Source organism: Cavia porcellus, unplaced genomic scaffold (genome assembly GCF_034190915.1).
Source record: "Cavia porcellus strain 051 isolate PalLab524CR breed Dunkin Hartley unplaced genomic scaffold, mCavPor4.1 scaffold_8, whole genome shotgun sequence".
In the NCBI taxonomy this organism is placed as follows: Eukaryota; Metazoa; Chordata; class Mammalia; order Rodentia; family Caviidae; genus Cavia; species Cavia porcellus.
The window spans coordinates 61,248,597-61,310,349 of record NW_026947491.1 but is presented as its reverse complement, the minus strand read 5'-3'; the positions used below and the strand labels follow the sequence as shown (position 1 = coordinate 61,310,349).

General features: G+C 36.8%; 1 protein-coding gene across 2 annotated transcripts; it reads right to left on the bottom strand.

Moving 5' to 3' along the window:
- Positions 1–16,484: 16,484 nt before the first annotated feature.
- On the bottom strand, positions 16,485–57,992 carry Rap1b (RAP1B, member of RAS oncogene family). 2 transcript variants are annotated; one of them, XM_063255104.1, is made up of 9 exons: positions 57,837–57,976; positions 40,889–41,043; positions 27,328–27,410; positions 25,766–25,834; positions 24,625–24,681; positions 23,260–23,400; positions 21,236–21,379; positions 20,497–20,613; positions 16,485–17,813 (listed from the first exon to the last, which is right to left on the bottom strand). In XM_063255104.1, exons 3-8 carry the CDS (start codon positions 27,382–27,384, stop codon positions 20,527–20,529), a joined length of 555 nt encoding a protein of 184 aa, XP_063111174.1. In that variant the 5' UTR covers positions 27,385–27,410; positions 40,889–41,043; positions 57,837–57,976; the 3' UTR covers positions 16,485–17,813; positions 20,497–20,526. The 2 variants fall into 2 exon arrangements, with proteins under 2 accessions (XP_063111174.1, XP_063111173.1); XM_063255103.1 differs by lacking the exon at positions 40,889–41,043 and having other exon boundaries at positions 57,837–57,992.
- Between the last annotated feature and the right edge of the window lie 3,761 nt (positions 57,993–61,753).

Here is a 61,753-nt window from a genome sequence, read left to right as displayed (position 1 = left end):
TCAATCACAGGTACAAACTCCCTATGAAGAATGTGATCATGATGTACACAATAAAATGTACCAATAAACTTAATTTTAAAAAAGAACCACCCCGATGGATATAGCACAGAGTAGGGCACATACTTAGCATGGGTGAGGCCCTCCGTTTAACCCTCAGCACCATGGAGAGGAAGATCAGAAATCTCACCCAGAAAATCCAGTTAACCCAACTGACTTTTTACTTTCCTCCAAATGCCTTTATTTTTTAGAAATTTATTTTTGCTTCAAAGTATATTGAATGTTAATATATGCAATATAGTTAATAATATATTGTTCTAGGCCACTACAATTTTAAGCTCTTAGTTTATTAGTACATGTCTTTGACAAAAGTACCAAAACCACACACTGGAGGAAAGAGAGCTTCTTAGTAAATGGTGTTGGGAAAACTGGTTATTCACCTGCAAAGGTAAAATCTAGATCCATATTTCTTATCATGTACTAGACTAAAATTAAAATGGATCAAAGAACTAAATGTTCAACTAGAAACACTTAACCTACTGGGAGACAAAATATAGGTAAAACTTTTGAAGTTGTAAGTATAGGCAGGGACTTTCTGAACAGAACACAAGTTGCACAGGAAATTGTTCTGAGAATCAACAAAAGAGATCATTTCACATGAAAGCGCTTCGACACAGTTGTCTTGGTTACTTTTCTCTTATTGTTGAGACAAAATACCTGATGCCCAAAATTAGGGAAGGAAAGGTTTATTTATCTTACAGTTTTGGAGGTTTCAGTCCATAATCAGCTGGCTCCAAGGCAGGGTGGCCTGGCACTGGGGCGGCACTTCATGGCAGCAACAGGGATATTAACAAGGCTCTTCTCCTGGTTTATCTTGTACACAGGCCACCTCCCACCCCCACCCCACCCGACTCTGGCTTCAGAGTGGGTGTAGCACTCACAAAATCTCCTTGCCCTCCTTTGCAAGGGATCGGGGATATTCACCCAAAATGAACCCTGTCTCCCTGCTGAGTCTCTCAAACTTCTAAACTTCTCAAGATGACACAATGTATTAACCATAGCAACAGTAAAAGAAGCAACCATCAGAAAGAAAACGACCTACAGAATGGTAAAAAAAATTTTTCCAGTGATTCCTGAGCATTTTATAGTGGTGGTTTAAATGCTTATGAATAACTGCAACAAGTGAGAGAATATTACATACTATTTTATAATCTGTCTATTCAACTAATAATGTGAACTTTTTTCATCTCAAAAAGTATTCATCTAAATTGATGGTGCAGCCAACATTGTGAGAGTAACATTCCTTCTTCCATTTCCATTTCCAAAGTGGCCTAATGCAACCTGACTTCAACTCTCACTGCTAAACAAGCACTGTTCAAAGCAAAGTTGTCAATGGTCTCTTTCCCATGAAAGTTTGGCTTTTAGCCAGATGTGGGAGAGCATGCCTGTAACCCCAGCACTTAGGAAGCTGAGGCAGGAAGATTTCCATGATTGCCAGCCTGAACTAAAAAGAGATCCTGTCTCTGGGTAAAATAAAATGAAATGGTAAAATAAAAGAAATTTGTGTTTTATTTCTCTTCTGAGGAGAACTTGACATTGATGATCACGCTCTTCCCAGCTACTGTACCGCTCCTGCACGTCATGACTTTGTTAGTGGGCTTCTTCTAGTCCACTCTGGCTTCTCTTGGCCAGCCTCCTCTGTGGGCTCTACAAGTCTGCTTTCTCTTAAGTGATAATCTTCCAGAGTTCTGATTTAAGCCCTCCTTTCTTCAACTCTTCTCTATTCTGAGGCTTCTAAAAGACCTCCATTTCCTAATAGATCCTCTCAATATCTACAGTCTCTCCGTACTCTGATTTTGTATCCCAGATTCATGTATTTTGTTGCTTACTAGATATATCCACTCTGAGGATACAAAGCACTATAAAATTTAACATGTTCTGCTGGGAGTGGTGGTGCACACCTGTAATCCTAGCTCTCCTGAGGCAGGAGGATTGCTGCTAGTTTGAGGTCAGCCTGGGGTACACAGTGAGTTCAAGGCCAGCCTAAACTACATCATGAGATCTTGACTCTAAAACAAAACAAAGCAAAACAAAACAAAATATTAACACAATCGATCAGTCTTAAACCTGAACTCAGCTCTGTGTCCTCCCTGGCTCCACACCAAATGACATAACAGCAAACCTGGCTGTCCTTTAGTTATTTATCTTGCAAATGGCTACATCCAGGATTCTACCAATGGCCCCAAAATGTATTTTCTTAAGATGATTATAACAGTTAAGAATAAAAATGATCATCGAAGTTCCTTTTGTTCTCCATAATAAACAGTTCAATGGGCATTCTCCTGAGGATCCTTTATTCATTCACAGAAATATTTAAGTGTATACCATGTGCCAGCTACTGTGGTTGGATCTAGGATATATAGGAGAGTAAATAGTAACTCGTTCATTTTTTAAAAATCAGGTAAACTTATCTCTTCAAACGCACATAATTGATATGGTGCACACACACATAGATATATTAAATCACTATTAAAGATAGCTAATGAAATTCAGCTAGTTTTTTAGTTAATGGGTTTCCATTTGGCGAATCTGACATGTGTATTTATCGTTTTCATTTCCACACTAACCTCCTCCCCCACTCTCACTTCTACTTTTGTGAGGGATTTCAAAATGTGTATTGTACTCATATCACTTCCCTTGTTACCTGCCCTTCCTCCCTCCCCTCCCTCTTATTCTCTTCCGTGTATATTAGTCTCCTTTTTATTTTCTCATCAACTTTTTTAGATTCCACGTATTAGGGAGAACATGAGATTTGAGTTTGGCTTACTTTTTCAATAGATGGTCTCCAGTCCATCCATTTCCTTGAAAATGACAGAATTTCATTCTTCCTTGTGGCTGAATATTGTTCTGTCATGTGTCAATGCTACATTTCTTTATCTATCCTTCTGTTGACACCTAGGTTGGTTCCACATCTGCAATGCTGTGAAGGGTGCTATAATAAACCTGGGTATATGAGTCTCCCCCTCGTATGCTAACTTAGGCAACATGCCACGGAATGGTATCGCTGGTCCCATGCTAAATCTGGTTTCAGTTTTTCATTAAACACTGTTTTCTAAAAGTATTCTTTTTTTTTTTTGTCTTTTTTCATTTTTATCAGTACCAGGGATCGAACTCACAACCGCCTGCTTGCAAGGCAAGTGCTTATGCCACTGAGCTAAATCCCCAGCCCTCTAAAAGTATTCTTACTTAAAACCTGTCATGAGGCAAAAAATGTTACATTTTGCAAATTGTTTATTAGTGTTTTGTTGGCAATGTTTTCTTTTTTCCACTTGATGTTAACCAATTCTTTCATTTACTTATTAAAAGTATGGTAATAGATGCATGCCTTAATTTTTACTTTGAGATGAGTCTCTCTAAATTGTCCTGGTTTCAGCCTCCCACAGAGCTGGGATTATAGGTGTGGGCCACTATGTCTGGTTACAGTGTACCATATTTAAATGTGCAGTTCAAGACCATTAAACACATCCACATTGTTATACAAGGTTATGTTTCTTACAAAATACTTAAAACACCAGTAATAAAGAAAAACTGCAAAACACATATAAGTTTGGTCCATAGAGACCTGGCAGCCAAAAATATAGGAAAAAAAGTAAAATTTCATGAAGAAAAAATTTTTGAGTATGGAATATAAATTATATGTATCATAAACACATGTATTATATTTAAAATTGAAGTACTGTACAGCAGAAAGCTAATGGAAGGATTCAATGAGACACTGACAGGTTTCTAGGAGAGGATGTGGTTGTGGTGATCACAGCAGGAAGCTTTTGAATGAACACATTATGTATCTTCAGATATAATTTTTTTGAGGAACAGTGTCTGGCTTGTTGAAAAATGCTTCACTGTGAGACCAGTGAGATCCAAGTTTAAATGTGGGGACTGGTTGTCACTTTGTCATCCTAGTTAAGCAATGCAGTGGAGTAGGGAAGATCGTGGTCATTTCACTTTTAGTAAGTTATTTCACTTCTTTACACTTTTGCTTTCCTTTTCTGTAAAGCTGAGAGAGTAAAGTATTGTCCTAAAAAGTTTGTACTGGGAATACATGATATTCATGCAGCATCTGAGAGGTAGTACAGAACACAGATCCCTTGTGTTGAACACCTGGGTCTCCCCATTTAAAGGAACTTTGGACAAATTTCTTATGTCCGTATAATAGAATTTATGAGTACCGTGCCATAGATTTACTATGAGGATTTAATGAATTAACATTTATCAATTACTTAGAGTGGTATTGACATAGAATAATCACTCAATAAACAGTGGCTAAGATGATACTTCATAACATATACTAAGTATTTAAGAAATTTTTGCTATTTTATTTAGTTATAGTAAGACAGGGACTGGGCCAGGGATTTAGCTCAGTGGCATAAGCACCTGCCTTGCAAGCACAAGGTTGCGAGTGCCATGCTCGGTACCAAAAAAAAAAAAAAAAAAAAAAAAAAAGAGCCATTCTTTGGCTGCTGTCCCAATAAGATAGGGACTATAATTACTTCTACCTGTAATTAGTAGATGCTCAGTATTCTTTTTCCTGAACAAATGGATCATCTTCAACCAATACAGTTGCTTTCAATTCTTCAAACAATATTCTAAGTAGAATATCTATATATGTACAATCAGATTGTTGTTTATGTCCATTATCATTTTATAATATATAAATACATCACAGTACAACTCAAATGATGTCTTTATCATCTCAGTCTTGTGGAGCATCAAAGTAGGACCTTGAATAATTTACTTTATAGATTCCTTTAATTCTTTCAAATTGTGTTCAATTTGAAGAGGAAAGTCGAATGGTGAATGTAAAACATTTAATTTCAAGATACTTTTGTTGCTGAATTGTGGTTTGAACATTGATACCGGTATCATTAGTAAGAAGTGTTGCTGTACAGTTGGGTGACTATCGATGATAATGTACTGTACATTTCAAAAAGCTGGAAGAAAGCCTTTTGAATTTCAGCCCTAAAGAAATAAATGTTTACTCTGCTTAATCTGATTTAAATACTATGTAATGTACACGTGTCAAAATATCACAAAGGTCACATGGTACCCCATTAATAATATACAAAACTTTAATGTTTAAATGAAATAAAATGCAAACATAAAAAGTGACATCTGAGATTTTGGACATGAAATCATAAACATTATTATTTCTTAGACTTCTAACATTAAGCCTTAGCTTCATAGGGGTTTTCACAGTAGTTTGTGCTCTCAGTGTCTCAAACATACAATAGTGCTATTTTTGAGGCAGTGTGATTTTGTTGACAAAAGGCTTGTCATACAAATAAATCAATTACAATCACTCCTCCTTACAGACGTCTCATGCCTCATCAATAATGGAAGTGATCTTGAGGGCAACTGAAAAACTAAAATCGTTATGTGCTGTTGATGAGGACATTCTCCAGTTAAACCACACAACTATTATTGCAAGTTAAGCATTTTCCTTTCCTGTTTTTTTCTGCTTGGCATACAAATTCTGTAAATTCAACACCCATTCACATTTCTGAAGAGTGATTTATTGACATGGTTGGGAAAGCACTGCATTGCTGTTTTCTCTAAGAATCACAGTTTATATTTAGATTTTATTATGCAATGATAGCTGGCATGCACTTCATTCCTGTCTTATTTTTTTCTTGTTGTTGAGACAAAATACTTAATGCCCAAAATTTGGGAAGGCAAGCTTTATTTAGCTTACAGTTGTTTGGAGGTTTCGGTCCTTATTCAGCTGGTTCCAAGGCAGGGTGGGATGGCAGAAGGGCAACCATTCATGGCAGGTGCAAACAGTAAGAGCAAAAAGAGCAAAAGAGGAAATGCATGCCTTCTCCCCTAGCTCTGACCCTGGGCGGGTGCAGCATTCACCCTGCCAATGCAAGCACTAGACAGTGAACCAATCACAAACGCTAGATTTAGGCACCTCTATGACTGCATGAGGCTTAGGGGGCCACCTAGTCACAAACAAGAAGAACCCCATATATTTGAAAAGTCACATTAAATTTTTTTTCTTATGTGTCTGGTTCTAATGCTTTCTGATTTGATGGGTTGAGGGTAGGAAACTAAACTTCACATATCATAGGAACTATTAAAGGGCTCAAAAAAACTGTATTGCTCAGTCCTCGCAGTTGCTGAACATGGGAGGCTTGCTTGAGGTGGAAGGGGTGGACAAGGTGGGAGGAGACAGAGTGCAGGGGAGGGGTTATGGCTTGTGTTTAGATGTCCTGCCAAAGCCCCATGCAGTCATGGGGGGAGCGCTGTTTCAGAGGTGCCTGGATCTAGAGTGTGTGAAGCTGGAGTTGATTCATGGTGTAATGTTAGGTTCAAGGACCCTAGGATTAAGGATGTGAATGCTACCCACCCTAAATAGCATGAATAAAATAAAAGAGGCAGAAAATTGCTGTTAAGGTCACTGGTGGGGGCTGGGGATTTCGCTCAGTGGCATAAGCGTCTGCCTTGCAAGTGCACTGTTATGAGTTCAATCCCCAGTACCCTCCCCCCCAAAGTCACTGGTTGTTTTTGCTACCTTGTGGGTACCATGAACTGTCTCTTCTATAATCCACTTCTGCCAAGTTACTCTGCCTTGAGCCAGCCAATGATGGATTGAAACCTCTACAAACTGTGAGTGGAATAAACCTTTCCCTCTTTAACTTTGGATGTCAGGTGTTTTTGTCTCAGCAACAAGAGAAAAGTAACTAACACACGAATGAATGAACTGTACATCATTACCCAAATAAATCAATCCCCACTGAGAATTGGCTCCAGACTGCAATTACAGGCCTTCATACTGAGCTACATCCCCAGTCTGTTTTAAAATTTTATGTTTTGAGACAAGGTCTTGCCAGGTTACTAAACAGGCTAGCCTGGGCTTGAACTTGCAATCCTCCTGCCTTAGCCTCCCAGAGTGCTGCAATACAAGCATACGCCACACCTGGCTACCAGTGATACCTTTTTGAGAAATGAGACTTCAAGGTATAAACAGTTTTCATGTAAGTACAGTTCTTTTTGCCTGCAAGAAACTGTTTTCCAGAGAATCTATGAAAATGTATTGTTAGGAACTGGGCATGTAGCTCAGCTGTAGAGCATATCCCATGCAAGAGGCCCTAAGTCTGATCCCCAGCATCACCCAAAAATGAATAAATTCTTAAAAAGGATGAATCATACATCCATGTTGCAATGAATTCATTAAAAACAAAAATTTCAAGATGTTATTTTAAATGTAGTATACTGAAAATGTATACTGTGTTTAGTTCATAAACCAAGAAGCAAACTATTAAAATATTGAGTACATTTTGAGCTACAAACATTTTGACATAAGAGCAAACTATGCAGCTTTTATAAATAGATGTGCATTTAAAAGCATAAAATGAAGGAACGTAAGTATTGACAATGCAATAGAATGCTAAGAAAAACTCATGAATGTTGCCCTTGAAACTTGCTCGAAAGCTTGTCTGTGCTTCAAAAACCATCCCAGTTTATTTGCAATTTAGCAGGCTTGAGCTTAATCTTTAGGAAAAGTTTACCATCCTAGGGGAGTCCTTTTATTTCTCTGTCCTTCACAAGATCAACTTGAAATTTCTTTAGCTGTTTGCAAAGGCTGTTTCAGGTAATGAAGTTAAATTTCTTTGGCTTTTTTTTTCTGGTGGTGATACTGGGGATTGAACCTAGGGTCTTTGCACTGAGTTACATCCTTAGCCCTGTAAAATTTGTATTTAAACCTTTTTTTCAGACAAGGTATCTCATTGGAATTTGTGGCTATCATGCCTGGCCATGCTTTGGCTTTTTAAATGACTTTTCCCCTCCTGACTTAATATGATGACTTCATTATTTCTAAAGCCATTTATTTTTACTTGAAGATAACATAACAATATTAAGCAAAAGTAGTAATTATATTATTACTGCTAGCATAGTAATTTTTACAAAAGCAAAATTTTCACTTGTTACATACGTGACTCTCTTCACCCGTGTCCCTTCCTTTTTTTCTCCACTGCTGTACTTTTGCTTTTCTCCCTTTAAAAAAGTGAAGCAAAGCAGCTGTGACTAATGCCACTGCTATTGAGTTTCAGAAATAACTGTTAGGAAAAAACTCTATGTTGTAACTTTCAAATTCCCTTGGGGAAAAGGGTAGTGTGCAGCAGGCTCTCTTCTGATGGCCAGTGGTCCAAGAAGTGGCACTTTAAAGTGTCTTCACTTTGTAGAGCGAAGTACAGAATGCTTGGCTTTTCGTATCTACCCAGTTGACACCTTGAGACCTGTCCTCTTTACTCTCCTTTGGACGCCCTTGCTGAGGGTGTAGAACCACCAAATCATTAATTTGGCTTCCGTCATGAGCCACATCCTGTCAAAGGCAGAATGCCCTGACCATGAACATATCTCCTACTGGTTCAGAGTGGATGGGGGAAAGGGTGGCAGGGGCCACTTCCTCCTTTAGTGACAGCCTCTAAATATTGGAGGAATGACATTAGCGGTATGGTAGTGGCTAAAATTGCCTGTTTCTGAAAAATTAAGAAAAATTAGGTATTTGCTAAATAGACAGTTCAGCTTCTGCTAGGAGCTCAAGATGTATTTCAGGAAACATTATTGCCTTTTTAATTCAATAAATTCTAAGTCAGGTGGATTTAATGGCACAATACAAAAAGGAGAAATTTGGAAGGCCTCTGAAGAATGTTTAGTTTCTTATCCAGGTAGTACATACCTGTAAAGCCAGCACGGAGAGGCTGGCACAGGAGAATTCTAAGCTTGAGACTACCCTGGGCAACTTTTTAACTTATGCGAGACATGTCTCAAAAATTTGTTTTAAAAGGGATAGGAATGTAGTTCAAAGTGAAGGCCATGGGGTCAATTGTCCTTACTGCAAACAAAACAAAACAAAACGCCAGATGTGGTGGTATACATCTGTAATCCAGCACTCAGGAGGCTGAGGCAGAAGGATCACTGGGAGTTCAAGACCAGTTCGAACTACACAAGAAGATCCCCTCTCAAATCATCCTCTGCCTAACTGTGGGAGTCTCCCAACACAATCTCATATGACCCAAGTCATACTTAATTGAAGCCGGAAAATCCAAAGCAATAAATGAAACCTGAACTTTTCAAAGGTAGCTTAGATAATGACTAAATCAATTTCTGTAATCTGTAAGACTGTATCTTAACATACACACCACACGGATGGTTACAAATTTCCTTATATCATTACTTCAAGTAATACATGAGTTATATGGAGGTCAAATTAAAATTTTGTAAAAATTAATACATGTGTAAACATTGTGTGGTCTCACTAGTGTGAGAACCTGCAAAGAAATGTGGAAAGATGGATATTTTAAAAAGATAGTTAAGGTAGTTATACTGATTTCTCTGGGGTCAATGAAGAGAAAGATTTGTGATGGTACTGTTTGGATAACTGAATGCAGATGTCTTGTGCATTCAGTTAAAAAAATTTTTTAATGGAACTGGAGGATCAAAGTTAGGAGGATTTTACTTAAGAGTTCAGTTCCAGTCCTCTATTTTTCATTTGAGATAGTTTTGTTAAGCTGCCCAGTCTGGGCTCAAACTTCTGATCCTGCTGCCTCAGTCTCCCATGTCACTGGGATCACAAACACGTGTCACCATACTTGGCTTCCAAAATTTATTTTTTTGGTGCCGGGGATCGAACTCACAACCTTGTGTTTGCCAAGTAGACACTTACGCCACTGAGCTAAACCCCTGGCCCCAAAATTTATTTTTGAGAATTTATTATAAGGCAGAAATCTGGCTCATGGGTGTACATATAATCCCCTCAAAATTCAAGTTAAATTAATTCTAACTTGCTCTTAATAGTCCATGTAACTCATTCCAACCAGATGAATCATCACTTGATTGTGTCTACTTATTGGCTCATTTCTAAAAACATAACAAAACCTAGGCAATAAATGAAATATTCAGTTTGCTGCAGAGGTAAAATGGAAACACCTATCATCTGGTCTCACAGGCACCTACATTCTTCTAGTATGGATTACAAATGTCTGATTAAAGATGGGGATTGAGTTGAAGGGCAACTCTGGATATGGCTGAAAATGAAAAGCAAAGCTACTATTTTATATCACTCCTTAAATCAAAACCATTTAAGAAGAAAGTTTATCATTGAAAAACACGCAACAGGTAGGGTACGCAGAATGTGTGCGAACACAAGTGAGAGATATTTCTGTGGGATGGTGATTTCTGGTGATGACATTCCATGGTTATTACAATGGTTCTAGTTTGTGGAATTAGCCTAGATGGACCTCTCACATATGGCATCTCCTTGATCCTAGGCTTCCTCTGGAAAAATCCCTGTGGAGGAACTCAACTCTAGGACTTGACTAGGTGCTCAGAATCTATCTAGAGATCTCAGCATCTGTGGCTTCAGTTTAGAGTTTTGGGTTATCTTGGAGCAGATTCACGCTGGTCTTTATTATGCAGTAATTACTGAAGCTGTGTGGAGGATGAGTGTGGCTCCCAAAAGTATGTCCACAAGCTTGTGAATGTTATGTCATTTGAGAAAAAGGTCTTTGTAGATATAATTAAGGATCTTGAGATTCTTAATTATTCAGGTTTGCTCTAAATACTTTCACTGATGTCCTTATAAAAGAAAAGAGGGTATTAGCCACACAGAGATGGGAAGATGGAGGCAGGCTGGTATGATGGGTGTACTTTCGAGGAAAGGATTCTCCTCTAGAGCCTGTAGAGACAGCTTGGCATGATGACGTTTTGATTTTGGACTTTCAGCCTCCAGAACTGAGTAAATTTGTTATTTTAAGGACACCAAATTTGCAACCCTGGGAAACCAATACAAACGTTTAACATTAATATTTTTCAGAAAATAATATGAATTAGATCAATGAGAACCCAGTTAACAAGCAATAAGAATTTAACATTTTGGGTAAAGTACTAAAGTCTAAAAAATGAGAAAAAATGTTTACATCAAGAAAGTATACAGGGAAATACTGCGGACATGCATTTGAGAGCTGATCTGTGACCTTGGTGCAGCTGAATTTGAAAAGAAGTTTGCCACCATTGGCTCTGACAGACTTGCTATATAGATACACACAGCCCATACTAACTAGATCTTATTTCCAATCTTATCCTTAGATTAGTAGCCAATTCCCCATCAATAAGGTACATAAAAAGGCATAAATTATGACACATTTAGAGAGTGAAATGGCTGCTGGTTATAGCATAGGACAAGAAGACAGGAACAACAGTATCTTATTCTTTGCCATCAGGATGTAGTATTCTCAATGACTGCATAGCTATTTGCCATATTTGCTAAGAGCAGTTTTATAATCCAATCTTTCCCTTCCCAAGCCATTTTACACCAGGTTTTCCTTTTTTTTTCCAAGTTTAATTCTTAGGAAAATAATTTCATTTATACTCAAGGTTTCAGTTGTCTCCTGCCAAATCAGTAACTCTCAAGGAAGGGAACTGTTTACCCTTGGCTATCTATAGAAGATAAGTCATTAAAATATTTTACTTAGAGCTGGGAGTGGTGATGCACACCTATAATCCTAGTATTATGGGGAGCTGAGGCAGGAGCACTGCAAGTCTGAACCCAGCCTCAGCAATTTGTCTCCAAAGGGGTGGAGAAGCCAGGGATGTAGCTCTGTGGCTGTGTGAAGGTCCTGACTCCAATACCCACCCCCCGCTCTCTCCTTTACTAGCTTTATCCTACCAACAGTTTATGCCACAAAACCACAGGTCCTTGGTGGCTTCTCTATCTCCATTGGTACCCAATTTGTCAGTTCTATTACTATTATCAGACACTTCACTCTTTCCCTCACACCCCCCCCCCCCAAGGTATTGACAGATTCCCGTTATCTCTTTACACTTTATTGGGCTTCCAGTCTCACCAGTTATAACCCTGACTACTTTATGCTTACTGACCAATATATAATGAGACTGGCTGGGTCAATGTTAGCTTTACCATTTTACACTTTCCTGGGGTACCTGTCATACAGTCGTCAAACCAGTTGTTTTATTTTTCCCATTTAGTACAGTAGAGGGCTCCTTGGTAACTACCTGATCTGTAAGACGCATGTGATTTGCACTCCATTTCCAGGATGCAAAGATTCTTACTCTGGCAGCCATGTGGTTCTCCATCACTGTTGGATCTGCTCATGAACTTATGAACACTGACCTTTTAATAGTCAATTAAGTCTCATAGGAATATGAGTCAAATAGTTCACTTTTTTTTTTTTTTAAGACAGGCTTGGCCTCAGTCTCCTAAGGGATGGGACATGGGTGTATCATGACACTCCAGCTTTAGTTCCTCTACTTAGGTACAAGAAATAGAACTCAGGACCCTGCACTTGCCAGGCAGATGCTTTGCTGGTGAGCTATATATCCCCAGCCCTAGTTCCTGTATTTTATTTTATTTTTGTCTTTTTCCGTTTTATCGGTACCAGGGATCGAACTCACAACGGCCTGCTTGCAAGGCAGGCACTTATGCCGCTGAGCTAAATCCCCAGGCCCAGTTCCTGTATTTTAAAGCAAACAGTACAATTTTTAGCATCAGTCTTTTCCTTTAATATGGGTAATACAGCATGGACTATGTTTAGATATGATTTACTAGATTTGATAGTTTAACTGATCTTTCTCACCAATGACTCATTACAACTTGCCAGCATTTACTCTGTCCTACTCCCCTCTGCCCAAAGCTGACACATTACACATTAGAAAACTGAGAGTAAATTTCCTTTTCTGAAATTAGTGCTCACAACGGATACAAATTACCACACTATGAACAGAATCTGAGTGGGTAATATTGGCAGATATAAAAACATAAAAAGCTTTTGGCCTCTGCCTATTTATAGACTGCTCTAACCTGACTTAAGCAAATACATTCTTCACACAAAAATCCCGCTAAGATCTGTTTAGTTTTCAGAAAAAACCTTGCATTTTGAGTCGACCAGTGAAACTGAAAATCAAGTTAAATTAGGTTTAAAATAAAACCAAATGTTCACAGTACTCTAGTCTTTTAAGCCAATCAGAATAACTATTGCCTATGATAAGTATCTTCAAAGACAATAAATGACAGCCTGCTCATTACACATCATCATAAATGGAAAGCTTTGTAGTTTAACAGACTTACCAACAGAGCTTTCCCCATGTGGCTAAACATCCCTACTTTAACTCTAGCATCACAGTCTACAGACAGTTCTCAATGTACTGACTTTTACAAAGTATCAGGTATATATCCTTAATTTGGATAAAATCTTTACTTTTTAAAATCATTTCACCTGTTACTGGGTGTGGGGGCTGATGCCTATAAGCCCTGCACTCTGGAGGCTGAAGCAGGATGTTGAGGTCAAACCGGGCTACATCGTCAAGTTCAAGATCATCCTGGAATACAGTGGCACTATCTCAAAAAAAAGAACAAAAACTGCAGGCCACTAAAAGGAGTGTTTTAGAGACGCAAATTCAAAAGATGTGAACATATGGAATACTTTTTTCTTTAAATGGCAGTATTTAGAAAACAGGTCCATTTAGCACTAAAGAAATGATTTTTTTTTTGTAGTATTGGAACTCCATCCAGACCCTTTACACAGACGTTATGACCCCAGACCTTTTGTTTTTGAGATAGTCTTGCTACATTTCCCAGGCTGGGTTCAACCTTCTGACCCTCCTGACTCAGCATCTCAGAGTGCTGGGATTACGGTCGTGTGCTACCATGCCCAGCTGTAATGATGGCATTTTAATTCTAAATTTTCTACAGATGAGATGAAACTGAGTGTGGGAGCACAAACCTGTAATCCCAGCACTTGTGAGGCTGAGGGATGGCTGTGAGTTTAAGCCCAGTTTGCATGAGGCCCTGTCTCAAAGAAGCACCCACCCACCCACCCAATAAAACTGAAAACTTCCCCTCAAAAGCGAAACTAAGACAAAGCAAAAATTACGTTTATAAATGAAATTAAAATTTTCTTTTCAGTAGTGAGACTTGTACCCAGGGCTTTATGCAAACTAGGCATGTGTACCACCATGAGAAATGGTCTACTTACTTGTTAATTTGTTGTCTGTGACAGGTTTCACTATGCTGTTTAGGCTGCCTTGAGCTTGAACTCACAGTGACTGTCTTGCCTCCTGGGCCAGACAGGTGCTGCAGGCCTCAAACTTGTGATACTCACACACTGGTCTTCCCAACAGTTAAGATTGCAGGTGTGCGCCACTGCACCCCACACATCTTTCTATTCTTGATGTTCACATATAATAGACTATGTATTGCTACTTAAGAAAAAAACTAAGGCAGATATGGTGACACATTCCTGTAATCTCTGTGCTCTAGGAAGCTAAGACAAGAGGACTGCAAATTTGATGCCAGCATACGCAATTTATTGAGACCCTGTCTCAAAATTAAAAAGAACTGGTGGGGGATAGGGAGAGACGAGAAACTAAATTATTAATACCAGTCAAAAGCTTTTATACTTTTTGAAAATGTTAAATGGTACTCATTCTAGTTTTCTCCTAAAACTTGTTTCTTCTAGTATCCTTGGGGATATAAAAATGAACCATGCCTTTCCTAATTGAGTAATTTTAGTATTATTTCATCATAAGTACCAGCCAAGTCCATCTACATGATTTGAAACTTTAAACAGCAGCTTCTAGTTTACATAGAAAAAAATGGTGCTTCTGTTAAACCATAGTACTACCTATATTAGCATGAAAAAGAAAAGACTAAACATGCTAGAGGATTGTACTGGCATTCATTTCCCTAAGGTCTCTAAAATAAAGGCCATTATCATCTTCATCTTACAAGGAAGCAAAGGTACTTGAAAGTATGCTAAAGAATGACAGTCCTGAGTTTAGAGACGCAGGAAATCTGGTTCCAGAGATCATATCCTTATTCAGTATACTAAGTGATTCATTTTACAGTCCTAACAATTGCTGACAACTGTTTTTCCCATCAGATGAGTTCTCAACTAGTTTAATTTTTTTTGAGGGGGGGAGGTCTTTTCTTGAGACAGGGTTTCACTATGCAGTTCACATGGGCCTTGAACTCACTTTGTAGCCCAGGCTAGCCTCAAACTCTTGTGATCTTCCTGCCTTGGCCTCCTGAGTACTGGGATTACAGGTATGCCTGGCTTCGAGAAGGATAATTTTATTAAGTCTTCTGTGCTCCAATGCAAATGAAGGATATTTAAGAATCTCTGGAGAAATTTTTGGTTGTTGTATCTTGGGAATGTGTGTTTGGGGTTATTGGCAACTCGTATGCAGAGATTAGAGAAGCTACTAAAAATTCTATAATGCATAGGGTAGTAGCTATAATACATTGTACAAAAACATCCAACAATGAAGATGAGAAAATCTACAAGACAGTATAAATTCTAGAAGGAAAGGCAAGGTTTTAGGTGGCATTGGTTTGCTATTACAGCCTTAGACCTAGAAATATACATATATTACTTTTTTGTGTGTGGGAGGGTCTTTTTAACACAAGGTTTCATTATGCAGTTCAGGCTGGCCTCCAACTTGTGGTGATCCTGCTGCCCCAGCCTCCTGAGTGCTGGGATTACACCCATGCACCACTATGCCTAGCTTCTACAATGATTGATACTTAAAAGTTTTACCAGTAGCATGAATATTTAGCTGTTCCTAAAAGTCTAGAATTATTCCTGGCATATAGCTGCTCAGCAATAAATATTTATTAATAGTAGCTGAATCAATGGTGGTACCCTCAAATTTACAAAGCACAGTAAAAGATGTCATTTTAGTGTTCCATAGTCCTACTTTCCCAAGCTCAATCTGTACTCAAATAACTATAAATAAAACCCGTTCTGCCAAAACAAATCTCTTAAAACAAGTCTGCCAAAACAAGTTAAAAACTTCTGGGGAGAACATTTCTTGTTTTTTATGCCTTTCAATAGATAGAACTCTGTTAAGTATGTAGAGTAAGACTCTTGTCTTAAAGTGAAAGCGTTTACTGTCAATTCAAAAAGCACGCATTTAGCACACTACCATACACTGGTAAATTAGAAGGTACCACTAATTAACTGTGCCAGTAGGTGATACTCATGAAAAGGTTTGAGTTAAGAGCCTTTATAAATTTTGCAGAATTGAATTACGACACATAAGACACAGACTTATTCTTGAAAAACAAAGTAGTACTTGAGTCCATGTCATTAAAAGATTTTTATAACTGTAATAATCTAGGTACAATTTCATTCTACATAAAAAGAATTCATAGTATAAGCATCCACCGAAGTATTTTCAATTCTTCTTCCTACTTTATCCCAAAGAGCGATCGAACATTTGTTCATAAGTAACATTGCTTGATTTATAAAATTCCTTTCTCTGGGAAAAGTTCAAAACTTAAGTGGATAATAAAATAGGAAAAAACCCCTGATACAGTTCACTCATCATTTCTGTAATTAATTAATGAGTCTGGTTTACCCACATGTTAAATTATAAAACCACACTACGTAAAATAACATCTATTACATTTAAAAAGGTAAACCCATATTTATTTACTAGCACTGTTAAAACATTACACAAAACACATTCAAGTGGCAAGTAATTATAATGCAAGCCCTTGCATGGCAATCCAAATTTATTGAACTACTGATGCTAAGTTATACAAAATTGCACCACTTTAATTAAGGCTTTTAGTTTACATTTGGCCACCTCAAAGTAGTTGTAACATTAGGTTGGTCAATTTAAATACTGTGGCTCCCTGTTGGATAGACACACAATCTTTACATCCAAACGTTAATGCATACAAAGCAACAAGGCATTGTTAAATAAAACAGTAATAGTTACTGCAAATGAGGCCCTGTGACCAATTACACATGATTAAAATTACTTCCCACATTCACATCCACAGTACTCGTCCACCATTTAACATCTCAACCAAAACGTTACACATGTAAAACAATCACTAACAGGCAAAAATACTAAACCTGTATATTTGGTATTGCAAATACACTTATGCATGAGCAAGCAAGGGATTCACAGTGAGAATCTACAGCTGCAGAAGCCTGAAAATGATTTACAAAAATTGTTAAATCATTAAAAAATTGTTTGAAAATATACACTTCTTGTTGTAGACCCCCACTGTACACACAACTATAAACAGTGTTCCCTATGTAAACAAAAAAGGAAACATATAATAAGGAAATTTGAAAAGTCTGGACATTTCCTTCCCAACAGATATTAAAGGCAACGTCTTTAATCTAAGACATTATACTGAAAGGACTATTGTATTTTAAAGACAAGATCACTGTCTCCACAGGTTTTTGAAAAATTAAAAAAACTATATAGCTGTGTTAATCAAAGCGGTTATTTTGTACAATACGATAATGACCTTGATTTTTTTTAAAAAAAAAATTACAATAAGCTACAAGTATGAAAGAAGCGAAGTTATCTGGAGTAGTCTATATAGGAGCTCTTTGGACTTTCTTTTATTATGCTAAAATAGTGGTGCTTTTAGGATTTACATTATTGTACTCTCCAATACAAAGTAATGGGTGTGTTAAAGTATACAGTACACCATTTTCATACATGTACAACATTGGTGGATGAAGAAATGTCTCTTAGCAGTAATACTGGATGTAGCCTCTGGTTTTACCAGCTGCATACTCTAGGACTATTATATAAGTAAAAATCTCTCTTGTGATACTGGAAAGTGATTAGAATGTGCAAACTGATAGAGTAGCTTTCATCCGCCTCTTAAGGGGTACCACCACAGGAAAGTCCATTTAAGATGTTGGTAGGTTTAACAAAGTTGGAATGCTGGCACTGTTGAATTGGGCAACAGTTCTTCAGACCTGTCAAAAAGGAGAAAGAAAAAATTGAAAACAGTGGACTTCAGATCCAAAGGAAATAGTAAGGCACCGTTTTTAGGTGTTAGAAATAAATATACTACAGGATCTTGTTCTAGCTATTACATTTACAACAATGTACCATAATTTACAGTATAGATACTTTTGTCTTTTCATTCTAAAAAGATGAAATCTAGCTGATGTGGTAGCTAATGCCTATAATCCCAACACTCCGGGAGGCTCGGATAGGAGTGTAAATTCAAACCTAATCTGAGCAATGAGACAGTGTCTCAAAAATAAAATTTAAAGAGTTGAGGATGTGGCTCAGTGCCAAAGTTCTGGGTTCAATCCTCAGTACAACAAAGGGCAAGTGGAAATCTTTTCTGCTGTCTTCTTCAAAGTCAAATGAAATATTTAGAGATAAAAGGACAAATATTTTTGTGTAAATTTCTGTGTACAGTGGTATCTCAAGTTTGCAAATGCTTTGGGGGGAGCAACTTGTTTCTCAAACAAAGGTGTTTGGCAAGATTTTTTTGCTTGTAAACTGTACATTTGGTGATAACACAACCACAGCCATCTTTTCCAAAATCATGAAATTAAGTTCATGAACTGAGGTATGTGCCTAAGCACATCTATTGTACTACCTTCAAAGATTACAATTTAGGTCAAGTCAACCTAGTAGAATCAGGATTAACAGATAGTAATATTTTAAAACAATGGTCCTGTTTAACCCTGGAATTACACTATACAGAAGGCACATATAACTAGGATTTATAGTTTATGAGAAAATTAAGGCCTTGCTTCTACACTCATCCAATAAAATGAGCTGCTGAAAACTGGTTCAGAGCAGACAAACAGAATTTATGATGGTTTTTTACTGCTTCACAATTAACAGTTACCTACTTTTGCTTTTTTTTTAATACCGGGTATCAAACTTGTGCTTGACTGGTAAGTGCTTAACCCACTGAGCTAAATTCCCACCCCTTAGTTACCTACTTTGTAAGTTTTATGCTAATATAAATTCTATTAACTTTAGATGTCAAAAAATGCTGGCACTCTACTAAAATCACATTTACATTTTTTTCTTCAGAAAAAATTAATTATTTGTGAGTAATATAAAAGAAGTAAAACCTGAGCTAAATCTGAATTTTCTATACATGCTTGGGTTAAAATATGATTTTTAAAAAAACACTATTTTTACTGGGCTCACTTGTTACAAGCTCCAGAAAGACTGTTAATATAGATGTGGCTGCTAAAGTAATTTTTCACAAATTCTTAGAATTTTAGATTTTCACTGAGTCTGAATGATGTTTGTGATCTAGTTTTCTAAAATTCAGAGACTGAAAATAGCAAGTTGGAAAGGACAATGTGTGAATTCAGACACATGTGTGCTGTTAGAATGAGCATGTGATCAGGAATGAGAAGAGATCAGAATAAGAGATCTATCACGAGCCAAAAATCCCTAAGTGGACTCAAGAGACAAAAACTCAACAAAACAAAACCACACAAACAAACAAATCAGACCCCTAAGTTCTATGGTAGTATGGGGACATTTCATATAGGAGAAAGCAAAATCATAAATATTAGAAGCTCCCAAAGTTGAGAGCACAGTAAAACAGTGCTTTAATGATAACTGAATAGGAAAACATACCACTGGCAAAGAGTGGAACCCACGGCTGAGTTCTTACTATGTGACAGACACAGATCTAATCAATGCACAAGGGTTAATCTTACTTGATATGATTATTTTTTTAAACCTATATAAAAGCTGTATGCTGTTTTCCTCTCCTCACATCTCTGGGTTTTGTTGTCTTTTAGTCCTGAAACCCTTTGTCCCCAGCATGGAAAACTTGCAGCCATGTTTTAGATCTCAGCTTAGTATCTCCTGCTCTGGCAAACGTTATCTTAATCCTTAGTGCACATAACGATAGGTTTGGCACTGCAGTCATATGCTCCTACAGTACCTGTAATAGCACAGTGCCTAAGCACATACTCAGGAGTCCTCTCTCCTATTCAAATTGTGGCTCTGACATTCACTAACTGCAGGGTTGGAACAATTTTTTATGCCTCAGCTCCCTTACCTGTAATGTGGGAATAATAATAGTTCTTCCTATTATTATTGTGAAAATTAAACTAATTAATACATAGGCAGTCTTTAAAGAGTGCCAGGCATCTGGTAAATGTGTCAAGGGCTTTAATTATTAATATTATGCTAGATTTATTCTCTCATTTTACTGATTACGTTTTGGAATTGTTTTACTCTTCCACTACACCTTAGTTTTATACAATTAAGAGACAAGGAGAAAAAGCTGGTCTTATTTAGTACTGCCAGCACCATCTAGCATACCCTGAATGAATTTATTTAGAACACTCAGTTATGTGCAATACCTTACCTATGCTTGGTAGTTATTTTAATTAACACGATATATTAACTCATGAATACCTTAAAAAGTTAACTTTTCTTTTTTTTAGAACAATTAAAAACAAATTTTATACTTGTTTTCATGACAGAGTGCCCTCAATGAAGTTACCTGATTGAAAGTTAGGAAAAGGGTCCGGGACTTAGCTCAGTGGCTTAAGTGACCACCTGGCAAGCATGAGGTTGTGAGCTCGATCCCGGTACCAAAAAAACACCAAAACCAAAAAACAAAACAAAACTAAGTAAGTTAGGAAAGATGAATTAACATACCTGGCTCAGAGCTACAATACATTTAGTATATTAAAGCAGCTGACATGATGACTTTTTACGGGCCTTCCCAGGCACTGGAGTTTTTCTGTTAATTTGCCGCACTAGGTCATAAAAGATCTGCAAACATACATATTTGCTTTAATTTACTGGAGGAACAAACACCTCACCAATGAAGAAGTGGAATTTAAAAAAAATGGGATCTTACATGGATAGAAATGAACCCACAGAAAATAAATATTCTGTTCAGTTAATGAATGAAGAGTAAAATTAGTTGTTCTTGTAGGTGCCAAGTTCCTTTTAATTTATCTTTGGGGAAGAGTTAAAATTACGCTCTCTAAAACAAGTACTTAGTTGAAAGAGCCGCAGCGATTTTAGAACAGTTACCATCATAAAAATATAAATATTATTTTCTTCAACCTATGACTTTTGAGCCCCTTCAATAATCTTGCATACCTTTTTGAATTTTAGTCTTTTACGTAACATCCCCAACCCCTACTGTCTGTCTAGCCTTCCTTTTTCATGGTAAATTTCCACTGTATCAGCATTTAATGAAGACTACAACAGCACTGTTACTTACATGCATATATATAAAATACGATTTTTTTGTCTATAAGATCAACGTGTCCTTAATTGTCAGGACATATTAACTTGGGGCTGAATTAATGTACACATATTTTCCCAATAATTTAAAATGCTACGTTACACATAAAGAGCTATCTTAAATATTATCTGACCATACCTCATTAACATTTATTTTTGATTTTGCAGAAGATTCTAAGAATGCACAGTTGTTCCACTGTCTTGCTAGATTCTGACCTTGTTCCTTTCCTACAACTCTTTCATCTTCCAAGTCACATTTATTACCAACCAGAATCATGGGAACCTAAAAAGACATTTGTGAGGATAAAAGTAAGTATACTATACAACTTCAAATAAAAGATTTCTAACAGTTGACCCAAAGGATTACTTTCCCTATTATGCTAGAAAAAAAAGCAATAAATTAATAAAATTCAGTTAAAATATTAAAGTCTTAATAATGTTAATTTGTAAGGTTTTCTTTTTCCACGAAGATGACAACTGGTTAACTCCAAAAGGGAGTTAAAAAGAAAACTGCAAATGCTCATACGTGTAAAACAGATATAACCTAATCAATATAGATTCAAGTAAGAGTCATTCACAGGAAAATTTGAGAAATAAGCTGTGACCTATTTACAAAAAAGAGAAAATTCTATCACAATGGATTTATAAATAATTACGGGAACCAAAACACATAAACACTTTAAAAGGAAGTACAAAGGATGTTACCATAAAAAGCCAATCTATTTCAACATTTTAAAGTGTTTTATGGGTGGGAATCACTTTCCAAGTTTTCTGGTTTCCTGATATGAATTCATTAACTGTATAACCCGAAAGGAGAAATTTGGAAGGCCCCTAAACAATTTCTACTTTCTCATCCAGGTGTGGTGGTGCATGCCATGTAATCCCAGTGCTCTGGGAGGCTGAGGTAGAAGGATTAAGACAGATAGACAATACAGTGAGACCCTTTCTTAAAAACAAATCAAACAAAACAAAACACAACAAAATCAAGCCAAAACACCACAAAAAACCCCAAGAATAATTTAGTTTCTTTTATAGTCTTGTGTTAAAAAAACCAGAAAGTCAGATCAACTTAGTCTACTAAAATACAAGGCCATTTATCAATGGTATTATCATATATCTGGATACATGTGATCCTTGTAATTTTAAAATAATGCTATAGGGAAAAAAATAACACTTGTTCTATCAAAACACTACTGATTATTTAGTAAGCAGTTGTTAAATGCATCTGACAAAAGGAAATATGTAGGTATCTCCAAATTCCTGTTTGAGAAGTCCAGAAAATGACAGGATTTACCATAGGTGTCTCTCAGTTCCCACAGTGGTAGCTATAAGGGAACTGTAGTGCAGCAGTTCTTAAAAGGCAGTGCAGATCAGCAGCCATTAGGGCCACCACTAAACACATTAGAAATGCATGTTTCCTGGGCCTGCTCCAGCATCTATTTAATTTAATTTAATTTAATTTATTTATTTATTTGTCTTTTTCCTTTTTACCGGTAGGGATTGAACTCACGACTGCCTGCTTGCAAGGCAGGCGCTTATGCCGCTGAGCTAAATCCCCAGCCCCTCCAGCATCTATTTTAATCGCTCTTAGAGTTATTCTGTTACAAGAGCAATATTGAGCATCAAATACTAGGAATTAAAACATTCCTTTTGAGGGTTCCAATAAGATTATATTGTATTTTCTTACATTCTGAAGGGGAACTCAAATTAATGCTGGAATCTAATGTATTCTTTTATTTTCCTTTAAAACTTTGATTATGCTCTTCTGTTATAGTTAGCAGATGTATATTCACATGTCTATTTTTTGTTAAAAGGCTCTTAACTCTACCAGAAATGTGCCCAGAACATAATTTGCTCTATTAGTAACATTTGCCTCCCACACTTTTCCTTCCTTTCCATAAGATATAGTTTAAAAATAGGGAGGGCATAACATTTAATTTTCACAAGATAGGGAAAAAGGAGGGCAATGTCTCAGTCTCTGGATGATTTATGTTTAAAAAGATGATGAACATTAAAGATGCACTTTTTACCTCTTACACAAAGCTTCTGAGAAACAATCTCACCATCTCAAATACATAAACTTTATGTTTAAATTTTACAATTGGATAGCAATATAAAAAGGGATTTTCAAATAAAACATTTATTTATTAGAAGTTAGCTTACATCATCAGTGTCTTTAACTCGAAGAATCTGTTCTCTCAGATCTTGTAAATCATTAAATGTGGACTGTGCTGTGATGGAATAAACTAAAGCAAAGCCTTGTCCATTTTTCATGTACAAATCTCTCATTGCTGTAAATTGTTCCTACAGTAAAAAGAAAGGAACATCAAAAATCAAGAATGCTTTGAATTTATCTGACAATTTTCCAAGTCTATGATTACTAGTCAGTGAAGAATATTGCAGTACTATGTAACATTTCTTAAAATTATAGCCCATGGGAAGATACTACTTGAAAAATTGGTATTTTAAGAAATAGACTTTTGTCAAAAACAAAAAAACCCTACTAAACATTTATATAAACATTTTCACGTGGAACTAAACAGCCTGTCTTTGAAAGCTACTTTTAGAAGTTAAGATTTCTGAATGAACTGTAGAGCATTCAATTGTATCAAGTCACACCTCTCTCATTAAGCTGTGCTCCATCATACTATGTTACCTTATCTTGTCATTTTCCCGTACTTCTTTACTCGACTGGACATTTGAAGAAAAGAGCACAGTACCCGGCACACACTAGTACTCAAACATTAGCTGAATGCATAACACCTGCACAGAATACACCTTTTCTTTACTTTTGGATGCTGTATTTACAAATCTAGTTGCTATGGCCGGGATATAGTTTATGGATGGAAGTTTATGGATGTTTATGTTTATGAAGTTTATGGATGGATATAGATATGGATGGAAGTTTAATTCTCACTGTGAGGTACCATGAGGATGGAAACTTAGTCTGACTCTAATGCTTAAAGGTGGGGCCATTAGCGATTAGAACGCCTTACCCCTAATGAATACTGAGGTGGCTTTAGAAGTAGAGAGACACAGACAGACAGACTACAGATGGTCTTTATCTCTTGCTATGTAACACTCTGCACCGCCTCAGAACTCGGTCAGCAAGAGGGCTACCACACCTTACACAACCCTGACAATCTGCTCTTTTCCTTATAGAGTAAGTCTTGCTCACATGTATATTATAGTAACAATGCGGCTAATACACTGGTGAGGAAATACTTCTGAAGTGGAAAGATACCAATTAAAACCCTCACACAGCCACTGAGAAATGGAAAGTATGCCAAAGAACTTCCACATTATTTGGAATATGGTAAAAGTACTAGTGAAACTGAAAATTTTCATTCTAACAAGTTTTAGATCCATTGCAATTTCACAGTCTAATATTACAAAGGTAGAGTTCAAGAAAATTAAGAAAACAGCCTTAAATACTAAATAAGCTTAACTAGTGTTTATCTACAAGCAATAGCATTTAAAGTTAATACGGTACAAACTGCACAAACCTTGGTAGTTTGTTTTACATACCGTTCCTGCAGTATCCAAAATTTCAAGCATACACTGCTGTGCATCTACTTCAACTTGCTGAAGGGAAATTGGAAACACATCTTTATTTTTTATGTATATAAAAATACCTTAAGCATACATAAAAGTTATTAAAAACACACATACATTATGGCAACTACATAGGGAGTATCAATATAAAGTCAACAAGATTCAGTCTTAATATCACTCAGCTCCTAATTCTGAAAGAAAAATTTCACAATCTCTCAAAACCAGCAATAATTCCAAGAATATCAGCAATTATTTTGACAATGATTTTTCCACAATGTTTCAGATACACTTTTTTTTGGAGACGGGATCTTGCTCTGTAGTAGTGTGTAGGCTGACAATCAGCTCCTTCCTGTCTCCCCAGAGCTGGGATTACAGGCATGTGCCACCACACCCAGCTTTTATATATACTTTTTATTTTCCTTCTTAATTTCATTCTTTCAATATACTGAAATAAGATTTCTTCTAGGAAGAAAGCAGTGCTATCACTATAAAATAAACTTTATTTTTCTATCACCGCCTTTTACCTAGTATTTCCTAAGGAAAAATATTTAATTTCAAAGTTGGGGTGAGGGAAGAAGTTTCTAGTATTTCTGGTATTCCATGGATAGAGAGAAATGAAAATATATATAATAATTATATAATAGGCACAAAACTACCTGTAAGTAAGTAGATAACTCTCCCCACTAAATTAAAAATGTCTGCAAATTATTTATCATATGCTATATTAATATAATAGAACGCACCTTTCTATTGTGAGCAATGACACTTTCTCAAGGAGACAACAATGAGCAAAGTTAGGGAGATGTCTATATGGCTATCTCTAGGTTAAAATACAGAGCTTGAGAGCATTCTATACGGTGGTGATAGGAAGTAAGAGGTTGGCATTAGAAATAAATGGTCTGGCTCTACTGTTTGCATGTCAAATGATGATTCTGGGATCAAGATAAATGAAGTTCTGAGTGTATTTTTTTTTTATTCTGAACTGGCAAATATACCAGGAAAAGTATGAACTCTTACCACCAATTTTCTAAATCAACTGTCATCCTACTTTGTATACAATATCCAATAATCATAAAGTTTAAAAGAATAAAAAAGGTCTTTTAAAGTAACATACCTTTCTATAAGAATCTTCTATCGTAGGGTCATATTTTTCAACAAAAATGCCTTGAACAAACTGTACAGTCTGAAAAAAATTAACATGCCATTATACTTTTAAAGAAAAGAACATATCCAAATTTAAACTATAGTTGATACTCTATATCCATGGGTTCTGTACTCTCAGATTAAATCAATAGAGGATAAAAAATATTCAGCAGTGGCACACACTATAATCCCAGTTACTCAGGAGGCTCAGACAGGAAGATCAGAAGTTGGAGATAAGTTTAGACAACTTAGTGAGAGCCCATCTCAAAATAACAACAAAAACAGAAACACTGGAGATGTGGTAGAGCCTTTGCTTACTTGCTGAGTATGTACTAGGTCTTGGTTTCAATGACAACACTGAAATAAAATAAATAAAAATCCAGGAAGGCAGGGAGACTTTAGTATAGACTGCATCTATACTAAATATACTGCGAAGTAATTATTTGTATTGCATCAAGTATTAGAATTTTGTGCAACACACACATGCTCAGGATTTCAGATACAAATACAAAATTTTTTTTTTTGTCTTTCTCCTTTTTATCGGTACCAGGGATCGAACTTACGACTGCCTGCTTGCAAGGCAGGCACTTATGCCGCTGAGCTAAATCTCCAGCCCCACAAATACAAATTTTAAAAAGCAGCTCACACCATATGGGAGAGGGGGTGGGGACTTCACTCTGTTGCCTAGGCTGGTCTTGAACTCCCAGGCTCAAGTGATTCTTGCCCTTCAGTCTCCTAAGTGTTGAGACTATAGGTGTGTGCTGTGACTCTTGGCTCTTGCCATATTATATACAGTTCGAGTTTGATTTAAACATGTCAAGTTCTATGCTGGATAGATAATTTAAGTGGCCAAGTAAGATGGTTTACCTCAGTAGGGAAAAAAGGAAGGCCAATATGTTCTTGTGAATCTCTGCCAAACTTTGAATCAAAGTGATTTTCCCAAAGTCCCTCCCCTCATCCTCAATAGTAAGTTGTCTCTTGATTCTTGCTATCTATCCCATTCCTTTATGCTGAAAACATGACCATTAAAATAATGTAAATTAAACAAAGGTAATAGTTCAAAGTGTTCATAAACTTTGACATTTTCTACCCTAAAATATGTAAGACTATTTGTAACAAGAAAAAACAAAACTCATTTCTATCTGGCCCTAAAATGCAAGAGACACATACTTTTTTTTTAAATTTTTTTTTTTGTCTTTTGTCTTTTTCCTTTTTATCGGTACCAGGGATCGAACTCACGACTGCCTGCTTGCAAGGCAGGCGCTTATGCCGCTGAGCTAAATCTCCAGCCCCAAGAGACACATATTTATATGCTCTTATTCTGTGTGCTTAGCCCAAACTACCTTCTGGGATACTTGAAATGTGACCCACCCAGAGAGAACTAAAAATTGACTAAAATCACAATAAAAATATATTCCTTCTAAAGTTATTAGGAATTTTACCTTAACAAATAAAGACAAATAATCAAAACCCAAAACTCAGCAAGAACAGAACATCTTCGAGTGAAAACTTGGATCGGCGAGAATGACTTACCAGAGCCGACTTTCCAACGCCTCCTGAGCCAAGAACGACTAGCTTATACTCACGCATGATGCCAACTTATCAAACAGAGTACCCTATTAAAGAAAAAAAAAAGTAAGTTCTTAATAAAGTCTTTGTATTTATGCACTTCTCATAAAAATAAGACATTTGTGCAAGATTTAAATGATTACTACACTGTAGTAGTATGGAACATTTACCCTATAAACACTACAGACACCGCTTCCAGGGCTGTCCCACGTATGAGACAAGCACTGAGCTAGCTATATCCTCAGCCTTATATAAAGGTTGAATGAAAACTGTCATATCCATTCATTTGTGTACAGTCTGTGGTTTCTTTAATGCTATACAGCAGAGTTATGCAGTTACAATATAGGCCATCTGGTCCATAAAGCCTAATTTATTTATAATCTGGCCAATCTTGGGATAGATGAATGGTAAATGCAAAGTAAGTTGCCAGAGAAAGCAAGCAGAAGATCACATTTATTATTTATCAAATGGATGGAGGTAGAACCTGAAATATTGTGAAATCACAGTCATAACCAAAGACGGAATTCCCCGTCTAAAAAGGTCAAGTGTGGGGAATGATGGAAAAAATGGAAAAAAATGAAAACCAAACCAAACAGAAATCATCCATTAAGAAGTTTCACTAATACTAAAGGCAGATATTCGATTCTATAAACATTTCCTGGATAGGAAATCATAAAAATAAAAGCTTTCACACTTTTGGAAACAATGAAATGATGAGTATTACACACAAAAATAACCACTAGAACATGTTTAAATTAGGGGTGGGGATGTAGCTCAGCAGAAGAGCATTTGTCTAGCACACACAACCTCCTGCACCCCCTCCAAAAACGCAACCCCATTTTTTTCATGATAACTAGTCTAGAACTTAGTCATGGAAACTGAATCACCCAATTACAATATACTTCAGTAAACATGCTTCTGCAAAGTAACCTATTATTGGTGGTCCCTTATTTCTGAAAGTTAGCTAATTAAAATAGACACACTTCAATGAAAATATGGTGAATGTCAAACAACTGGCAACCATCTCACCTGAGTGACTGTAATTTTTAGTCAACATTAATTCTCTCCTGCCTCTGTTTATCTTTAAACTTTCATAATACCCTCGAATCCTACAAGACCTACAGCCCAGGGAAGGCAGTATTTGACTAAAATACTTTTTTGCTTAAGTAATTAGTAACTTCAGGTTTGTGTTTTTGTTTCATATCTTAAGTATTATTTCTCATGATTTCACAGTCAAATTAAGACCCTCAGTTTGCATCCTTCCAAGTGGCCTACTGAATGACTCCTCACGTTTAACTTCTGTTTGTTCCTTGAATGTGCTATCAGATTAGTCAGTCACAACTCTTAATTTGGTTTCATGGGCTCATACTGTTGAATTAAGGGGATATAATTCAGTGGCATAAGCACCTGCCTGGCAAGTGCAAGGTCCTGAGTTCGATTCCCAGTACCAACAAAACAAAACATACCAAAAAACCTCCAAAAAACAAAAAAAGAAGTTAATTGTTATCCTAGAATTTGTAACCACATAGGTCTTTGTCCTTCTGGTTTTGACTTGTAATTGTACTACAGTACTTGATAAATAGTTTTGTAATTAGTTTAATTCTTCAGTTACTTTAATTTCTGTTTATTTGTGAAAAGTTGTTTTACATGTTTTGTCCTACACTGTCATATTCCATTTATTAAATTTCATTCCACAGGGAGTAGGCACAGACACAAGACCATGAACCCTCCAATCCAATTCAAGAAGGCCCCAAGTACTCAAGGTGGAACAGGATTAAAACCAGTAACAATCTGGCACTAGTGAGTCACTGCTCAACCTTCACCTTGGGTCAGCTCTCAAACCTCGTTAATGGCAATCATATTCTTAAGAATTTATAGTAATTCTGTGTAGTCAATTATCAAAAGGGTAATAATTCTGAGGCTGTTGATTATACAGCCTTCTCTTGATGTTTGCTTGGTCAGAGAATGTGAGAATCTATTAGGATACACTTATTCTAAAAAACAGGACATTCAAAACATTTTAACTTATGGGAATACTTTATATCCTGCAAAAGAAACAAGCATGTCTTATGAATTACAGTTATGCTAATATACAAAAACCTCACAAAGGCATCTCTCATTAAGACTTAAAACACCTCTATCATATAAGTTCGAATGTACCTTTTCTCAGTTATTCTTGAGATACTTTTTCTTGCCTATACAAACCTTTACTTTGTCATGGGTTTATATTGTCAAAGAAGAATTGTCTCAGAAGAAATTCTTTTGTAAACTCCAAATATAATCTTCTTTCTTTTTTTCTGGCAATAATGAGATTGCACTGAGCTGCATCTTACCCCTCTGCCCATTTTTGAGAAAGGGTCTCGCTAAACTGCCCACGCTAGACCTGAATTTGTGAAACTGTGGTCTAAGCTTTCCAGAATATCTGGATTACAGGCATGTGCCCCCACACCCAGTTTAACCTTAGCTCGTATGCTCACAAGGTTAATGGCAAACACTGTAACTTAAACAACTTTTCAAATGTCGCAAGAGGAACTATGTAAAAATTATGAGACAAAATATTACTCAATAGTCAACTTCTTTAATTGATATTCTGAGCATTAAAAAAGACTAAGATATTCTCCCCTGCTCAAATCTTATCCCTTGAATCAAAACTTATCCCTTGAATCATTCTATTTATAATACACAACCATTCTATACTTGCTGCTTTTTTTCCTCTTCTTAGCTGTGAAATGAACTACTGTTCTTAAGAGTTTCTTGGGAGATCAGGAGAACATGGCCGACAGATAGCAGCAGCTACGGAGGCTCTCTGAGAGACCCAGCTTAGAATCCAGGAATGGTGTGGAGTGAGGAATCCTAAGCAAGAGGAGATATACCCTGCTGATCCAAGAATGAACTGGGCTGAGAGAAACCAACTGGGAATGCAATCCTGGTGCTATAACAGGAACAGATAATGCTCAGCATGGAAGCTGGAGCCCGCGCCATTGGAAGCTGCAGTTTCGGTTTCCTGCCGCTGCCCCTGCGTCTGAATTGGCTCGGCAGGGAGAGAGACTTGCGAAAGCTCTGAGAACGGGAATCAGTGAACGGAGCTGAGAACAGGACAGGCGGGGAGCTGTGCATCAACCTGCGGTGAGTGAGGGAAACTCCATAGTCTAGGAGGCGCCAACAGAGGACATCCTGGGACCGGGCAGACTTGCCGGAACAGGGTGCTGTAGTGACTTCAGTCACATATGCCCCCCTGAAGCGGGATTGGTGAGCAGTGCCTAGCCTACGTGATGCTGCTGGCTGAGACCCAGTAGGGTAGCACAACCTAGGTCCCAGTGCCTGGAGGTGCACCCTAGCGGTGAAGCCTTCGGTAGGTTGAGCTGGAGGGGCGGGCCCCACATAAGCTGCCTGGTCCATAACTCCCTGGTGCACTGTGGTGGGCAGGAACACCTACCCAGCACAATTCATTCAGACTGTGGCTGACAGGGAAGGAAGATGAGCCTCCTACACTTGCATATATAAGGAACAAAGAATATGGGAAGAGGGAGCAACAAGAAAGGCTCCTCAGCCCCCAATCCTGAGAAACATGCAATAGCAGACATGGCACCAATAGACATAAAGCACTATCTCCAGAGCCTCATAGACGAGTTCAGGAATGAAGTTATTAATGACCTGAAGCAAGACATAAGCAGCACCGCCCAAGAAAAAACAGATGGTGGAATGGAAGAACAGAAAAAAAAGAGGAGAATTGTTTGATGGAGAAAATAGAGAAAACATAGAATATGTGAAGCACGTTCAAAGAGATCACCAGGAAACTAAAACTCTATTGAAAGCTGTAATAACAGCGTGAAAGAAACTAGGGATAGATTATCTGAACTGGAAGCCAGGTTTGTAATATGGCATGAAATGAAAAACTTCTTAAAAATGACAAAGAAACAAACAGCAGTAATACAAAGGCTAGAAGATGATAAGAGGATCTATAAGAATTAAGAACATAAAAGAAGAGGTAGGGACACAAACAAATGAACTACAAAAGCTACTCGCAGAAATAATCCAGGAGAATTTTCCTAATTTAGCAAAAGGTAATGATACTCAGATGTATGAAGCATACAGAACCCCAGCCACCTACAACCCAAACAGAGCTACACCCAAGCATATAATAATCAAAATACCAGAAATCCAATATAAGAACAGAATATTAAAAGCCATCAGAGACAAGAAACAGATCACTTACAAGGGAACACCCATCAGAATTACAGCAGACTTCTCAGCACAAACCATCAAATCACGAAGAGTGTGGGGGGAAATAATTCAAGCTTTGAAAGATAATAACCTCCAGACAAGATTGATATATCCTGCACAACTATCCCTGGAAATTGATGGAAAAACAAGGTGCTTCCAGGATAAAGAGGAACTAGGGGAATATGCAACCACCAATTCAACTCTACAGAGAATACTGCAGGATATTCTAAAAAAAGAAGAATACCAAGAATCCAGAAATAGTGGCAGAGAGGCCACAATGAATGGAGCAGAAAACAAAATGAAGAAGACAAACTGACAACTAACGACCGAAAAAGAGCTCAACAGGAATGAGGCAGAGAAGATTGGATGATAGGAACAGCTATTTTGGAGAAAACGCCATAATAGGTAATGCTGATTCAGTATCATCTTGTTTTGAAGTCCCATCAAGCTTTTGTTCTTCTGTCTCCATAGGTCTTAACATGTTGTATCTTATTGGATTTTATTATATGTGATAGTATCAACAAAAACTTTTATAGACAAGGAGATTATACAGAAACCTTTGTTCATTTTCTGTTAGTTGATTCTAAATACCCTGTAATAGTGTCATTCTTTTGAATGGTTTTACATTGTTTTGATATATTTGATGCTACAATATACAAAGTTATACTCAAAGATTTCAAGGAAAGAGACACTGTGGTAACTACTTTTATGTCGGGATTATCTTGTGGTAAAACACTATTTTGCTGAAATGGTTGTTTTTTTCTGCGCTGTTTTGTTGTTATGCCCTCTTTTATCTCAATCTCCATTTTATTACTTTTTTATTTTTATGCTTTTAATTAAGGGAAAAATAAAAAAATAGCAGGATATATTACAGAAACCCACTTTGATTTATTATTAACTTGATTTGAAGCCATGTATTGCTCTCACCATCTTGTTTTGACTGATGTTCCTCTATTCTGTTTTGCTTGATAGTACCAGGTTCAAAAGTATAGGCATCAGCTGTGAAGATAGTGGGATTCATTATGACACCCATTCTGGTTGACTATTATCTACTTTTGAAGAACTATAATGTCTCCAATGTTTTGGTTTTGTTGGTTTCGTTCTTTAATGTTTTGTTCAATTTTATTATAACTGATGATATAGGCAATTCTATTAGAGATAGGGGAGGCATTATGGTAACCATTGTTGATCACCTTGTATTAGGTTTTTACATTATCTATTATGTCCACCCTTTTGATTTGACCGACTCTGTTCTGTTATGTCACATTTGGTTTTACTCTCTTCCAAAAAAAGTAGTAAGAACTGTGGGAGTAATAAAACCCAAAATGTGTAATAGTTGTTGTACAAAAGAGAGGAAAAGAAAATGATCTAAATGATATAACTGCATGTAAATTTAAGTGTATAAGATAGACAATGATATTACTGAGTTTTGTTGGATCATTGAACAGAACTGTTTGCAGTCTCGCTGTTTGAATGTCCACTTTACATGCTTTAATTTTGTAACTTGAACAAATATTTCTAAGATGACAATACGTAATCCATTAACTAGTGATTTCCTACTGTTTATTTTTTTTCTGAAATTCTGTGTAACTTGTACCCTTTTTCTGCTTTTTTAAAATTTCTTTTTCTCCTTAATTAAAAAAAAAAAAGAGTTTCTTGGGAAAGAAGCAATTATACAACAGCCTTTCAAACTGCTAGAACAAAATCCACATCTACAGAAATTGAATTTTAAAGTCTAGTGATTTTCCTAAACCTCAGAAAGACTGACAGAAATGCACTGCAGAGTTCAGAAATTAGTTACCTACCATTCTGGAATGCTAGAGCTCTATCAGGTTAATTACTAGTCCTTTAATATAACAAAATGGTTAAATGCAATGGGATTGGAAAGACTAAGAGATTTAAGTAATCTTTGTTTCAAAAACAAAAAGAGACTTTAAAAAACTATTTAAGAAACATACTATTTTACAAGTCTTTCTTAGGAGTAAATTAGTCAGGCCAAGATTCAAAATCATAAAATAAAAACAACTTGCCTGGCATGGTGGCATACACCTGTAATCCCAGCATGCCAGAGGCTGAGACTTGCAATGACTTCAAGGTCTGCCTGGACTACATAGTGAGACTGTCTCAAAAATTAAAGATTGATATTAAACAAAATAAAATTTCAGGAAAGTTCAAAGTATTTTTGCACAAATTCAACAGCTGAGATAAAGGGAAACTTTTTTTGGTAAATGAGCTCAGATCTGAAGTAGGAAAGTTAAAATGGAAAACTGGTAATTATAAAACCTACAGTGACTGAGAATTTCAGAATGCCTTACAAAGACGCTTTGAAAAACAACATAACCAAGCAAAATCACATTGAAAGGTCATTGTTTTCTAAGAAATGGAAGCCTGTGGACGAGGACACTTGTAAAAACTGCAAACATGAGTCACAGGAAGAACAATGCTTCATATTTACTAGAAATCAAAGTACAGCGATGCAGAAATCTATCTAGTAACTGCTGCTTCAAGGGAAACACAAGCACTAAATTCTCTACCACTCTCTCCTGGGAGTGGAGGTGAGACCGATTATAGGCAGTAACAGTGTGACAGAAATGTTCTAAACTGGGTGATACATAACTGCACATATTCACTAAAACCTCCAAAACATAACACAATTGACTAACAAGATCTGACACTTAAAAAACTGAAACGTAAAAAGGAAATATTTATAAAAAAATTTTTAAGTAAACTTTTTATTTTGTTTCACAAATAAAGGTGGATGACAGCTGTGGGAACTGCACTTCTTGGAGATAGCTGGGATTCTTTTCGCTGGTTGCTTCACTTATCCATCAATGACAATTACCTGTTGCTAGAATGAGTCATGGATCATCCACTCTGTCTACCAATAATTTATACCTTTTCTCATTATTGATTAAATATATTCATTTTATGGATATATTTTTTTTATTCATTCAAATCAGTTCACTGTTGTCTGGATTGTTATTCTATTTCATCTTAAAATAATGCTTACTAATGCAAGTGTTTACTCCCATAGCACAGTAGGTAACTTGTGATCGACAACAGTTAAGTATACTTAAAATAGGTAGTAAAGAGAATTCTGAATATTCCCAACACACAAAAAAGATAAATGTCTGAGGTAAAGTAACCTATCACCCTGTTTGACCATCTGGTACTATATATTTTCTTGGAAAAGAAATGTTACACTGTACCCCATAAATATATAGTTACTATGTATCAGTTAAAAATAAAAATAATATTTAAAAATAAATTCACTACAAAGCCTCAGTAAATTTAAAGTATTTCATATTTTCATATAGTAAAATATGGTAAGGAGACAGTAAACATTTTCATACCTAAAAATATGACAAAACACACCTGACTTGCCAGTGAAGGAAGTTTCCTTTTCTCTTGTGGTGCTGGGGATCAAACACAGGACTTCAATATTCTAGCCAAGCTCTCTATCATTGAGCTATATTCCCCAACCCTTCTATTTTTCAAATTTGTACTTTCTTGGCTTGAGGTGCCCACTGAGAGTCTTGGAACATGTTCTTCTCAGACAAAGACTGAATGTACAATGAATGTAAAAACATACATTGCCTATTTTCTAATATTAGTGAACAATTTATAAAACACACACATGAAAATACAAAAAACTGAAGGTAAAAGAGGAGTCCTAAACAGTGATAGTGGTGGTATCTATAATCTTAGCACCAGATTGGGCAGTTTAGCAATTTAGTGAGACTGTCTCAAAATAAAGAGCTAAGGATGTAGCTCACTGTGAAGGCCCTGAGCTCAATCCCCTGCACTGCACTCTCCCCTCTCCCCCTGCTAAATTCTCGTTGGTTATTTGCTGTATGATTACTACTTAAACTTAATAAATGAAGATTCTTATATTTTGCTATTATTTCTTGCAAAAAAAGAAAAAAAAAAAAACCCTGAGGACCTAACTGATTTGTATTTACTCATTATTTCTAAAACTTTCTCCACTACTTTACAGACCATAGCATGGATGCTATAATGATTTTGAGGTAACAGGAAATCCTATAATTTATGAGTGAAAGCAAATCAAAATGGAATGATTTAATCTAAACATATTCACTATAGGAAAGCACATACCCTAAGCAAAATGATTTCATTATCCACTATTCTAGATTATCTAGATTACTCATTAATAAGATAAACTGCAGGCATTACTGATTCACAACATTATGAACTACAGAATGCAAAAATCATTGAGGAAATTAAAAAGCATAACAAAATGATAGATGTTTATTGGCATTAACATTTACTGAAGCCACACTGTTTCAAAACCTGCCATAATCAGGGGATCAGAAAAGAATCTAAGAATACTTTCCACCATGACTACTGTATTAATCATTTAATATCCACCACCAATAATTATATATTGAGTGGATACGGTTCTGGCATTGTTCTGGGCCACAGAAATAAGCAGTGAACAAAGTTCCTGGCCCAGAATTTATACACTAAAAGAGGACAAGTCAATATAAAAGATGTCAAGATGTGACTGCAGTATGGATAAAAAAATAAAGCAAATTAGAAAAGACAGTGGGAAATAAAAGCACCCAAAAAGTCCTGTCAATGTAATAATAATAAATTCTATTTTCAATAAATAGTTCTATCTAAATCATGTTTGGTGAGGGTAACATTCCAATTAATTTGTAGCTACAATTATATCTGGATTTGAGAGCAAGAGATTTATATGCAAGGGGAGAACTCATGACTTAGATGTCCCTTCCTTGCTAATAAAGGTATAAATGGATTTCTGGAAGAAATGCAATTTGTTTTATGAGATGTTTTTTTTCAATATGTACAAAATGCTCTTCAGTGGTCTCCTTTACTAATTCTTTTACAGAAGAATATTCTTATCTTTCTCCCTTGCACAGCAAGAATAATACACAGACCAAGATAAAGAGTGTTCCTAACTAGTATACACTCAGGATGCAGTTCTTGCAAGAGCAGTGTAAGAAAATGTTTCTGAAGTATGCTTGCATTATGCAGCCCACAGTAATCACTCCCATCTGAGAGACTGTATGTATTAAGACACTGTAAGACTTGATTATATATTATCTTGTGTTGTTTTCTAAAGAAAGACAACAAGCTATATAAACTAACATCTGGGGATTTAAGAGCCTTCAGTCTATAGTGGTGTCTTGGTCCACTAACTTGATTTTTTCCATGATTCTGGTCACAAGCCAAGTTGGGTAAGAACTGAATCAAATTCAACTGTTATGTTCAATGGTGACCTTATGGGGAAATCTGATTTGATTCTTGTCCAGTTCAGTTTGTGATCAGATTGTGGTTCTGAATTTGCGAACCAAGATATCACTGAATTTTAAAAGGTGTGGGTATGTGTATATGGGGGGTGTTTCCGGGGGTGCAACACCAGGGTACTATGCAACCAACCTGCAATTCCAACCCTTTTTTATTTTGGACAGGGTCTCACTAGGTTGCACAGGCGAGTCTCCAATTTATGTTCTCTTGTTTCAGCCTGAGTAGCTAGGTCTATAGGCGTGTGTCCGTGCCATCATGTCCACTTGAAAAAGTTGTATATATCTGAGGTAAATAACTAAATTCTCAGTTTCCTGGTTCCCTGCTTGTGAAATGAGAAAATAATGAACACTCTGATGCCTTACATCAGAGAGGTATGCATGGAAATGCCTCAAGCAACACCTTAGGCATTCCAGGAAATGGTATGGACTCAAGTACAGAGTCAATACCTATATACAATAATATTTGCATTCTACATATTATGAATACCACAGTAATCAAGAAAATGTATTTGAGATAGAGGTTACACTCTGGGCCAAGAGTTTCTAAATTCTCATCTAGCTGATCCTTGAGATCTTTCAATCTCTTTCTAAAATTAGTATACCAAGTTTTGAAGAATTCAATATGAATGACACTTTAAAAGTATCTTAATGCTGTATTCCTTTTTCTTACTGTTAGAATAATATACAACTGCTTTGGTAATAAAATTCAGTCATCCAGTTATTATATCTGTAACTTCATAATGGTGTTTAGACATTACAGATATTTTAGAATCACCTTTTAAATGTAAATTTTTTTAAAGGCCTGAAAACAAGACAACGGCCCATTCATACCCTGCCCAAAACTGGGGAAGTTCAGCAGTTACTATGGGGGCACTCAACCAAAGAAAGCTGCAACAAGGCCTTCTACATTTTCTTCTTTTTTCTGGCATTCTATTTTCTAAGTTGCTACACGGAGTATAAGCCTTTCTAACTAAAAATTAGGGCATGGGCAAGAAGTCCTCCTTCAACTATCATCTCAAATGGTAAGATTGGTTACATGAGAAATAATAAATAATGGTTAATTAAGACCAAGAAGTAAAATATAAAAAGTACAAAGCAGCTGTAAAGAAAAAGTCTGTATACCAAATATGTAAGACCTGTAGATTAGGGAACCAAATGTTCCAGATTATACTACAGACTATTAAAATTAATAACAAGACTCTGTAAAGACTGCTTGAATTCTATCCAGGATAAAAATTGAGATCAACAGAATTATTAAAGTTTCAACTTAAAAAAAAAGATAAATCTTTGTTTAAATGACACAAGCAAGCCTATCCTGTATAACCTCACTGATGCCTTTAGAGATTTCTTTTAGTTATTTCTTTAATAAAGTGAGGTTAGTTCATCATAAAAAAGTAATTTGGCTTGTTTAAAGGCCAAATTTAGTTTTTCCTTACACACATAAAGTAAACACGATTCCATTTCTGCAGCCCAGAATCATCAAACATGCAATCTGGAAACAAAGAGACCTAGAACTGGCTATCTATGTAATTTACCAGAGGGCCATCATTTATTTCTATGCTGGTATTTTATTTTGTAAAATATGGACAGTTAAAGTTAATTTCACAGGATTGATGGACAGATTCAATAAGAATACACATTACTAAGTTATTAATAAAAGCCTTAAATGTTAACCAATGCCAGTATCATCAGATGAACAGTGGATCTTATTTTTCCACTATTTGATATACACAAATGTTTAGTGAATAAAAGATCAGCTAAACACTAATAATATACTTCTAGTAAAGAAACTATTTAGATTTTGAAAAGACCACTCATAATTTACCTTTTATAGGTAAACTGTCATTCTTAATTCAATTTTTGACAGGTGACATGAATTCCAACTGAGGATGAACTATAAAAATCTTGGTATCAAAAAGTTTTTACTTGACCTCTAGAGTAGAGAAGTGCCCTGGAGCAAGAATAGGGTTAAAACCAATAGGTGTGGTAGCATACCTCTATAATCTCAACCCTCTGGAGCCTGAGCGTAGAGGAGCTCAAATTTGAGACCAACCTAGACTACATACCAAGGCTTTATCTCAGAAAAACTACAAATAATCTCATAAAACAAAACAAAAAACACACAAAAAAGTCAAGCTAATAAAAAAACCCAACACAACAAAAACCTTTCAAACTCTTGTGTTTTAGAGACTTTTGCTCTTAGCTTCCTCATATTTACTCTTTAAGTCTCAATAAATGTAACAAGGGTTAAGAATCAAGCTGGGGTGGTGGCACAAGCCTGTAATTCCAGCACTCAGGAGGCAGAGGCAGGATTGCCCTAAGTGGCCAGAGTGGGCTACATAGTCAATTTAAAGCCAGCCTAAAGTACAGTAATAATCTGTTTAAAAAAAAAAAAAAGGTATAAGTCAAATCCTTGCCAGGTGTGGTGGCACATGCCTGTGCTCAAGAGGCTAAGGCAGGAAGATCACTGTGAATATGAAGACAACTAAGTCCAGGCCAGCCTGAACTATATACTAAGACCTTATACCAAACCAAACCAAAAGACCAAAGAACCCCAATCAACTAACCAACAAAACACTCACATAGCATTTTAAGCAATATTTTAAGTCTACTTTTCTTAAAATTTCAAAGGGGTACCAAATAGTTAAGTTAAAGTAAGTTTTTTACAAAAAAATGTTGCTAACAAGCACTTTTTATCCTGAAGTTATTTAGTCATAACACCCTGCTCCTATACCTTCATTTGAAATTCTGTGATCTTAAATTATAATGAAAAGGACTAAGTGGTTCTTGAAGTCAAGTGACATTACTTTTTTCCTTGAATATTTTCTGGAAGAAGACACTTGCTTTGTCCCATCCTCCAAATCCTTAAGTAATATTTTAATGGCTAAAAAGGATTACTGTGTTCTCTTTTCACTTCCAAATAAATCAACTAATTCAAATGACAGAAGGACCTGGTACTAATCTGTTGGACACAGAATTCAGATGCCTGAGCATGTTTAAAAATTATTTTTGGTGAAAAAAGAGTAGGTCTGACCACTATCTCTGAAAAATAAAAAATCTTACAGCTTCTAACAAGGAGCAAGAAAATAAACAAATCTATTTAAATATGGATTATTATACTGACTTTCTGAGTTATCTACCTGTCAAAAATTGTTTCTAATTTTACTAACTCATATTCTGATAAGAAAGGTCTATCAGCTAAGTTCCTAAATTCAATAAATGTATAATTTGTAGGCTACCAATGTGTTTATAGCATTTTTTCCTACTTTGACCATATTTTTGAGTAGTTAAAAAAACTTTTGCTTTTTCATGGATTAATACTGCTAGTAAATAAAGCTTATTCTAATAAATCATACCTACTTTACTACTTAATATAACTTTACCTACTAGTTCAGTACTTAATCATATGACAACATATAGTAGCCAGAGTGTACCATTTATCAGTATCTGACAAAAGAAGAACCAGTTTAGGGGCTGGGGATTTAGCTCGGCGGCATAAGCACCTGTAAGCAGGCAGTCGTGAGTTCGATCCCTAGTACCAATAAAAAGGAAAAAGACAAAAAAAAAAGAAGAACCAGTTTTTAATCACAGACCTCTCAGCTGAATCGAGGGAATTAAGTGGCAACCAGTTAGGTAAGACTTCCTGAGTAAATGCCTAAACCACATCAGACTAAATCACTAAGTAGGTATTTTAAGGGAATGGAGGAGTTCACTGGGAGATAAGGGCACTCCTTTGGAAAAGGATGAGGATGTGTCATCTATGTGTAACAGGCAGGGGATGTAGCACAGGGGATGGGGACTTTTAATGACCACAAATCTTCATTTTTAAGATTTATAGTTTAGTTTAAAAAACTCATGTGAAGGGGTTTTCCACAATTTATAAAAAATGAAATATGAACAGAAAAATTACTGCACAAAATCAAAAATATTCCTAGCTGAATGAGTTTCTTAGTATAAAACACTCAGTGACTAACTTGTATTATACAACAAACCATAACACAGAAACTTACTTGTCTATACCAGCAGTAATGATCCTATGGCACACAACCACAGTCAGCCATTTGTCATCACTGAACGCTCAAAGATTTGCCATCACTGGTCCACACCAGGGCAATGCATGAAGCTGTGACACTGAAGCTGAGAGTGCAGTGGAGTCCCTAGAAAGCTGGAAAAGCCAGGAATATGAAACATTTGAGTAGAGACATCCCAAGAGAGAAGCCATGAGGGCTACAACCACCAGCAAGGCCTTCAGGATGGAGACAGCCAAGCCATTTGGCGTTCAAGTCTCATCACTACAACTTGGCCCAGATGCTACACAGGGAACTATAAGATGTAATGCTTGCCCTATTACATTTTGGTCTTGTTTTGATTCCACTGGTTTCTATCCCCATTTTTTCCTTTTGGAATGGGAATGTTTATCTTACGTCTTGGTATGCTGGGAGTGTTAATTTTCCCTTGTGTTTTACAGGGGCTCACAGCTAAGAGACTGCCTTAAATTCCATACGAAACTTTGGACTATTCAGCAATGTTAAAAACTTAAAAACTTTGGCAACTCTTACAGCAGAACTAAATACATTTTGCATAAAAGGATGCAATGAGTATTTTGGGGGCCAGGGATGGAATTTTACAGTTTATATTTAGATATTCCCCAAAAGTCTCATGTGTTCATGGGTGAGGCTTTTGGGAGGTGACTGGGTCATGTGGGTATGATACTCATCAGGGGATTAGGTCACTGATGATCTTACAGCTAAATGTGATATGGACAAGTGGGACCTGTTGGAAGCGTTTGGGGGCATGACTGGAAGGGTATATTTCTCTCCTTCACTTTTCCCTTCACACTCTTGTGTCTTCTGCATGCCATAAGCAGCTCTTTCTCCCCAGTAGTGAAGACATCTGATGTACATTCCTGTTTCTAATTTCTCTAGAACAGATATTACACTTATGGTTAAAAACACTGCCAGTGTCTAAACCACATTCTATTTATTTTTTTAGTCAATTTCATTCTTTGAGCCTATTCTAAAATAACCCCTATCGGAAACAAAACTTGTACCTACTAAAATCAATCAAAAGCATTACAAGCACAGAGAACAGACTCCCTCCTCTTCTGAAAAGGACACTGTTCTTTTCTTTGTTTTTCAGACAGGTTCTTGTTAAGCAGTTCAGGATTTCCTTGAAATCACTAGGTAGTCCAAGCTGGCATTGAACTCTTGGTGATCTTCCTGCCTTAGTCTCCCAAGTGCTGGGGTTAGAGGTGTGTGCCACCATGCCTGGCTTAAGGACACCTTTTTTTTTTTTTTAAAATCAATTTTATGTTTTCTCTTTTTAGCCTTCTCAAGTCTTTTTATCCATGAATTTGAATGTTGTGCTTATTTGTTTTAAAGGCACAAGTAGTTTTTCTGTAACAACCTAGTTCAGTATTTCATTGGAGAATCAACATTACATAAGCCGGCAAAAGGAATTATAAAGGGCTCAATACCAAAAGCACTATTCAGGGTAACAAGTAAACCACCTCAAAAGAACTTTACTTTACCCATCGTACGGCCACATAGCACATTGGGGGGTATATAAAATTTCATTATTTCAAAATAGGAGGAAGAAGATTCTTTAAAGACCCTTTTGAGTATAAAATATCACTCTTTTAGTTGTTGGGTTTCCAAAAATACCATAAGGTATAGTATGTTCAAGAACAGTGTATGTCCCATTAGACTTACTTGCTAATAAAATTGGCCCAGGGGCTAGGGATATAGCTCAATGGTACAAGCACCTGCCTGGCAAGTGTGGTCATGAGTTCAATCCCCAGCACCAAAAATAAATTAAAAACAAACAAACAAACAAAAAAACAGGCACAGACTGTTAGTAGCTACTTTGTTCTACATAATACACCTATAATTAAAAAAAGATCTTGGCCATGAAGTTCTCTGAGTCACACAACACAAACACCTACAAAAACCAATTATGGCAAAGAAATGCTAGGCACAGATTATCTCAAACATTCCTTTAGAAACACAGTCTCTATAAATCTTAACTAAAGCTTAAACTATTTTAGAAGGCACAAAAGAAAATTTCAGAATGCCTCTGGTTTTATTATATTTAATAAAATACAATAAAATATTATCTGACATTACACAATTTCTTTCTTATTTATTTGGAATTGGGAATCGGACTCTGGATCTCATGCTTGCCAGGCTGGCGCCATGCCGCTGAGCTATACCCACAACCCCAAAATTTCCAATTTAAAATGTTGAGTACTACTACCTTCTAGCAAAGCCACCTATATACAGTTACACGCTAACATATCCCTAAATAGATGAATGAATTGATCAAATACACTCTACTTGAACATTGAAGAAAGTCTATCTAAAAATAATTATACCAGAAATGTAATAAAAATCGAAGTGCCCTTAACAAGCTCATCATCAAATAAAACAGACCAACTCCTAGCCATTATTTATTAACTTAAAGAGTAAAATGATACAGCAATATGCAAAACATGAGATAGCTATATCATAATGTGGAGTCAGAGTGACAAATGGCCCAATTAAAGCTCCAAAAGCCTCATGTTCCTCAGTCTTGGGTGAACTGGGATGGCTGGACATTCTAAGTAGAATAGATGTTGGTAAGAGTTTGCTTTCCCCTCATGTTTCATAATTTTTTCTTTTCCTTTTGGTACCAGGGATCAAACGCATGACCTTGCGCTTGCCAGTTAGGCGCTTATGCCACTGAGCTAAAATCCTTGGCCCCCGTTTTATAACTTTAAGGATGAAAAGAACATGCTTGCTCAAGAGGCTGTTTTATACAGAAAGATACAACATAAAAATAGAAAATATATCTGGTATAAGTGCTATCAGATACATATGACAAGTCTGCAGTTGTAGACTCTGGGGGGCTGAGGTAGGAGGACCCAGTGTTTGAGCTCAGCCTGGCCAATTTGGTGACTTTGACTATGTCTCCAAAAACCAAAACCATCAAAAGTAATAAAAATGGACTGGGGATGTAGCTTAGTGTAAAAGGCCCTGGGTTCATACCTCTGTAGTGGGGGAAGTGAAACACAAGATATATGGGAGTTTACATTACACAGCCTGATTGGATCACTGGGGTTGGAGGTGAAAGATATAGAAGACTACAGGCAAAAATCTTTGAGTACTGGGTAGGGGTTTTGACTCATTCAGTAAGTAACAATACTGGATGAGTAAAAAAGAAACATCAGCTTTCAGAAAACTAAATGTTAATTTTAAATTAACCAAAGGAGTTCTAATAGTAGAAGCCTCGATAATTCATCTAAGAATGTTACACATTTTATTAAAAATATAGTTAACATGCAGCCTTATTTTTAAAATGCATGAGATGGTTTGCAACAAAAATCTAGGTTAAGATAGTGAAAACCAGAACTGGGGATGTGACTCTGGTAGAGCCTTGCATGTACAAGACTCAGCGTTTGATCCCTAGCACCACACACACACAAAGTGAAAACCAAAATTAAGAGGTCAGAAACAATATATCATACAGTAAAAAGAAAATGCAAGAAAATGACACATACTTAAGACAACTAGTAATGTCAATTTTATTCAACAACACTGAATGGATTCTAAGTGACTACTATCTCCAGTAAGTCTAGATGTCAGATTCATGCATTTTAGACTATTTTTCATAATAGGATGTTAGTGCTGATAACATAGCATCTGATACCTACAGCATATTGAGATTACTTTTAGTTATACCACTATTAGAATATGACAGGCTAGTAGCTTAAGCTCTCACATGTACTGGTAGATGTATAGGGCAAGCCATATATATATATATTTTTCCTTAAAAAATTGCTTTGGATCTTCCCAAATATATTAAAAGAATAAACAAACAACAAATGCTCAGTTAAAACTAAATACTTCATGGCCTAGGATGTATGTAATATTCATTGCTATATAAATAACAATACAGTTTGTGAATACAGAGGAGTTATTTGGTTTTTTTGAGGGTTGGGGGTCTTTTTGAGACAAGGTCTTGCTACACAGTTCAGGCTGGTCTTGAGCTTACTTTGTAGCTCAGGCTGGTCTCAAACTTGTAATGATCCTCCTGGCTTAGCCTCCCGTGCTGAGATTATAGGTGTGTGCCACCATATCTAGCTGCCTGGCTCAGAAGACACTTACTTGATGTATTAACTATAAAACTACTTTCATGGCCTAAAGTAGACATAGGCTAGCAAGTCTCATTTGCTGCCTTTAAAAAAAAAAAAAATGGTAGCGCTAGAATCCTGGCGCTATCCAAAACCTGGACCTCAATGCTAGATAGCATTACAGCACTGAAATATACCTTCACTTACTGCTGCCAGTATGGTATTTAGTAAATAAAGTTTTACCAGAACACTGCGAACCTCATTCATTGTGTATTGTCTATGATTGCCTTCAGGCTACAATGCAGAGCTGAATGGTTATGATAAGAGACTGTATGATTAACGAAGACTATCAGTTTGGGGCTTAGAAAAGACAAGGAAAAGTCTTGCCCATTAGTTTAGTGTTAGCAAATGGGTTTTAGCTCGAACATCAAGATAAAATATTAAGGTTCTTATAATGTGTACAATGTTGATGATTTTGAAACCAACTCTTACTCAAAAGAGACTCAATGACCAAGTACAGTTCATAATTAGCAAAGTCTATTGTAGTTTAGGTGAAAGAGAAACAGGGTTGTAAAACACGTGAAAACTGCAAAAAAAAAAAAAAAAAAAAAAGGTTGTCTACAGAACACCATTTTATTCACTTATTTGCAAATAAATTTCCCCCAAGAGAAAAGTCTTTGTTCCTCAGATCTCTAGATATCAAGTTCTTCAATAACTTAAATTTGCCACTCATGTCTTAAACCTTCTAAAGTAGGGGTGAGAGTGGGGACCACCTCCAAAACATGACCTTTCTTGAAGGAAAGAAGACTATCCAAGATGGTTCTCATATCCAGAATTTAATGTTATCATCAACTGTTTGCTGAACAGATTGCTGAATTTGGTAACTATCAACAAAGAAGAAAGGTCCCTACAAGTGTAGGTATCTGTTTCTATATACATAAAGCAAATATTAAATGTAGTTCATAAGATACTGGGGCAGGGTCCTAAGAAATCAGAAGTAAGGCACTTGAGTACAAGTAGACAAAGGTAAAGATTCCAGAACAAATCAGGCCCATTTTTATGAATACAAACATCACAAATATTTGCCTTTTTGAGACAAGATTTTACTATGTACTCCAGGTTGTCCTTGAACTCACTATGAAGAGGTCAGGTTAGCTTCGACCTTGCAGTGATCCTCCTGCCTCAGCCTCTAGGGTATACTGGGAATGTGTCACTACATCTGGCATCCACAAATATTTCTTAATATAAAAATACCTAGCTTTTATTGTATACTACAAAGATTAGTAAGTTTAATTTTACACTGTCTCAATGTATTTAGTGAATTCAGAAATAAATTAGTGAGAAGAGTAACAAATGGCCACAAAAGTATTACTAACTTCATATCTGGGATTAAATGACATGCTTAATATGACTGACCCAAAATGCATTAAGTAGCCGTTAAGAGTATCTTGATTTTAAGAGTGTGGATTCATGATCTGCATGATTACACATTCTGAATGAAACTTTAGGACCAGAATATTTCTAAAGGAAAATTCCTGAGCAAATCTGCCAGAAGTTCAGAGGAGAAATATTAACTAAGCAATAAAAAAACAGTGGAAGCACAAGTATGTCTCATAATTTTTTCTTAATAATTTTAGTATTTCTAAGCAGCAATCTGTGGTAGCTGCTTACTGGCTTGTACACCTAATTGTGTTTTTGATTAATACTTCCTTTTATATTCTATACTCTTCACTTTCGTCAAAGCTATGTTCAGTAAAATGAAGACTATGTAGAAAAATAGAAGCCATACCACATTACAGCCAGAAGCTTTAAATAATGCTTACATTTGGCTTTCATATATAAATATTACATACCTACTTGAGTAACTATTAGGTCAAAAAAGGTAGCTGATTAGTATATACACCAAATGATAAAAGTAAATGAAAGTTTGGGTGTTACTTAGGCTGCTACAATAAGCAAAGCATATGATAAAAATACAGAAAGTAGGCAGGCACTTCCTATGATCAATTTTGAGTTTTCAAGTAGCCTCTTTTTAGTAGGACGTGACGGTTCATACTGTAATCTCCAACACTCAGGAAGCTGAGACAGGAGGATCACTGTTAATTTGAGGCCAGCTTGAGTTACATAGTTCAAAGCTAGCCTGAACTACACAGTGAGATTCTGCTACCCCAACAACAACAATGGCACCCCCCAAACCAAAGTAACCTCACCAGCTACACTCTTCTTCCTTGTCACTAATACCAGGTGGTACCATCAAAGTTTTAAATAAAAAATTGTGTGTCTTAGTCCCATTCTATATTACTAATTTATCTATTCTATTTTACAATTAAATGTGTAATTCATAGAAACCCTATCAACTGTAAGATAAAACTGCATGGTATCTTTTAAGTCTTTAAAAATCAAGAAGAAACTGATTAATTACTTTCATTATTTAAATGTTTTTTAAAAGTATTTGCTAGGCACCAATATAGAAAGATGAATATTCACTATTTCCAAACATTTAATTGGGCTCTACAACTATGGCATTATGTGATTCTTTCCAGCATCACATTCCATCCTGTGTCAGGTCAAAAAGTATTTCCTGGCAAACTGTTTCTAAGTTAATTGGCATCAAATACTATTTTCAGATCCTTATGTCTTCCCCAAAGACACATATTAATGAGCAAAGACTTTCCAACACATTTCAGAACCACTTCTCATAGGAATTCTTACATTTTTAGATACATCCCTTTAATATCATCTATTTCATTTTTATTTCCTTTTCTAAATATCAGAGCCTAGTCTTTATAAGGACTTACCTCTGTAATTCATTTTGAACATTTATCCTGAATATTGATTAGCTTTCCATGTCTTTGCTAGAAATCTTTTTGTGCACAATTACTTGATTTGTTTATTGGTTAGACAGGATCCATGAAGTTCAGGTAGATCATGAACTTGCAAAGATCCTTCCTATCTCAACTTCCTGAGTCCTGGGACTACAGGCATCCACCACTATGCCGATTTAACTACTTGATTTAATCCTAATATATAGCAACCTAGAACAGTTAGCTCTCAATAACATGCAGCCAGATGTCCTAAATTAAAAATGAGGAACTACAATTGGACATAAAATCTCAAATAATGAGTGTAAGACGTATAATGAGAACTGATAACGTCAAACCACTGCAAACTTTATGTATTTTTTTCAGTTAAAAGCTTTTGAATATGTGCCAACTACTAGGCTAACCATCTGAGACAGTTGTGGAAGTGACATGGTGTTCCTGTATTCCTGAAACCGTTTTAGAAGAGAGAAGAGACCAATGACTGGATATACAGAATTACAATAAAGGCAATGATGAGTGACACTTCTTTACATAAGGCAATCAGTAAAACTGCTAAGATATAACTAATGCTATGACTAAGGCAGAACTGCAAACAGCTTTGAAAAGAGCATCCCAAACAAAGGAGCAAGCACCAGAAAGCACAGTATCCTGTGGAGACCATGGGTAAGCTCAGTGGTAGAGCCCTACAGCCTGCTTGCATAGCATGCTCAGAAGCCCTGAATTTGAAGCATGGGGAATGGGGCAGGGGTATGGCTACAGTTTAATGAACAATGAGAAGGAGATTAAAGTTGTTAGGTAACCAAGGACTAGATTATGCAGGTCCCACAAATCATGATAAGGACCTGGTTTTTATTTTAAACCAATGGGGGAAAAACTGGAACCAGAGGGGTATCACATGATCTGATCTACATTTTAAAGGATTTGCACGAGTCTTCTGGATAGAGACTGATATGGGGAAAGAATGCAAATTCCTTAGAAACCTAGAGATGACTGGCATAAACAAGGGTATCAACATAAAAACAAATCACCTGACAGTTCAAAAAGGCCACAACAGTCATTTAGCCAAACTTTCTCTACATAAAGATAAGTGCCTTGAAAGAAAAAAAGGTACTACCTTGAGAAGGGATAACTTGATAAAAGGATAACTTGAAAGAAAAAAGGTACTACCTTGAGAAGGGATAACTTGTCACATGGCTAGTGACAGAAAAAACTGAAACCTAAATCCCACTGTCAGTGTTACCACCACTAAACCATGCTATTTAAAACTATGGGGTATTCTTAATTTTATATTGACCTGTTTTTATTAATTGATTAATTTATTTATTGAGTCATGGTTTCTCCGTGATTCAATAAAGGCCGACTTTGCACTAATTGCTCAAGCTGGCCTAAAAACTGTGTGATCTTCCTGTTTCAGCCTAGTGAGTACAGGGATTACAGGACTGTGTCACCACACCCGGATTAAATCATTGCTCTAAAAACAAAGACTTTAGTTTTGTGGAGCATGTATTTTACATGAATAAATTTATTTAAATACAATTTTGCATGTTTGCTTTGTGTAACATAACATTTTTATTAAAATCTTAATGCCATAAAAAAATCTAAGGTGTAGAAACAAAGGTTAGAAACTACCATACATACTTAAAACAAGAGTGTAATTTCTCACGTCCAAAGAAATCTGCTTAAAAAATAAAATGGAGGACAATGAAATAAATGTCTTAACTTGAGCAACTAAAGATTTCTGGGAAGCAGAAATAGAAATAATACTCTCAATTCAAAGTGCTTAGTGATAAAACTTTAAGACCACAATCTCTAAACTGGTAGATTATGTCACCTTATCCTCTACACAAGCCCTGTGGTGGATAAGAGCTATCAATCCAGCATCACAAGTGCTTTTCAAAGTGCGGTTTATCATTCCTGTTGAATCTGACTGTGAAGTGACTAGCTGGTAACAGTGGCCCTGATCAAACAAGAACCTCTTAATCACCATTCCCATTCTCCATTTTGTTCTACTTTATCTACCCTTCCACCTCTTCACTGTCTATCACCATCATCATCATCATCATCATCATCATCATCATCATCACTTGTCTAACAACAAAGAAATGTTATGAATGTTTTTCTGTCCTTAAAAATGTGCAAAGTCTATCTTTTCTTTGTTGACAGGGCTCAGAAGAAAAAAGTGCAGGTATAAAAATGCTAGAAGATACTTCATTTGATTCCTTCAGTTAGTAACTCAAACTATATAAACAGTAGGTAGTGGCAATCTTGTGGCTAATTTGGATGTCCTAGACATAAAATATAATCAGGATGTTCCCTAATTCAAAATTGCTAGAGAAAATAGCTGAACAGTTAATTAGTTAACATAGGGAACAATAAAGCTTTCCTTTAACTGCTTTCTCTCTCACCCCCCAGAAGTTAGCATTTCATATCTATTTTCTAAGCCACTACTTTTCTCTCCCCTCATGTCAACCCTATCCATTCCAACAGTGGCATTTCAAATTCAATATTCTCTGTCTTAAATACGTCTTTAAAAATGTCAATAAACTTCCAGGAAATTGAACGTATTCACCTATCACTCTTACTGTTTTCATAATCTGAAACTGATTGGTTAATCCAAACACAGGTTGGCCTAAAATCCTTCAACTTTGGAGCTGTTCTATGACATTATAAAAACTTAAAAAGCATTGCTACTTTTTTTTTTTTGTCTTTTTGCAAGTTTCACTATGCAGTTCAGGTTGGTCTTGAACTCAGTTTGTAGTCCAAGCTGCCTTGAATTTGCAGGGATCTTTCTGCCTCATCCTCCCAAGTGCTGGGATTACAGGCATTCAACACCATTTCCAGCCTTTTTCTTTTTTTGAGACAAGGTCTTCCTATGTAGTTCTGACTACCCAGGAATTTGTTACATATTTTAGTCTGACCTCAAACCTTCAATGCTTCTGCCAGTCTCCTGTGTGCAGAAATTTTACATATGTGCCACCATGTCTGGTGCTAAAATTGTTTTAAAACATTCTGAAGTTGTTTTTAAAAAGTATTTACTTAGCCAGGCATGCTGGCTCACGCCTGTAATCCCAGCACTCCAGCACTCGGGATCTAAGGCTGGAGGATCCTTGTGAGTTCAAGACCAGCCTAGACTACAAAGGGAGCTCAAGGCCAGCCTGAACTGCATAGAGATCCTGTCTCAAAAAGACCAAAAAAAAAAAAAAAAAAAAAGTATTTACTTAAGGTAGACACACAAAATTTTCAGGTCAAAGAGAATCTAGCACTTTGGGAAGAATTCTTACCCTTACATGATTACTATATCATGCACTGGTTCTTTGGAAAATATTGGCTCACAATTACACAGATTTTCAAGTAATGACTTATTTTTTTGTACATTATTTTTAAAATATACCTTAATATCTACAAAATCTTTTCAATACTGGGAAATCGTCAATGGCCTAATGACTAATACAAGCTTTCTAAAATTATAACTTTTACTTAAGTCTTTTTGTCAGTATTTTCCTTAAAGCAGTAGGCTCACTTAGAAAATGTCTCTAACATCTAAGTCCAAATAACCAGGTTGTGGTTTGAAACAATAAGTTAAATAAAAATGCTGTTTTATAAAAATGTGGCTGGTTCAGTCACACAAATACATTTTCCTAGAGACAACTATATATGCAACCAAAATGTTTTAAGCATACTTACTTTACCAGTATATTAAAGATGTATACAAAGGTAAAGATTTAAAGTTGCTCTCTCTTTAACTTCTTCATCAGGAACACTTAAGTGAAACTTTTTAATTCCAAGTGCACAGACAGCAGTGACTACTAGTACAGTGTGGTGCTCTAAACCTGATTCTAAGGTACATCTCTGTGCCCCAGGTACAAATGCCAACATAGTGAAAAAGATGAGTATCTCAGTGTTATAAAAAGTTTTATATTTCTTATTATGCCCCAAATGGGAAAAAAAAAAAAAGTTTTGTACTCCCTGGAAATATCTATGGGATCTCTAGGATTCCTTGGATCGTATTTTGAAAATCACTGAGTGAGACAATTCATTTTCAAAGCTGCTAAAAATCACAAGTCATTCTCTTTAGTCCTTTTCCAGGACCCAGTGAAAATCTTAAGCAATGCTTATTGGGTCACGCGGTGGTAAACCTTATGGCACATGTGCTGTAGCAGGCTGTTTGCTATCATGAAAAGCTCTAAAAGGTTCTCTGTCATTGTTACTAGGGAACCAAAGCTTTAAAGGACAGGAAGTAATGCTACATTAGTATATTCTTTGGTGGTTTATAAAACATGTATAATATTCTTATTTAATCTTAGCAACTCCATCATTGTCATCAAGGAAGCAAGAAGGTAAGAAAGCTTCAAAATACATTTTGCCTAAAAACATCAATGTAATGATTAAATTACAGGCGATACTTTTTCTTCTTTGTAATTTTCTATATTGTAAACACTTGAATGTAACTTTAAAACTCAGTTAACTATCAGTACACATTCTGTGTAGTATCAGTAGTTCAGTAATTTCAAGATGAGTAAGAAAAAGCAAGACACACATATTATATACCTCATTCCTGTCCCTCTTTTTTTTATCTATACAGTACACAGTTCAGGATTTCACAGGGATTCCTGAGTTTTGCAACTGCTACTAAGCTTATCCATAACTTTAACATTTTAGAAGCAGCTGAGCATGGTGGTACATGCCTGTAATCCCAGCACTCTGGGAGGCTGAGGCAGAGGGATCATAAATTAAAGCCCTGCCTAAGCAACTTAATGAGACTCTGGCTCAAAAATAAGTACAAGAAGCAGGGCATGGTGGTGCATCTATAATTCTAGCACTGGGGAGTTGGAAAGACTGTTGAGCTTTCCAAACCCAACCTGGGTACAAAGTGATCTGAAGGCCAGCCGGAACTGCATGATGAGACCTTGTCCCAAAAAGAAAAAAAAAAAAAAAGAAAAGAAAAGAAAAAAGTGCTTGAATAAATAAAATAGCAAAGGCTGGGACTACAGACAGATGCAAAGCCCAAATTCAGTCCCTAGTACCTCCCTGCAAAGCTAACCTGCAGCTGTAACTGTTAACATAATATACTAATAGAATTTCATATTTACTCTAAGAAAAGGTGAAAAAGAAAAAAAAAACTGAATTAACACACATTACACTTGACATTTATTTAGTTTTGATTTTTTGAGACAGTATTTCACTATTGTGCTGAAATTACAAGCCTGTGCTACCAGGCCCATGGGGAGAAGGTTAAGTTTGAGAGACATGGATAATTAAGAGTTTTATTGTGCCTACTACTTTCCATTTCCTCTGCAGGTTTCCTTCAAAATTACTATTAAATGGACAAAATGGGAATGGAGATCTAGTTCAATACCAGAGTAGTTTGCCTAGAATACACAGGCCACTCCTGGGTTCAATCTATAGCATCACCAAAAAAAAGGACAAAACATTTGCTTTTATCATTTCCCCCTTCCCAAAAAGCAAGAGGAGAAAAACAGGAGGCAGAAGTAATTCACCAATGGAAAGTATAATCACTTCTCTGTATATTTTCAAAACAAAGTTACTTAAGTTTTAAGTAAAGGAGAATAAATCTTTTATTAAATACGTGTAGGTTTACTGAAATAAATTAGCAACTACAGAAAAACTACTGTACTGTAAATTCTGTGGTACTTTTAATGGATATTCTCTTGCTTTAAACATCTTTATTCAGCTATCAGTGCATGGTTAAAGATATTTACTCCTCCATTAGAAAAGATCATTTGACAAGTTATCTCAGGACAGCCTAATCCACTTAAAATTGAAAATGGTCTCACTACCTGTATAAAATAGTAAAACAATAGAAGTATAAAACAGTAGTATAGTCAGTACATAATTTACTTTAGTAATCAGTTAAATGTAAAATTCACATTCAGAACATTAATTACTCTCTACAGTTAAGACAATTTATAATCAATTTTAAGCAGTGATATTTTAAAATATTGTCCTTCTGTATGCTAAAAACCAGACGGAAATTCTGCAGTTCACGTTGCAAACATTTTTAGAGAAGTAATTTAAATGTTATTTTAAAACCTGGTCACCCTCCCCTCCCATTTTCATTTCTTTCTTTAGAGTTATCTTTTTTGTGTGTGTGGTACTCAAACCCAGGACCCTGTGAATTATAAGAAAGCACTCTACAACCGAGCTATACCTCAACTCCTTTTTGTAACTTTTAAACTCCTTGGAAATAGAATTTTAGATGTTTTTGATCCACTGATGGAGGCTTGTTTTAAATTTTTGAAATAAGCAGAGCAGTGTTATGAAGGAATACTCTTTTTGTTATAGGAAATTTTCAAATGTGATTTTTTTTAAGGCAGCATAAATGTTCCTGAAGACTTTTTCATTTTAAATAGAAACTGTATGCCTAAAAAGAACAGTTGTAAAAGTCAATATTGATTCAGAAGTATAACATACTATCTAACAGGTCAGTTTCCCTATAAATAGACATTTTTTGAACCCCGTGATTCCACTGTGTTCATGAAACTTCCAAAGAACTGATAAAAGATTTAAGTGCTCAAAATGGTAATTAACATCTTTAAACACTATTGCAAAATAAATCTAGGAACACTAAAATGTTGTCAGCAGAAAACATGGAATAGTGCTCTTGTTTATATACACAGGTGAATTTAAAATTTTGTCTGATATTATTGTAAATCACAGCATTAAGATGTCTATTTCTTAAATTCTTTTATCTAAAAAGTTCAACTCTAAATAAACTAATCAATAAAAACTTCAGTATAATCTCTACGACTATTGAAACTTGAAAGAAAGAAAGAAAGAAAGAAAGCTAGCTAGCAAGTGAGCCAGGCATTGTAGGACTTGCCTATAATCCCAGCACTTCTGAGGCTGAGGCAGGACTGTAATTGTGAGACTCTCTCAAAAAAACAAAGACAAAAAGGGGTGGAGGAAGGACTGAAAGATACATTTAGTTATAATCATTAAAATGTCAGAAAGTTTAAATCAACTTTTATCAAGTCTTTATCTCTTTTTGTTTTGAGACAGAGTACTGATACGTTGTTCAGGCTGGCTTGGAATTCACCTGGTAAACCAGGGTGGCCTTGGGCTCCTAGTGGTTTTCCTTCCTCAGCCTTCTGAGCACTAGTATTACAAGTACATATCACCATGTCCGGCTCTCAAGCTTTTCTATTGGGAACATGTGACATTACTGATGTTAAAGAACCAGCTTCTGATTATTTAATTAGTAAATGGTAAACTATCCCTAACACATTATTTTATATCTTCAGGCAAATGATTTGGCAGATCAGTAAGATCTCTCTGACAGTGAATCATAAAATTGCTAATGTAAATTGTTATTTTTTAAGGGGGACGATACTTTTGTAAAATAAAAATTTCTTGGTATCAGATCGAACTTCACCAAAAAATTTCATTCCCTCGACAAGTATTTTATCAATTGCTTAAACAAAAGGCAAAAACCCAAAATGTGAGCTTTCATCCAACTTTCAAATAAATCAGCTATCACAGGCTTTATCTTTCTATAGGCTTTCCATCAATTTTGAATTATATAGGAAGATACAGTTGAAAGATCATTATATATAGGTCATTTTTTAAAAAAATGATTATTTTACCTTGCTAGATTTCTTATATATAGTGGTGATTCTTACTCATTTTCCCTTTATATAATCAAAACAAAACATGGGAATTCCACTATCAAGGAAATAATGAAAACCTGTAAAACAATTCCATAGGCAATATGAAAGTATTTTAGAATTACTACACTGTTCTTTTCAAATACACATTACTTTGCAGATTCATTATCATTATTAACCTTAATATTTTAATCCTTATCATCACAATGTGTTCTGGCAAGGTCCTAGGAATGAAGAATACTGTGGAGAATGAAATAGATCAAGGCCCTATCCTCATGGTGTTTCCATTTAACTGGTACTGTGTGTAAGTGCAAAGCACTACACCAATAATTGGGACAAAAAGCAAACATATCACGTCCTTGGAGTTTACATTTACAAAAACATACTTGTAACAGAAGACAAAGATGTGTGTCACAGCAAGACGACTTTCATGAGGTTGGGTGGGAAAAGGAAAAAGATACAGTGAACATTTCACACCCTATACCACGATCTAAAACTAAGCCAATTTAGTAGAGGGCTCTTCAGCTGCATGTTGATACATTAAACTCAAACTGGCTATATATACATATACACACACACACATACATGTTTCAGTAACTTACTTGGGGGCTTTCTCAAAGAAAGATGCTTCATGATTTATTGTGAATGTCAAACAGTGAAGTACAAGTGAACACAATGTAGTACAAAGATTAAAAGGCATGGATGGATTCAAGACTACTATCATTCAAGGTTCTATGCCTTTAAAAAATTAATCTGAGTATTAATTACTTCTCCTAAAACCTGGGAATAAAACTACCCAAGTGGTTATTCCACACGATTTAACTAAAGCACTCACTTTTTGGGCATATAATGGGACTAACAATCCCTGTAAGATGCAACTCATTTTTAAAATGTCACTAATTCTTCTTTCAGGCTGCACAGTAAACTAGACTACTGTCCTAAAAGCAGGCCCACTAACTGGTTATCTTATCTATTCTAAGACTCAGTTTCCTCCTCCATAAAACGACAGGGTGGGACTGGATGATCTAAATAGTCCCTTCCGGCCCGTATAAAGTCCCATGACTCCATCATGACTCAATAAATACTATTTCAAGACTCAGCTTTTTAAAAAGTGATAACAGTTAGAAGCTAACTGAACATCTCTTTTTCTCGGTTACTTCTTGCTAAGCTCTCTCTGATGAGGAAGACCAACCATCATTCTAATTATTTAAAAAAGGGTTGAAAATGAAATTTGTAAGGTAGCTTTAAGATACTGGACGTACTGTACATATATCGAGTGTATATATACGTACATTTGAGATACATACTACAACCAAAGCAAAATTTAAACTGAATTTTAAAATCTGAATCTTCATTTCAATGTCCACTTTATACTCTGCAAAAATGTGATTTCCCATTACCATAACACAGAAGTGCTTTATTCATGCTAATCAGGAGTTAGAGGGTCAAAATGTTTCCTAAACTATTGGAGAGAGCGGAAGGGGGACAAGCGAAGGGGAAATGAACCATCTGCTCAAACCACAAGGATGATATTTCTCCAAAAGGTATGCCCTGCCACCCCGGAAAAATCCAGAGGGCCTGGTTCACTACGAGTACTTTCAGATCAAATTCATGGCGCTGTTAAGCTAATTTTAGCATTAGACACATCGAAATGGTGAAAAAGAGAAGAGGACAAACTTCCTGGATTTTTTTCTCTGGCTCTCTGCAAGAGAAAGAGATTTCCTCTTGCTGACGAAGGGAAAGGCCCCTTTAACAGTTCTTCTCTACACGGTGGCGGCTGCCAGACTAGGTGGGGCTCTCTCCGCTGCCTTCCTCCTGCCACTTCCCGCAACAAATGGAGCGAGTGAGTCTCGTTTCAGGCAAACTTTTTCCCTGTCAGGATCGAGCCGCAGGAGGCCGGGGAGTGGTTTCTCCCGAACGCTTCTCGCCCCGGCTCGGGCCGGTCGGAAACCTAGATCTTCGCAAAGGACAACTTTTCTGGTTTCCGTTCTAACTTCACCCACACCTGGGAGGGGGCCGAGGCGGCCGGCGGAGGAAGGCGGGGAGCGGGAGAGGCTGCGCGGCCGCGGGCAGGAGGCAGCGGCGGGCGGGGGGGTCCTCGGGCTCTCACTTCCTCCGCCATATTTCAGACATTTGACCCCTTCCGCAAAGCGCGCCGTTCCCCCGCGGCGGCGGCGGCGAAGGTTCCTCCTTGCCGGCCGGGAAGCAGCGCTGTCGCCGGCTGGGCGCCAGGCCCTCGCGCCACCTGCCGCGCGCCAAAGGACCTCCGCTGCCCCCGCCCGCCCCACCCGGCCCGCGCCGCGCCGCGCCGCACCCCGCCCGCTCGCTCCGCTCGGCCGGCTCCCGGCCCCCGCCCCGCGCCTCCCGCTCCCCGCAGCGGCCGCGCGCGCACTCTACGAACCTCTCGCGCTGTCACCGAGTCGCCGCAGCCAGCGTCACCCCGCGCTCCCTCCGGGTCGCTGCTCCCGGCGCCACGGCGCTCCTGCCGCTGCCGCTGCCGCTGCCGCTGCCGCTCGGGCTGGTTTACACGCCTGACTCTGGGCGAGGTTTGGCGGTGTCGCCTTGACGTCAGGCGTTCAGCCTCGCTCTCGCTTCCGCCCGCGGGCGGGGCGCGCGGGTGCGCGGCCCGGGAAGGGGCGGGGCCGAGGGCGGAGCCAGGGGCCGAGGGCGGGTGCGCGCGCGTGTGCGCGCGTGCCGGTCATCTCAGTCGGTGGGTCTATCACCGAGCTCTTACGTTCCCGGGGACTCAGGCCCGGTATTCGCGACTCTTTTGCTCCAGCGACCCACGATACCTTTCTCTCGTAGGAGAAGCCAGCCCTCTTTCGCCTCCGCCGTCGTTTCGGTCTCGCTGCCTGGTGGGTGAAATCGAGGGCTGGCTTCTACGCGCACCCTGCCCGCCCCAGCAGTTAACGGGAGTGCGGGGCTTGGAAACCCTAAAGGTGCCTTTTAGTGCAAACTGTAATTCAGCCACCGACGCCTCCAAACCGTTGCCGTTCGCGCAGTCTTTTGTGCTGGGGAAAGTAGCTCGAGAAGTAACTGAGAGCGTGCACTGTCCACGCCCAGATATCTCGTGAAGGAACCTAGGCCGGGACAGTCTTTTAATTCTTGAAGTGGCATTCCTTCTGAATTGACAAGTGTTTCATCCACTGATGACCTAAAACCCCGGGGAACCCTCTCCAGATTACCCTGCCAAATGCCGCAGACAGGTTGAGGATCCCCAAGTGAGCTGGTCCCCTGTACCTAATAAATTAACGCTATTTACAGAAAATAAATTGCACATTGAAATGCACAACTGGGGCACTTTAGTGACTTTACGAAGTACCTATAAGTAGGTCTATGATGTAGCTTCAGGGCACCAGAAAGCACGTTCTGTTCCAAAAAAAGACTTGGTCTATAAAGCACAGGAATTTACCTAGGGAACCTACTGTACCTAGAGAAAAGAAGAAATACAAAATGCCCTTAGCTTGAGAAACTTAAGTTTTTTTTTTTTTTCTTGGACTAAGTTTTGATGGGAGATTCAGAGCAAAGTGCAAGGAAAAGGATTGTTTCAGTATTAACTTGTGCTTAATTCAATACAAATCATTCTTGAAATAAGGCTTTTCAAATTCTGATAAATTGGGAAAGTAAATGAAGCATAATTAGAACTCCTTAGAACAATATATAGCAGTTAACCAGATGCGGTGACTGAGACCTGTAATCTCAGCACTCAGAAGGCTGAGATAGGAGGATAGCAAGTTGGAACCCATCTTGAGCAGCACAGTAAGGTCAAGGTCAGCCTATAAAGCAAGTCCAAAGCTAGTCTGGACTGCATGGGGAGAACTTATCTTAAACAGGCAAACAGAATCCAAGGAAAGCGAGAAAAAGTTAAAAACAAAAAGTACATATATATATATATATATGTATATATATATATATATATCCCACCAAAAAAAAAAAGTATGCACACTTTAGGAAAAGAAAAAAGCGTGCTTTTTCAACAGATGGTGTTACTCTTGTATGGGGGACCCTAAAGAATATCATCTATCACAGAAAATCCACTATACTGCCAACCTTAGAGAAGAAATTGAAAATGCATGTGCAGCAATCTCAATGACCAAGGTTGTACAAGCGGCAGTTGCCAAATTAATAAATGTCTGCAAGCTAATGGTCACCATTTTGAAATTGTAGAGAAATTGTAGAGGTCAAAAGCAACTTCTATTACTTTCATGAAGTCTCAATAATTTTTGTATTAAAATATTTACAAGTTTTTCTTTTCCTGAAGTGCATATACATTTTTTGGCAGACTCATATATGCGTACACACACATATATCTGAGGCAAATCTAAGCTAAATAAGAATGAGTTATAATTATCTCAACAGTTTTCTGTTGGTATTTTCTAGGTGTCTTACAATTTAGGTTAATTAGTTATGTTACCTATTTCCATAATTTTTATTTTCTTGCAGAACCCTTTTTAATGGAACTTTCAAAGGCAAATACAGGGGCAGTTAATTTCAGAATTATCAGTTCTGAAAGAATGAATGAATTGCAAATAAATTTGATTTTGCTATCTTATCAATTGCATCAAAATTTGAAAAGTGAGAAAGCCTGAAGTTTTTACTTCATGAAAGCGGTGTTATTCCCTTTACTTTCTTCTCTTTCTCTCCCCTCCTTGTTTTTCTTTCTTTTTATTTATTCCTTGCTGCTTTTCTTCTTTTGATACCAGGTTGAACCCATGGCCTTATGCTTGCTCTGTTACAGAGCTACATTCCCACCCCTTTTTAGTTTTTAGACAAAGTCTGTATTCCTTTGGACAGGCCTTGACCTTGACCTCTTTGATTTCATTTTTGGCCATCTATAATCAATCTCCCATCAACTAGGAAAGAAAAAATTAGTATTAACCATAAAATTTGTGACTGTTTTATTTGTAGAGCTACTGCTATTATTGATTCAAACAAATTTTCCCCCCCTCCTCCCCTCCTCTCCTTCATTCTCCTCCCTCCCCTCCTCTCCTGCTTCTTTCCTCTGCTCTCCTCTCTCCTCCCCTCCCCTCCTTTTCCTTGTCTTTCCCTTTGCTTGCTTTCCTTTCCTTTTGATACTGCTCTGTTAGTGTTGCCCAGAGTGATCGCAAACTCACCACCCCCAACTTACTGAATAGCTGGAATTACAGATCTTTGCTCTTTTTTCTAACTCTCTTTGACTTAGGCAATTGATTTTTTTTTTCTTCTTCAGAAAGAAGGTTGAAACTAGAACTTTTAGAGTTTGAGAGAATGTGTAAATAGTTTATTTTCATTAAAAGTACATTTATCGGGCTGGGGATTTAGCTCAGCGGCATAAGTGCCTGCCTTGCATATAGGCAGTTGTGAGTTCAATCCCCGGTACCGATAAAAAGGAAAAAGACCAAAAAAAAAAAAAAAAAAAAAAAAAGGTACATTTATCCTCTATTAGGCTGACAGTCATTGGCTTTGAATTAAGCTTTTATCACTATGCAAAAGATCCCAGAATCTCCATCCCGTAGTGTTGCGTTTGAGACCCTGTTCCTGTCTAGTTCATTGATATCTTCACTAGGACAGTCCATTGGTAACTTGAACTGGTCATGTGTGCAAACTGATCTCATTGCTAGGTGTGATGGCTCACACCTGTGTTTACAGATTTGGGAGGCTGAACCAGGAGGATCCCTTGAGTCTGAAAGCCTGGGCTACATAGTGAGTTCAACATCAGTCTGGACCACATGCTGAGACCCTGTCTCAAAACAAAACAAAACAAAACAAAACACTGTTCAATTACTCCTTTCTTGTATCTCACTTTTCTCTTTCATTTAAAACTACTTTGTACTTTTTCTCTTGTCCAAACAAGTAGCTTCCCACTGTTCGGTTGTACACAGGTAACTTTTTATGCCTAGAATGCCCATTTCACCCCCATGTCAGTTTACAAATACTTTGTCTTTCACTTGAAGTCCACCTACTTTCTCTAAGAACATTCTTTCTCTCTTTTTTTTTTAACTAGGAATTGAACTCAGGACCTTGCACTTGTCAGGCAGATGCTTGTGCTGCTGAGCTTGTCACTGGCTAAGAACATTTTTTCTGGTACTTGCAATCCAACATGACCTCTTTTTTTTATCTTTTTCCTTTTTATCGGTACCGGGGATTGAACTTATGGACTGCCTGCTTGCAAGGCAGGCACTTATGCCGCTGAGCTAAATCCCCAGGCCGACCTCTTCTCTTTTGAATCCTGTAGTATCCTAGTGCCTTTATTTTGTCACCTGTGTTTGACCTTCCTAATAGAACAAGGATTTGTAAACCTTTGTTGCCAAGAACCAGATAGTAAATATTTATGATTTG

Bases quoted from the DNA above. Each gene is read 5' to 3' on its own strand.
- Rap1b (XM_063255103.1), bottom strand. From the start codon at position 27,384: ATGCGTGAGTATAAGCTAGTCGTTCTTGGCTCAGGAGGCGTTGGAAAG. The intron at 24,682-25,765 runs GTATGTTACTTT...ATTTCCCTTCAG, and splicing joins TAGAAGATTCTTATAGAAAG to CAAGTTGAAGTAGATGCACA. The intron at 23,401-24,624 runs GTATGTAAAACA...TTTTTACTGTAG, and splicing joins TTTTGGATACTGCAGGAACG to GAACAATTTACAGCAATGAG.